This window comes from Onychomys torridus, chromosome X (genome assembly GCF_903995425.1).
Source record: "Onychomys torridus chromosome X, mOncTor1.1, whole genome shotgun sequence".
Taxonomy (NCBI): Eukaryota; Metazoa; Chordata; class Mammalia; order Rodentia; family Cricetidae; genus Onychomys; species Onychomys torridus.
Genome location: NC_050466.1, coordinates 73,194,101 through 73,266,189, shown reverse-complemented (window position 1 = coordinate 73,266,189; position 72,089 = coordinate 73,194,101).

The following is a 72,089-nucleotide window of genomic DNA, read 5'->3' as shown; positions in this document are numbered from 1 at the left end:
CAAATCTTTCTCTGTCTTTTTCTTGTAGGGGTATTGAAAAGAAACAGTCTTTTAAATCGATAACTATGAGAGGCCATCCTTTAGGTAACAGAGTAGGCAAAGGAATTCCAGATTGTAGAGAGCCCATTGGCTGAATTACTTTGTTAATTGCTCTAAGGTCTGTTACCATTCTCCATTTACCAGATTTCTTTTTAATAACAAATACAGGAGAATTCCATGGGCTAGTAGATTCTTCAATATGCTGAGCATTTAACTGTTCTTCTACCAGCTCTTCTAAAGCCTGGAGTTTCTCTGTTGTTAAAGGCCATTGATGAACCCATACAGGCTTGTCTGTTAACCATTTTAAAGGTAGAGCTGTTGGTGCCTTTGGAAGATCATCAGTTTTTCTGCCCTGTTCTTGTATAATATGGATGGCTGGTGACCACTCATTAGAATAATACCTTCTAATATTTCTCTCAGAAGTATGAGCTAGTTTATTATTTATTTCTGAGGTTGGAGGGATGTTAATCTGAGTATTCCATTGTTGTAACAGGTCTCGACCCCACAGGTTCATGGCTATGTTAGCCACATATGGTTTTAATCTGCCTCTCTGTCCTTCTGGGCCTATACATTAGAGCCATCTTGCACTCTGTTTAACTTGAGATAATGTTTCAATTCCTAACAGTTGAACATTTACCTCCTGAAGAGGCCAAGATGGATGCCAAAATTCTGGTGCAGTTATGGTAACATCAGCACCTGTGTCTACCAGACCAGACAACAAAACACCATTTATTTTTATTGTTAATTGTGGTCTTGGTTCATTTATAGAAGTTTGCCAAAAAATTTTCTTTATGGTTTCTCCTGAATTTTCTGTTCTCTCTGTCTCAGTTGTTCCATTACTCTGAGTAGCCTGGTTTATTCCAATAGGAATTTGGTCATTTAACTGCTCTGAGTAGGGGTCTCCTCTATGACTGCAGGAAAGATCTGAACTGGATTCACTGTAGGGGCCTGCCTGAGGCCCCTCTGGGAGATTCCCAAAGACTGAGGCAAAGTATTACCTTGTCTGTCCCTTGTTGATCTACATTCATTGGTCCAATGTCTTCCCTTACCACACCTTCTACATACTCCTGAAGGAAGGGGCATTCTGTTGCCATTGTTCCTTGAAGAAACATTGTTTCTAGAAGTGCCCTGTTTACAGTCCCTTTTCAAATGTCCTTGCTTTCCACATCCAAAACATCTAACATTCCTCAAACCTCTTGAAATTGCTTCTCCTACCCACATATTATCATGATCATGAGCCTCAACATTAACCGTGTCTCTAATCCAATCTTCCAAGGGTGCAGATCTCGCCTTTAACGGCCTGATTATTCTCTTGCATGCTTCATTTGCGTTCTCAAAAGCCAAAGATTCAATTATTATCTGGCTAGCTTCTGAATTTGGGACCATTCTCTTTACTGCTGCAGTCAGTCTTTGTAAGAAATCTGTGAAAGATTCTTTTGGGCCCTATATAACCTTTGTAAATGACTCAGTTTTTTTCCCTGGTTCCTCAACTCTGTCCCATGCATTCAAGGCTGCCATTCGACATAGAATTAGAGTTTGCATATCATATAAACATTGTGTTTGTACTGCAGCATATTGGCCTTCTCCAACAAGCTGATCCTGGAAGATTTGTATACCCCTATCACTACATTGTTTTTCTATGTTTTTAGCTTCCTGTTTGAACCACATTTGCCACTGGAGCTGCTGTCTAGGTTCCAGAACCGCCAGTCCTGTGGTATAATTCTATTATAAGTTGACCAGGAGTTTAACATTTGTTTTACATATGGAGAATGCATGCCATAAGATACTATTGCTTCCTTAAACCTTCGTAAATCTAACATTTCAACTGGAGTCCAAATATTTCGTGTAGTCACTTGACCAGGTTGCTGTTGTATGGTTACTGGATAAATTAAGGGTGATTGTGTGAAAACAGGCTTTCTTTCTGTAACCTTATAATCCAATCCTGAAACAACTTCACTGTTAATTTCTTCTGTCTGAATCTGAATATCTCTATAATTCATTTTAACAGGTTTAACATGTTTAACAGGTTTTTCTAAAATTTTTATCCCGGCACTTAAATTGACCATCTTTTTAAATAGTAAAATAAGGATAAGAAGATTAATAATATACATAATTCGATCAACATTAATCTTCTCATATAGTTGTTCCATTACCATACTGCCTAAAATTTCAAACAAAGCCCAATTTTCTTCCAATGTACACATAAAACCCATTTTTTTTTAATGTGGAAAAATTCTCTTTTAAATAGTTTCCTTTGAAATATCTGATATAAATGACTTACCAATTCTGCGCAGAACAGTAGAAATCCGAGGGAATTTCCAAACAGCTACCTAGCGTCCGAGGTGGAATCCAGAGAGAGAGAGAGAGAGAGAGAGAGAGAGAGAGAGAGAGAAAGCGTAGCCACGTTCTGGCTAAAAGCTTGAATCCAACTGCTTCAATGTTCCGGTCTGAGCCGAGTCGAGCCTGGGCTCTGGTTTCCTTAAGCTCCGACCAACCGTGTGTGCTGGCGTTTCAGCCAAAAGCAGCCTATCTGCAGTTGCGTGTAGCTACTGCAATTAGCGGTAGCTCCCGCAGGCCTGAGTTGTTTGTAGCACCGGCTTTTTAAGCAAGTAACTCCAGCTTCGGCTGTAACCGCTCGTAGCTAAGGCAGGTTGGGCCTGAGTCCTAAGCTGATCTAGGCCCGGGTTAGGCCGTGCTAAGCCTGAGCTAAGGAGCCAGGCCTGCCTGGGCGGGAAGCTGGACCCACTGCCAAGTCAAGTGGTTTTTTAATGAATTCGCCCCACGTTGGGCGCCAATTGTAGATGTATCCGGCTTGTTAAATAAGAAACACAGAACCAATTGCAGAGTTAAAAACCAAGAGGTCAGAGCAAAAGTGGAAAACCTTACCCTTCACTGCTTCTGATGTTCTTCCTCTCCACAAGAGACCTACTTCTGTGAGTCCTGTCTATTTAAAGACTTCCTGTTCTGTTTTCTCATTGGTTGTAAACCCAGCCACATGATCTCCTTGTCACTGCCTGTTTGTACAGACCTCCAGGTCTTCTATGGTTGGTATTGAGATTAAAGGCGTGTCTGCCATGCTGGCTGTGTCCTTGAACACACAGAGATCTGCCTAGCTCTGCCTCCCAAGTGCTGGGATTAAAGGCGTGCCCCACTACTGCTCAGCTTCTGCTCTGGCTTGCTCTGACCTCAAGGCAACTTTATTGACATACAAATAAAATCACATTTCAATACAAATAAAATATCACTATAACATCACACTTTTCAATAGCCACAAATAATATAAAATACCTTGGGGTAACACTAACTAAGCAAGCGAAAAACCTGTATGAGAACTTTAAGTCTCTGAAGAAAGAAGTCAAAGAAGATATCAGAAAATGGAAAGATCTCCCATGCTCATGGATAGGTAGGATTAACATAGTAAAAATGGCAATCTTACCAAAAGAAATATACAGATTCAGTGCAATAACCATCAAAATCAAATACAGTTCTTCACAGACTTGGAAATAACAATACTTAACTTTATGTGGAAAAAAAAACTAGGATTACTAAAAGAATCCTGTATAATAATGCAACCTCTGGAGGCATCATGATCCCTGACCTCAAGCTCTACTATAGAGCTATAGTAATAAAAACAGCTTGGTACTGGCATAAAAACCAACATGTGGACCAATGGAATCAAATTGAAGACCCTGACATTAATCCCCACACTTATGTACATATGATTTTTGACCAAGAAGCCAAAACTGTATAATGGAAAGAAGAAAGCATCTTCAACAAATGGTGCTGGCATAACTGGATGTCAACATGCAGAAGATTGCAAATAGATCCATATCTGTCACCATGCACAAAACTCAAGTCCAAGTGAATCAAAGACTTCAACATAAATCCAGTTACACTGAACTTGATACACGAGAAAGTAAGTAATAATCTGGATTGAATTGGCACAGGAGACCACTTCCTAAATACAACACCAGTAACACAGACACTGAGAGTGACAATTAATAAATGGGACCTCCTGAAACTGAGAAGCTTTTGTAGAGCAAAGGACAAGGTCAATAAGACCAAATGACAACCTACAGAATGTGTAGAAGGCTGCAAATATATCCATATCTGTCACCATGCACAAAACTTAAGTCCAAGTGGATCAAAGACCTCAACATAAATCCAGTTACTCTGAACCTGATAGAAGAGAAAGTAGGAAGTACTCTTGAACACATTGGCACCAGAGATCACTTTCTAAATATAACACCAGTAGCACAGACACTGAGAGAAACAATCAATCAATGGGACCTGTTGAAACTGAGAAGCTTTTGTAGAGCAAAGGACACGGTCAACAAGACAAAGCGACAGCCTACAGAATGGGAAAAGATCTTCACCAAAACCATATCTGACGGAGGACTGATATCCAGAATATATAAAGAACCCAAGAAATTAGACATCAAAATAACTAACAGTCCAATTAAAGAATGGGCTATAGAGCTAATCAGAGAATTCTCAACAGAGGAAGCTCAAATGGCTGAAAGACATTTAAGGAATTGCTCAACATCCTTAATCATCAGGGAAATGCAAATCAACACAATAATGAGATAACACCATAACTGTCATGATAGAACTCTCATCCAGTGCCTGATGGAAGCAGATGCAGAGATCCATGGCCAAGCCCCAGGTGGAGCTCCAGGAGACCAATTGATGAGAAAGAGAGATGGGTGAATTATATGAGCAAGAGATATTGAGACCACAATTGGAAAAAGCACAGGGAAAAATAGCCAAATTAGTGAAAACACATGAACTATGAACCAATAGCTGAGGAGCCCCCATGGAACTGGATCAGGCCCTATGGATAAGTGAGACAGTCGATTAACTTGAACAATTTTGGAGGCCCCCAAGCAGTAGGACCTGGACCTGTCCTTAATGCATGAGCTGGCTTTCTAGATCCTAGGGCCTAGGCTGAGACATTTTGCTCAGGCTTGGTGTAGGGAGGAGGGGACTGCCCCTGCCTCAACTGAATCTACCAGGCTAGGCTGAAACCCCAGGGGAGGCCTTGCCTTGGAGGAGGTGGGAATGAGGGGAGGATTGGGCAGGGGAAGCCTGAGGGTTGGGAAGAGGGAGGACATGGGAATCTGAGGCTGATATGTAAAATTAAATTAATTATAAAATAAATAAAATAAAAACAAATTCCCAGCCTCATATTGGGACTGTATCTAGCCAACTTTTCTAACTTAACTTAAATTATCCTGTTTCTCTTTATCTATGTTTTGCCTTGGGGCCTTTCACTGTTCTTTCTTCTTTCTGTGTGTCTTACATTTCTGCTTCCTCTGTGGTTGGCTAGCTGGGTAGCTGGGTGTTTTTGTGGCTGGTCTCTGACATCCCTGATGCCTTCTCCTTCTCTCATATTCTTTCTCTTACCTTTCTCAAACCTAGGTTTCTCCTCCTATTTATTCTTTCTGCTGTCATTCCCACCTACCGTTTATCTTGCCTAGCTGTTGACCATTCAGATTTTTATTAGAATGTTTTTCATTATATCTACTTCTGTAAAGAAACTCCCTTCAACTTTTAGTACCACAATTTACATCAGAATTTTAGTAATTTTCTTCAGGTGTTTGGCTTTGTCACCTATTTGGAATATTTTCAGGAGGTGTAATAAATTAATATTGTCATCCTAATGTTATGTAGAATGAACTGATAGTCAGGTCTTTGGGCATTGCTGTGGGAGAAAAATCTTGACTTAATTGAGATGTGAAGACTAACCTAATATAGGTGGCACTATTCACTGGATTTGGATTCTGGATCATAAACAATGTAGAAAGTGAGCAGGAGACATTATTTCATCTTCCTCTGCTTCCTTATTGACCAGATACCTCAAGATTCTGACATTATGACTTTCATGCGTGATGGATTACATCCTACAATTATGCGCCAAGATAAACCATTTCTCCCAAGTTGCTTGTGTCAGATTTTTTTTTGTCACAGAAACAGAAAAGTAAGTAAGAAAAGCATTGTCCACTACTTTTCAATACTAGTGCCTGCCTTCATACCACCTTGTTCCCCACTGTGATGTTTAGGAACTCACTCTCGGAACTGTAACTAAGACCCTAATTCAATGTGTTCTCTTATAAGTCTCCCTTGTCATGATGTCTATTTGCACCTATAGAAAACTAGCTGCAATAGGTGAACACTTAAGTAACCCTTGGAGACACTACAACAAATACATACTATAATGTTTGAAGATCTGCTCTGCCCCCTCCAGAAATAGGGACCAGTATCTTAAAATGTAAATATAATCTTTAAGACAGTTGTGGATTTGGAGAGAGAAATAGAAATAGGCAAGTAAAGGTATTGCAGAAAATGTTTTTCTTGATCCAGGATTGAATTTCATATTGGAAATATCTCTGTATTTTCTAGAGTCAAGAAAATAGTTGGGGAGGTCATAACGTAAGTAGACTACAATGTGCTCCTTGTGTTATGCTAAGTAGGCACATAGTCTGACTACCTTTTATTTTGTTGTTGATGTTTGGTTTTTTTTTTTGAGACAAGGCTTCACTGCATAGTTTTAGTGCCTGACATGGATCTTGCTCTGTAGACCAGGCTGGCCTCAAACTCACACGGATCTGCCTTGCTCTGCCTCCTGAGTGGTGGAAGTAATGGCATATGAACCACCGCCTTGCTCAGACTACCTTTTAAATATTAATTAAATATTAATCTTTATAACTGTGGAACACTGTTGTTCTTAGCCTTGAACTCAGGGGCTGCTGCTGCTGCTTTTTCTTCTTTGTTCTTGTTCTTTTTCTTATTCTTCTTCTTGTTCATCTTGTTTTTTTTCTTTTTCTTTTTCTTCTTGTTGTTGTTGTTCTTGTTCTTGTTCTGGTTCTGGTTATTTTTGTTCTTGCTCTTGTTCTTGTTCTTCTTGTTCTTCTTCTTGTTCTTCTTCTTGTTCTTGTTCTTCTTGTTCTTGTTGTTGTTCTTCTTGTTCTTGTTGTTGTTCCTGTTCTTCTTCTTCTTCCTCTTCTTCTTCTCTTTGTTCTTCTTGTTGTTCTTCTTGTTCTTGTTCTTCTTTCATTATTATTTTTGTTCTTCTTGTTCTTGTTGTTCTTCTTTTTCTTATTCTTCTTGTTTTTTTATTATTTTTGTTCTTCTTGTTCTTGTTGTTCTTCTTTTTCTTATTCTTCTTGTTTTTTTATTATTTTTGTTCTTCTTGTTCTTGTTTTTCTCCTCCTTTTTCTTCTTCTTCTCCTCCTTCTTCTCTTCCTCCTCTTCTTCTTCTTTTTCTTTTTCTTCTTCTACTTGTCCTTGTTATTGTTGTTGTTCTTCTTCATTTTCTTATTCTTCTTCTTGTTCTTTGTTATTATTTTTTCTTCTTGTTGTTCTTCTTGATCTTGTTTTTCTCCTCCTTCTTTTTCTTCTTCTCCTCCATTTTCTCCTCATCGTCGTCATCATTGTAGTCTTCTTCTTCTTCTTCTTCTTCTTCTTCTTCTTCATCATCATCTTCTTTCTTCCCCAATGGGCAGTGGTTCATATAGAGACTCACTATTGGTCAATGTACTGAGAATAAGTGATTTTTGAGTTCTCATTCCTAAATGGGAAATCTACATGGGTCCTTCAAAGGCCAAGAAGACATCATGAGAAAGGAAGCAGAAAAACTGCAATTGCCAGAGAATGGTGGGCTGTTGCTATGAAATGCTGTCTTCTAGATATGACACAGATGGAGTAATCATGATATCATTATAGGTCTATGTATCTATGGAAACACCTGCACACAAAGGAAGACATAAATGTCGCATAGCCATATCTGATGGGAATGGTAAAATGCATAAAGCAAGCATAGATGCTTGACAAAGATACACCAAAGCTGAACTCATGCCACTTTTGGTCTTGATCTACATGTGTTGCATGCTTGGGGAGATTTTAATATTGTACTATTTGGGAATATTGTATTGTTGATAATTTTCCTATGAATCATTTATGCCTTCTTCCAGGAGTACTCCTTCTAAGCTTCCCCAGGAAAGTCCTGAGCATACTACCCCTCCAGAGTTTAGGGAGATATTTTTTCTCTACCCAAAGGTCTGCCTTAGAGGTTGTGACACACATAAAAATTCAAAGGTCTCTTTATAAGGCTATGAGATATTCTTGAAACGTCTTCTCAGGAATGAGACAATCATAACAAAGTAAAATTTAAAAGGTCAACTAGATTCAGTGGGTTAAATCAGATTACAAGCCACAGATCAGATTACAAAGCCTCTCCCTTCTATATACTTAGACAATTATGTAGCATAAACAGCGACAAATTTAGATTTCCTGAAGTTACCTTTGCCTTACACTACAGGGATTTATGTTAATGGGCAAAGAACAGTGTGAAAAGAAGATAAAAGAATGAGGAGTCAGGACCTCCCTCTCTTAGAAAAGTTAGCTTGTACAGGGCCACTGTGGTATCTTATGACCAAGGAACAAAAGAATGCCAAGATTAGACACATAAATAAATTCTACAAAGATATAAAATATAAACATTGAATTATGCTAGAATTTGAGTAATAAATAATAAATTTACCAGCTTTAGCCTGAGGATTTTTCATGAGGACTCTGACACTTAAGAGTTCATAACACACTGCTCAGGACATGACAATCTACCAAGGCTGGCTAATGAAATATGGTCTGAGTTAGTCTAGTTCAAGAAGTATTAGAGGAGAAGAAAATTATTATCTGGACTACAAGATAATTCTTGTGATAATTTGACAAAGACTCAAGATGTTTTTTGCTGCTATCTAAAAATGTTGGCCTTAAACTAAATTGAAGAGTTTGGGATTAGCGTCACTGGCAGAAGAGAGTTGAAGACAGCTCAGTATTACTATGTCACATGGTTATTATTGATGACTCTTACACAAACCTACAATGAAAAGGAACAAATGAAGCAAAGAGAAATACAAATATACAAGTTGAGAGTAAGAAGATTATTTATTTGCTTTTAATCTCTATGCTACCACTTTTGGTATTGTTTCTGGTTTTTGTATGATTACAACCTCAAGTAAACTACTAAATAAGTATAGTAATGGTATATACAATATGGGCTGAGTCTTAAGCAGAAATAGAAAAATTTTTCCTTAAGTAAATGACATATTGCTCTCATCAGACTAAGAATCACAATTATTACAACTTCAATATATACATTGTGAAAAACTCATTATGTTAAGATGATGAATTTGGAAATAATCCCCTTAAATTTAGGTTATGCTACATCATAATGATTATACTTTCAAATTTCATATCCTGTAACAATAATTTCAGTTGGTATAGTAGATATTCTTGGTTACCCCTTACACTCATATACATTTAAAATTACTAATGACTTTCACTAGTGGATTTGTTAAAGGGTATAATGTTGAATAATGCAATATAAGCATAGACACTTTGAGTCCAAGGTTATTAATAATTCAGATGGCATTATGTAACATTTTTTCTCTTCAGATTAATAAGGCATCACTGGGAAACTTAGAAACCACAGAACTGAATTTTTTAAGTGGATAATGCCCTGATCAATACAACTTTTGTACAACATCAGCATTATTTCAGTACAGATTTATGTAGCATTAAAACTCTACAATGATTTTCAATATAATTCAGCTATATTGAAAATGTGTCTTCTGTCATGTAACCTGTAAATACACTTTAAATATAATAGTAATCTTTACAGTTAAAACCTTTAGTAAGCTTGCAAAGTAATTTTTTGTTGATTTGGTTAAAAAAACTCAATGAGTTTTAAGAGAAAATAAATAAAGACGATATATTTTGAAAATGTCCAATATATATTAAAATTACTGATACTGTACTATTAAGAGCTGAGGATTTGATTTATGTTAAATGGATCACTTGAGGCATGCTATTTCCTCAGTAAATGTTACCAGTTATATTACCCATTCAATTCTGTAAAATAAAAAGCAGATATTTTAAGTATTCAACTGATTTGTTCCAACTTACACAGTTAATAATAGTATAATAGAGAATTAAATGCAAGTTTTATAACTTAGAGTTAATGATATTCACGTTGCACTAAACCTACTCTCTCCTTGCAGGCTCTCTGCATTCTTTCAGGTGGGTTAGTAGTTTAGTGTTCAGGATAGTTTTTCTTAGATTAAAGATTGTATTATTTAAATTAATAGTTTTTAAAATCATAAGTAATTCTTCAAAAAAACTATTAAATCATTTAAGTTTTTTGAAACAAAATCTTTACCCATGTCTATTTCTAAGATTTTTTTTCCATTTTTCTTTATTAAGAAATTTTCTACTCACTCTACATGCTATCCACAGAACCCCCTCCTCCCTCCTCTTACCTTTCAGTCCTCTTTCCCAAGAAATCCTGCATCCCCATATCACCCAAATTGAGGTCTCTTATGGGGAGTCAGCAGAGCCCAGCACACTGAACCTAGGCAGGTCCAAGCCCCTTCGCAAGGCTGTGCAAGGTGTCACACCACAGGCACCAGATTCCAGAAGCCTGCCCATAGACCAGGGGCAGATCCCGATCCCCCTGCCTGGGTGAACCACAAACAGTTCGACCCAAACAACTGTCTGCTGTATCCAGAGGGTCTAGTCCACTCCCATGGGGGCTCAAGGGCCACCAGTCCACAGTTCATGGGCTTCCGTTTGTGTTGCTAGTCATCTCTGCACTTCTTCACATCGTGATCTCAATGTCCCTCACCTGCAGTACCTCTCCTCTCTCTCAACAATTGGATTTCCAGAGCTCAGCCTGGTGCCTTGCCAGGGATGTCTGTACCTGCCTCCATCTGTCACTGGACAAAGGCTCTATGATGACAGCTAGGTTATTTGCTAGGCTGGTCACCAGAGTAGACCATTCCAGGCACCCTCTGGACCATTGCCAGCAGAACAAGGTGGGGTCAATCTTGTGGATTCCTGAAAGCCTCCCCAGCGTGCTGCCTCTTCCTATTCCCATGATGTCCTCATCTATCATGGTATCTTCCTCCCTGCCCTCCCACTCTGTCCCTGTTCCAGCTCTACCCACCCATTTCCCCATGTTCTCATCCCCCGCTCCTCACCTTCTGCCACCCCCCACCGAGTCCACTCATGTAGATGTCATCCACTTCTCCTTCACAGGGTCATCCATTTGTCCCTCCTAGGATCTTTTCCTGTTAGCTAGCCTCTTTGGTGTTGTGGGTTGCAGTCTGGCCATCCCTTCCCTCCCATTTAGTATCCACTTGTGAGTGAGTTCTTACTATATTTGTCCTTCTGAGTCTGAGATACCTCACTCAAAATGATATTTGCCTGCAAATTTCATGATATTGTTTTTTACTGCTGAGTAGTACTCCATTTTGTATATGTGCCATATTTTCTTTATCCATTCTTCAATTGAGGGTTATCTAGGTTGTTTCCAGGTTCTTGCTGTTACAAATGATGCTTATATGAACAAGGCTGAGCATGTGTCCTTGTGGTAAGATTGAGCATTCCTTGGGTATATGCCCAAGAGTGGTATGGCTGGGTCTTGAGGAAGACTTATTCCCAATTTTCTGAAAAACTGCCATACTGATTTGCAGAGTGGCTGCACAAGTTTGCATTCCCACCAAGAATGTAGGAGTGTTCCCTTTGCTCCACATCCTCTCCAACATAAGCTGTCTTTAGTATTTTTTTTATATTAGCCGTTCTGACAGGTGTAAGATGGTATCTCAGATTTGTTTTGATTTGCATTTCCCTGATGACTAAGGATGTTGAGCAATTCCTTAAATGCCTTTCAGCCATTTGAGATTCTTCTGTTGAGAATTCTCTGTTTAGCTCTGTAGCCCATTTTTAATTGGATTGTTCAGTATTTTGATGTCTAGCTCTTTTAGTTCGTTATAGATTTTAGAGATCAGCCCTCTGTCAGATGTGGGGTTGGTGAAGATCATATGTACATAAGTGTGGGGATTAATGTTAGGGTCTTCAATTCGATTCCATTGGTCCACATGTTGGTTTTTATGCCAGTACCAAGCTGTTTTTATTTCTATAGCTCTATAGTAGAGCTTGAGGTCAGGGATCATGATGCCTCCAGAGGTTGCATTATTATACAGGATTCTTTTAGTAATCCTAGTTTTTTTTGTTGTTGTTGATTTTTTCCCATATAAAGTTAAGTAATGTTATTCCAAGTCTATGAAGAACTGTATTTGATTTTGATGGGTATTGCATTGAATCTGTAGACTGCTTTTGGTAAGATTGACACTTTTATTATATTAATCCTACCTATCCATGAGCATGGGAGATATTTCCATTTTCTGACATCTTCTTCAATTTCTTTCTTCAGGAACTTAAAGTTCTTGTCATACAGTTCCCTCGCTTGCTTAATTAGAGTTATCCCAAGGTATTTTATATTGTGGCTATTGTAAAGGGTGATGTATCTCTGATTTCCTTCTCAGCATGTTTGTCATTTCTATATAGGAGGGCTACTGATTTTTTTTTAGTTAATCTTCTATCCTACTACTTTACTGAAGGTGTTTAAAAGTTGTATGTGGTCCTTGGGTGAATTTTTTGGGTCACTTATGTATACTATCATGTCATCTACAAATAGTGAAAGCTTGACTTCTTCTTTTCTAATTTGTATCCCCTTGATCTTCTGTTAGTGACCAAGATGTCAGGAACCAAACATGAACCATGGAAAGTACTAGCTAGACCAGAGAAAAAGTCATAAGTCCCTTCCCAGAGCAGTAACCAGAGGCCTCCAAAGATAAGAGAACATCCCACAGTCAGATGCCATGACAACTGAATGTAAAGAGCATTCCAGGGTCAGGTAGCCTAACAACAGAATAAACTGCCCATGACCAGTGACCTTAGCCGACATCTTGCAGTTGCACGATCTTGTACCTCTTCCATGTTCTACACGCCCCTTTTCCCTTTCCCTCCTTCCTGCCCCTTCCCCCCTTATGTTATATAAGCCATGTGGAGAGAAATAAAGTTTGGTGGCTTGATCAGAATACTGTCTTGCTGTTGTCTTTTGTGTCCCCTTCCCTTTCATTCTCTCCCACAGGTGGGTCTCCCTCGTTGAAACCCCGCTTTCTGGGGCATCCTCCTAATGTTTTCTTATTGCTCTGGCTAGAACTTCAAGTACTATATTGAATAAGTATGGGGAGAGTGGACAGCCTTGACTTGTTCCTGATTTTAGTGGAATCAATTTGAGTTTCTCTCCATTTACATTGATGTTATCTGTTGACTTGCTGTAAATTGCCTTTATTATGTTTAGGTATGTTCCATGTATTCCTGATCTCTCCAAGATTTTTATCATGAAGGGGTGTTGGATTTTGTCACAGGGCTTTTCAGCTTTTAGTGAGATGATTATTTAGTTTTCTCTTCCAGTTTTTTTTATATGGTGTATTTCATTCACAGACTTTTGCATGTTGAATCACCCTTGCATCCCTAGGATGCAGCCTACTTGGTCATGGTGGATAATTGTTTGGGTGTGTTCTTGTAGTCTGTTTTCTGCTATTTTATTGAATATATTTACATCAATGTTCATACAGGAGATTGGTCTGTTGTTCCCTTTCTTTGTTTACATCCTTGTTTGGCTTGGGAATCAGGTTAATTGTAGGAGTTTGGTAATGTTCCTTATGTTTCTATTGTGTGAAACAATTTGAAGAGTACTGGTATTATCTCTTCTTTGAAGATCTGGTAGAATTCTGCATTGGATCTATCTGGTCCTGGGCTTTTTTTGTTGTTGTTGTTGGGAGAATTTTAATGACTGTTTCTATTTCTTTAGGAGTTATTGGTCTATTTAAATAGTTTATCTGGTCTTGATTTATCTTGGGTATATGGTACTTATCCAGAAAATTATCCACCTCTTTTAGATTTTCCAGTTTTGTGGAAAACAGGTTTCTGAAGTATGACCTGTTGATTCTATGGATTTCCTCAGTGTTAGTTGTTATGTCTCCCTTTTCATTTCTGATTTTGCTAATTTGGATGCTCTCTATCTGCCTTTGTTAGTTTGGCTAAGGGCTTGTCTATCTTCTTGATTTTTTTCAAAGAACCAACTGTTTAATTGATTCTTTGTATTGTTCTCTTTGTTTCTATTTTATTGATTTCAACTCTGAATTTGATTCCTGGCATCTATTCCTCCTGGTTGACCTTGCTTCTACTTGTTCTAGAGCTTTCAGGTGTGCTGTTAGATCACTAATGTGAGATTTTGCAACTTCTTTATGTGAGCATTTAGTGCTATGAATTTTCCTCTTAGCAGTGCTTTAAAAGCTTCCTATAAGTTTGGGTATGTGGTATATTCATTTTCATTGATCGCTAGGAAGTCTTTAATTTCTTTCTGTCTTTCTTCCTTAACCCATTGATGATTCAGTTGAGCATTATTCAGTTTCCATGGGATTGTAGGCTTTCTATAGTTTTTGTTGTTGTTGAAATCTAACTTTAAACCATGGTGGTCTGATAGAATACAGGAGGTTATTCCAATTGTTTTGTATCTGTTCAGATTTTCTTTGTAGCCAAGTATGTGGTTGATTTTAGATAAGGTTCCACGGGGTGCTGAGAAGAAGGTATATTCTTTTTTGTTAGAATGGAATATTCTATAGATATTGATTAAGTCCATTTCAGTCATAACATCAGTTAAGTCTTTTATTTCACTGTTAATTTTCAATTTGGCAGATCTGTCCAGTGGTGAGAGTGAGGTGTTGAAGTCTCCCACTATTAATGTGTGGGGTTTTATATGTGATTTAAGCTTTAGTCATGTTTCTTTTACATATGTGGATGCTCTTGTGTTTGGAACATAAATGTTCAGAACTGAAACTTCATTTTGGTGGATCTTTCCTGTGATGAGTATGTAATGTCCTTCTTGATCTCTTTTTATTGATTTTAGTTTGAAGTCTATTTTTCTGGATATTAAGATGGCTACACCAGCTAGTTTCTTAAGACCACTTGATTGGAAAGTCTTTTTGAGGCTGGGAATTCGTAACAAATAAGTCTTCATGTCTGTATTTAGGAGATGAATTGTGGTCCCCCAACAGAGGATAAGCCCACTCTGTTTTGGCACCCAACATGGGACCCATATTTTCACATGGAGCCTGAGAAAGCCAAGATAAAAAAATAGGGAAAATAAAAGCAAAATAAAAAAAGGACATGGCTCATCTAATAATCTCTGCTATAGTGCAGAGAACTTAACTAGCCTATTTCACACTAGGTAGAAATAGCAAGCTAAATAAAAACACCTGTTGCAGCATGAGCAACTGGAATTCCAGAGCTGGGGGTTTGAATACAGTTTCCAGTAACATCTCCTACCAGCCACCAAATCAGTACCAGAGGATCCAGCAGTACCTTAGCAACTTTTTTTTTTTTGCTCATGCAGACTGAAAAGGCTAGAGATACACAGTAAAGACAGACCCAGACCAAAAAAAAAAAATCTCTGAACAGTTTCCAATGTATTTAAAAATATGTATAGTCTTAAGACAGAAAAGAAACGGAATATAGACTGCCATAACGTGTTTAAAATAATAAAGTCTTTAAAGAGAGAAGTAAAGAAATAAACAGAATAAGCTACATAGAGTTGTGTAGTCCTTGAATTTTTTGATTGCTCATAAGCAAACAACAGATGCTGGGAGACATGGGATTGTAACAGGGACTGCTGAAATAAACCAGCCTAGGTACTTTAAAAATGCCTTAAGTTTAAAATGGAAAACAAAAAAAAAAAAACCATGTATTACCTTGAGGAAGAGATTATGCTTTTGTTTCCACAGGAAATGAAAGGCTGTGGATTTATTCAAAGTTAATAATAATCAGGTTTGTTCAGTGAAGACCCCTGAAAACTCTTGCTACAGACATAAAGAAATAAAGAAAAACAACAGGACAGTTGCCATATAGTTTACTTGCTCAAACATAAAATAAAAATCATATTTGGCTAGCTTGTGTACAACACATACTACATACCTGTGTTAATGAAGGTACTTATGTAATGTTGGAAAGTTTGTGTGTTTTCAGAGCAAACATACTAGGCACCAATGAAAACACATGTAACTGGTTTCATATTGAGGTCTTTGATCCACTTGGACTTGAGTTTTGTACATGGCGATAGATATGGATCAATTTGGAATCTTCTGCATGTTGACATACAGTTATGCCAGCACTATTTATTGAAGATGCTTTCTTTTTTCCATTGTACAGTTTTGGCTTCTTTATCAAAACAGCAGGTGTTCATAGTATGAGGAGGCTGTTTTTGGAACCCACTTTCTATCATGGGACACCTCACACAGCCATGGGGCAGGGGAAGGGGCTTTGACCTGCCTCTACTAAAAGTACCTCACTGTCAGAGACCTTATCTTTTTGCATGAGGGAATGGGGGGTAGATAGGGAGGGGGACCCTTGAGGAACAGAAGGACAATAGGGGTATCTTTGATTAGTATGTAAAATAAATAAAATAATTTCTTAATAAAAAGATAGAAAGGGAAAAAAGAGTGATATCATAAAAAGGAAGAATTGTTAATTGGAATGTTAATTAGTAATCCTTCTATTGAAAAATGTATGGAGTTTGCTCAAAAATGAAGTATAATTACCACATAACTTGAATACCCCTTTAATGAATATATAATCATATTTAATTAGACATGTACAGTGAAAAAGCCAGGAACATTGTAACATTAATCATAATAATATGATATGGTATAAATTATGAAATGTGCTGTGTATATTTTGGAATGCTATTTAACATTAAAAAATAAGGGAATACTATCATTTGTGACAAATCCTGAATTTAGTAGACATCATATTAATTGAAATTAAGCACAGACTAGTAAGAAGTACATAATGTAAATGTGAGATCTAAATCATTGAACTTGTAGCAGTGGGGATTATAATAGTGACTACAAATGAATGAGGAGAAGGTGGAAGCACAAAAATATTGGTTAAAATATACAAAATTTCAATTAAACAGTAGGAATAACTTTAAGACATTCTTATTGCTGCATGCTGATTATAATCAATGATATCATACTGAGTAAATAAAAATTGCTAGTTTTATGTTTTCATTGTAAAAAGAAGCATATAAGTTAATGCATGATTTATGTAGTTTAGACATTTTAAACAAAGTAAATACATAGATTCAAGTATCATTTTACCCTCCACAAACATATAAAATTTTATTTTTGAAATAAAAATGAAAATGATGTATGCCAAAGGCAAAGCACATATCCAGAAAACACATGAGAAATGTCTGAATAGTCATTATGGGCTATTGTCTACAGTCATTATAAGCCAGGTAAGAGTTGAAAGACTGCATCACAAGAGACAATGTGCGTTTATTGAGCAAAGTGTTTTTGTTTGTTTCTTCCATTGATTAATATGTATTTTGCATCTAAGGAAACTTGTCAGAATGCTAGTTTGAGATATGGTAATGAACACTTACTTAAGTGATAATATATTGCATGGAATATATACAGTAGACTATTATAGACTTCAGCAAGAAAAAAAAATCACTACTCAGGAAGGAGACAATTCAATTCTGGGTTAACTATACTGTGATATCTAAATGACCAGCTTCACAAAACAACAACAACAAAAAACAAGACACACAGAAAACTAAAATAATGATTAATGAATTGACAGAAAATATTTCTGTTGATGCACAGATAAAAAACTTATTACACACATTTTTAATGATCTTCATAAGGGCTAGAAAAAATGTGGACAAAGTTGTAAAGCAACTCTGGAGAACATTGTGTAAAAATACTGCCTGAGATTTCAGTTGGAATCAGACTAAAAAATTAATGAATAAACATGTATGGACCTTCAGGATTGTTTGGTTCACCAGTAAGCAAATGATTTTGTGCATTATTTCAATGTAAAAAAATCCCTAGACAAAGGTTGGAATAGATATAGCAACAATACAACTTGAAGGAAACTAATAAAAAATATCCCATTTCATAAAATAGTGATTTATAACTAAAACTCAGACTTTATTGAAAATTAAAACATTTCTAGTTTTCTACTTTCTTTTTTATTGTTTCTTTGCTAATTCTGTATACTTTACCACTTTCCCCTTAACTCATAGGCACTCTTCAAGTTTGGTTTTAAGGAAAGATGTTTGTATTTTCTCCACTAAGATCCACAATTTCTGTAGCTTTGAGTAGTTGGATACGTTTCTAGACTCAGGCATGAGTTCCCTCTTGAGCAGATCTTAAGTCCAATTAGAGAGCTATTGTTGGTTATCACCAAGGAATGTCTGACACTACTGTATCTTTATGGGTATTGAACCATACTGTCAGTTGCTGTGGTTCATGGGTTTCATACTTGGATTGTTAATTGTTTCTCCTTCAGAATGTTGGAGGATAGTTTCTTATGCCTTAGGGGTGAGACATTCACTTCAGTTCCAGATAACTGGCTTCTGGGCCTATTTCTGAAGTGCATGGTGCCTTGAGAAATAAGGACTTATCTTCCACCTCTAGGGACAAAACAAAGGCAATAGCAATAGATATTAAAGTAAAATGTACAACTACCACTTTGTTACACCAACATAATCCTTAACTACATTTTAAATATTTGTCCTCATGCCTAGAGATAAGTATAGACCTTACCTCTCAACAAGAAAATCTCTCTTTGCCCCAGAAGGAATCTATTACAGAAAACCACAGTCAATCAAAATACAGACATGTGGATCTATGGCTTAGGGCACATCGTGGAGACTAGGCAGAAAACTGTAAGGCCATGTGATCAGGGAGTTTGCTGTAAAACAGTGCTTTTGGTAATACCAGAACTACATCCATAAAGTCTCACAAACATTATTGCTTAAATATGAGCTGCAAAAGGAAAACAAGGGAAGGGATAGGAAACATGGAAAACTCTGAGGCCTCAGCCCTATACAAAGAAATATGGGCAACTCAGGAAAATAGACAGTGGGAAAAATAGTCATCCCCAGAGAAAAGCCCACCAATTTGTTACCCAATACCAAGTGGTTAGCCTTGAAAATGCACAAGAAACATACAGACCAGAGTTATATAATAGTAATAATAATAAGATCAGATGGAATTAAAGAAAAAAGAGCAATTGATTTTTAGTTTAGGTAATAGAAGTTGTTGGCATGCGAGTTAATATTCATTTTATTTATTTATGTGTACATGTGTGTGTCTGTGGATGGGAATATGAACATGTGATTGCAGTTACAAAGTATAGAAGAAGGAGCTTGATACCATGGAGCTAGAGTTACAGGTGGGTGGGACTCATCTGACATGGATACTAGGAACCATACTTGCATTCTCTGGAATACCAATGAGTCTTCTTAAACAATGAATAGTCCCCCCAGTCCCTGTTGCTATTATTTTTAATGGGTCAGTATTAATTGCAAACTTCTGAGAGACATGCCTGTTGTGAAATTACAACTGAAAATTTTCTGAAGTATACAATTTATGTTTTGTTGAAAATATTTTCATGCTTCAATCACCAGCATTTGAAAATTTATTTGAAATGCTACCACATCCTATCAGTTTCTCATTGTGGTTCAGTCAGTGTAACATATTCTTTTGATAACAAAAACAATATTTAAAAAAATGTATGTGTAGGTTTAATTCCATCCCCTGTTATCACTGACCTCAAAATCATTTCTTCTGTATCTTGATTCTACCACTACTTACCAATACCCATAACCTATTACTTATAGATGGAGTCAGATCACATTGTCATATTTCATTAAATCAGAATCTGCAATTGACAGATAACCATGACAGTATATTTAAAGTAGAGTCAGTGGAACTCTTTTATATTAATATTAATATGTTTAATTCATATAGTATACCATTTAGAAATTTAAACTTGGAAATTAAATACTTTTGAAGTATTTACATATGTATTGGCCTAATTTACAAATTGTAGAAAATTTGCATTACTTTAAACAAAAACTGACAAACATTACAACAGCCCTAGAACGTGGTTAATTTACTTTATTTTCCCATACTTTCATATGATGAGAATCACAGTGTTAATAGCTTATGCTATGCCTTGTTTTACTTAGCAGTAACACAATGAGTGTAGGGATCAATTTCTTAATATGCTAATGTAATTCTAAAAAGTTTCAGTTTCAACAGAAAATTATGAGCCAGGAAAGGATACAGTAACAAAAATGGAGTTGACAAACACTTGTGGGAGTCTTTAGATCTTGGATATAACAGATGTCAAATAGTTACATGTTCAAAAATGAATCTATGACTAATGATGTACCTACTTTTGCTTCATGAACTTAAATACTATTAAGTAACAAATAGGAAATATTAATCAAGAGAAAAATTAAAACATATAAATTTGGATTTGAAAAAAAACAACTATAACTTTAATGTTAAAAATCAAAGAAAAAGAGAGCAGATGATTTAACAAAACAAAAAATGAGTCTCAAAACATTTTATAAGTCAAAACTTTAATAGAACAAAGAAACTGGAGTAAACTAAATAAAGCCACAGAGAAATGAAGGATATTTTCAGTATCTAAACATAATAATGTGAATGACAGAAAGTAAGAGAAAGATAAAAGAGCGAAAAATATTTAAAATACTAATGGCTAATCAGTTTTCAACTTTTGTGTGGAAAAATACTATTCATCTAGGAAATTCAATGAATTCTATGTAAGACAAACATGCAGAGTCCCACAGATAAATGGATTGGACATTGTGAATGTATTTCTTACTTGATAAATATTCTTATTGTATATAGTCTTACTATGTTAGATTTAAAACCACTCCTTTTATTTAGACAAAAAAGGATAAATGTTGTGGGAGAACTGCTTGTTCAGCCATTCCAGTGTACCAACAAAACTCCTTGAATCAATGGACAGAGTCAGTAATTGGCTGATCTGGATTAGCCAAAGAGTTCTTGGAAGACTGAGGAGGTCTGCTAGAGGGAAGAGGGAAGAGAGACAGTGCAATTTCAGGTGAAATTTCCAGGGCTAATGGTTCAGGAAAACGTGGGAGGGTCAGCCAAGGGGCTCTCTGCTGTCCTTGCATTTATCAAGTCTTTATCTGAATTTCTGACTCCCAAGTTTTTACTATACTGGAACAATTTCAATATTTGTTACATCTGGCACCCAAAGTAGGACCAATATTCATTAAGAAATTGAGAATAAACTAAACAACTACCTCATTTGTACCTAAATGAAAAGAAATGATGTAAACCTCATAATTACTTGTAAACATCATAATTATTTTGTCAAAAATTTGTAGGAACATCATCTACATGAAACAAGTATAACATTTATGCCATAAGTTAAATAATATTTAGGTGGTATATGAGATAGGATCTCACTCTGTACCTCAGACTGCAATGGCTCTCTGAGTTTTCTTGCACCAGTGTGTAGATGAAATTCTAAATAGTCTTAGTAAATAAGAAATACAGAGCCACATACAGAGGAAATAGCCAAAGACTAACTTTAGCTTACCACAAGAAGTAGCTTCCCCAGAGATAGTTTCTTGTGTCTGACTTGTCTTTTCATTGCCTTTCTGTTCTGCCTTCTCATTGGCTCTAAACTCAGCCACACCACTTCTCATCACTGCCTATCTATAAAGACCTCCAGGTTTCTTATCATTGGTACTGGGATTAAGGGATCTTGTCACCACACTTGGCTGTGCCCTTGACCACACAGAGACTCTGCCTGGCATGTGATTGGATTAAGGACATGTGCCACTGTAGTTGGAGTTTTCCTGCCTGGCCCACAGTCAGGACAAATCTCTCTTACCCACCAGTCCCACAGTCGCTCAGACCCAACCAAGAAAGCACACAGGAACTTATATTGCTTATAAACTGTATGGCCGTGGCAGGCTGCTTGTTATCTACTTTTTCTCTCTTAAATTAACCCATTTTTGTTAGTCTATACTTTGCCACATGGCTTGTGGCTTACCAGTGTCTTTACATGTTGCTTCTCATGGCGGCAGCTGGCAGTGTTTCTCCCCAGTCTTCTACTTCCCAGAATTCTCTTCTCTCTTGTCCCGCCTATACTTCCTGCCTGGCCACTGGCCAATCAGAACTTTATTTACACAGAGCGATATCCACAGCATGCCACCACCACCTGACTCTACTTATGGCTCACTATAACCTCTGATCTCCAAACAAACTTTATTTATTAACATACAAATACAATCACATTTCAGCACAAATAAAATGTCACCATGCCAGTGTTCAGAATCCAGATAATATAATTATCCATCACTCAAATGTTCGTTGAGTTAGATTTTTATCAGATTTACTTAGCTTTTCATACATATATGAATGTTTTGCCTACCCACATGTCTGTAGGCAGAAGGCCCGACTTCCTCTGCAACTAGAGTTCTCTAGGAAATGCAAGTCCTCTGCAAGGCCAGACAGTTTTCTTGAACACTGATACAACTTTCCAGTTCTTGAGTTAGATTTTCATAAAAGGAAAAAAAAATCAGAGATCTCAAAAGAGTGATGAAAACTAAGCTAAGAAAAGTAGAACATTTTTTCTAGATAATATTTTTCTAAGCATTATTTAGCAACAGCTTTTTTTTTTAGTAGTAAGAATATAAGGAACTCCTTCTACTGAGATTGTTTAAAAAGTCATGGAAATGTACTGTGTTAGAAAAATCTGTGTCAGTGAGTAATTCTGAAATATTTTTCATATCCTAGTTTCGAATATTCATTAAACATTAGACATGAATTTTTGTAAATTTGTATATATTTTAGTTAAATTTTTGAGAATTCCATGTAATGCATTCTGATCATATTTACACTTCCATTTATTTTCCTAACTCCACAAAGACCCATACTAATCTCAGTTTCCAAATTCATGACCTCTTTTACTTTATAAAAAAAAAGGCACTGGGAACAATTTTTGCTGCCCATATACTTGTGGGTGTGGGGACCATCATATGGAACATCCTCCTACCAGAGGCCACATCCTTAGAGAAAACTGAATTCCCTTACCATAGAAGTTATCAACTGTCAGTAGGTCCTCAGTTAGAGGTGGTGACTACTGATGATCTTTTCATCCATACCAGAATGTTGACTGGCTTGATTTTGTACTATCAACCATAGCTGTTATAATTTCATGAGTACAACAGGCCTGTTATGTCCAGAAGACATTGTTTTACTTCAGTCTTTAATGGCCTGTTATCTTTATTCCCCTTTTCATTTAATAATGTTAAAAGACAGTGAATTTTTTTTTTCAGATTTTCTGTTTTCCTTTATATCTGTCCATAACATGTGAAATTAGGTCATCATTCACAGAATCAGTAACTGACTTTAGAATTGATTTTGTTAAATTACTTTTGGCATGAACAAAATGACCCAAAAATGCAACGCCTAATTAACTAATATTTAATGTGACAGTTCTAGAAGCCTGCTTAGGTTTAAGAATCAATGCCCATTTTGCGAGTTTCTGTTACTTATTTCATATTTTTCTTTACACTTAGATGATTTGGGAAGTTTGTCTGTGAAATTTATATTTTAAAGAGAAAACAAGGCTGCATTATATAATTATAACATTATTTTACTCATCAGTACTTTAAGACAACATTCTATTTAACACTGATGTTGAATTGAGACTTTATTTTATATGTCTTTTTATTTAAGTTCTGGGTCAAATTTAAGCACTGCAAAAAAGACATCTTCTAAAAGTGTAATCTTTTAGTTGTCAACTATAGATTTTCTTGACATGACCAAGCACAGCCCTTTAATAAATTTTACTCTCCAGTAAGCACCACATAAATAAGATGAAAATAGTTTTCTGAAGGAGAAAACACAGACTTTATAGAAAGAATGCTTATTAATGCTTGATAAAGCTGCTTTCCCTGTCATATTTAAAAAATATATTACTGTTTATTAGCCATTTTCAGAAGAAAGATTAATACAACAAATTATTTTCCAGTTCTATACCAATATACTCAACTCGAATTTTAATATATCCAATGTATAGGATAAGCCAAGTGTCTTTAAATTTGCTTCTTAGATGTAATGTTCCTCTATGTTCAAAAATGTAATTTTTAGATTTTTTACATACAATTTATTAGAAAAAATAAATAAATATTATGTTTGAATTTGAATTGGTCAAATATTTTAGATTTTCATATGTGTGTGTACACACATATATACAAACACAACTGATAGTTCAGTATTTAACTAGTAAAATACTTTCTAATATGCTTAGATGTGCACAATTTCAAAGAGTATCCTGAGTGGAAGATTTAGGAAAAATCAATCTTATCTGCTCTCTTACTGTATCTACAAAAGTATATTGCTGAAATGTATTTAACAATGTAAATACTAGAGAAGTCGATTGTTACTGTCCATTGTTTTGGAAATTAATAACACTATACACTTAGTAGTATTCAAAAGATATTTCTTTTAATCACAGTTCTTAGGATACAAGGTCAAGAGTACACATCGAGTGTTTAGTGTATCTCTGGCTAATTTATGATGACGTGCAAGTCATTGTATGCTAAGAGAAAGATACAGGGTAGGTAGATGACTCTTCTGTTATCACATTATGCCACGAGTATTCAGTTATAGGGATCCCACTCTCAATATTGTATCTAATATTAATTGCCTCACCCAAATACCATATCTAAATAGCATAGTTAATACCTAAAAATAGAGTTATGTGAATCTTTCTAAAATATCAAATTCATATGCAAAACCACTCTCTTGATTTCAAAACAAATGTCGAGAATGTATCAATTTCATTTTGTTGAAACTGTTACGACATTTTTAAGAAATTATTTTCTCTTGTGGTCAATAAAACTTCTGAAATGATCACAACTGAGATTATTTTTCTTATAGATTATTTCTATAAAATAATTTGATTGGGAGGAATTCATATCATATATATTTTTTTAATTCTTATCTAAGTTATGATTTATAGCCATTTTCTGTTTAAACTAATGAATTTAGTTTTATTCAGTAACCAATGTCAGTCAAGATTTTAAAGTGGTATTTGTATCTCAGTTGTAGATACTCAACTTTCTTTAAAATTTGGAAAGTATAGGAAGTTCTATAGGATTCAGAGGGGATGGATGACACCAGGAGAAAACAGGATTACAAATTAACTAAGCAGGGATCATATGGGATCACAGAGACTGAAATGAGGCCTGCATCAGTCTGCATGCTCTGCATGGATATTATGGCTGTTAGCTTGTTGTTTTTGTGGGACACCTAACAGTAGGAGCAGATGTCTCTGACTCATTTACCTGTTCTTGAGATTTTTTTCCTCTTATTGTTCAGCCTTTGTATGAGGGCTTTAACCTTGCCATTTCCAATCTCATTTTGTCCTGTTTGGCTGTCCTTTCTTGAAGGCCTACTCTTTTCTGAAGAGGAAATGGAGGGAGAGTGGATCTGGGGTAGACAGTGGGTGGGACAGGAGGTAGGAGGAATAGAAGGAGGGGAAACTGTGATTGGGATGTATTGTATGAGAGAAGAATTTGTTTTCAATTGAAAACAAGAAATGAAATTGAGTAGACGTTGGGGTGAGTCAATTCAGAATCCTGGTTGTAGGCTCAGATAGTAGATGAGTTGCTAACCCTGGACCTCAGGAAGGAGCCTAAACCATCCAAGGCCAGCTCTCCTGACCCCAGACATTTAGGCTCGCTGCCCTTGCCAGTGCCACCATGGGTACTGCCATGCTGCAGCTAGTAAGGGGCAGGGTTACCTTGGAAGCCTGCAGCATCCTGCCAGAGCCAGAACCAGCTCTCCTATCCCATTGATGAACGGCTGGAGCATATAAAGGGACTTGTTCTGTGGAACCTATGACTTGGCCAACAATAAGATATTTGAGAGGAGTTTAGGTGAGGGTCCAGTTTTGATTGTGTAGCAGAAGAAACAGGCCTTGAATCAGACCAATAACCCATTGCAATGAACATTTGCAAGTAAAGCTGTTTGGATAAAGAGTATACTACATGACACACTGCAGTTCCCAATACCACTACCATGGAAGGTTATGCAATGGAGAGGTGGGCAAGAATGAGGAGCAAATGTTTTGTTATTATGTTTTCCTTCTGTGGAAGGAGACTACACAGATGGAGGGCAGACACAGAGGATTGGGAAATGAGTGGGATTGGAGTGCGTGATGTGAAATTCCTGAAGAATCAATAGAACATAGGTTAAGAAAAAAAACTTGTAAAGTGTGTACAAAGTGAACTTCACTTCTTTTAGTAACACTTCTCCCAGATGCAATTATGTGTAAGATCAAACAGTAATCCTTTAGATTTATTTTTATATCCTGGCTTTTCCTTTATATTCTTTGCCAAATTACAGTGATAATTGTGGTTATTTTTTCATGAGCAACAGGATGTATGTAACATTGATCATTAAGTGGTTTTGAAATTCTCAGTGCTCACTCTGTGCTCACATAGGACTTTGAGCATCATAAATTAGTAAATATTCATTTAACATCAAGGGAAGGATATACTTTTTTCCTTAAAGAAAATGACATAAGCATCCATTTACTTTTCTGTTTACGTGCCACAATGATTCAGGGCCAAAAGCAATATGATTAAAAGTCAGTAGAAAGAGATTAAACAATAATATCATTCTTTGTAAAATTCTCAATCCATGTTGACCAAAAATGACATATTTCAGTAAGCCACTTTAGTATTCTCTTTTAATCCAAGTATGTTCCCACATGGAATGATTCTTTCTGTTCCTTTCACTCTTTTGAAAGCTTTTATGAAATAAGCATCATCAAGATGAACAATTTTGTTCACATTTTTATATTTTTGGAAGTCACATAAAAGTTTATGATCTATAATAATTTTGCTTCTAATTATATTTATTTGCATTTCCATCTGTTCTTTTTATCAGTGAGTTTACTGAATAACAATGAAATGCTTATAATTGAAATGGGACAATCAGGAAATATAGATCTTATACTGGGAAAAGAAAACATTTCATATTGTTTAAAAATAGAAAATAAACTGAACAAAATTAAAATACAGACAGACAATTGTTTATGATTACTTCTTGAAAAATGTTTATTGATAGGCCATTATCATAAGCTAAGTAATTAAGAAAATATAAGAAAGTTTGATCCAAAAAGCAAACTAGCATTTTTTGGGCATGTAGTTGCATATGTAAGGGAGAAAATGAGATGAAAAATCACTCACAAGAAATACGAATCAATATTAATGTTTCTGAACAGGGAAAAAGTGAGAGAAAACAGAAGTAAGAATTATTTAGTGATTCCTACAAGACAAGCTGCAATTAATTAATTTCAATTAAATCACAACAAGAGTCTTGAAAATAATAATGGATTCATCATATATGAAGATACTAATCATGGGAAATGAAATCCTAAGAAAATATATGCATTTTCTAAAATAATGAAAGAAGGATCTTTCTTCAACAGATAGAGTATTTCTGAGTGAGATATGTTTTTATAAAATAATGATGAATGTAGATGGGCTAGTTTTCCATGTGAAATATTCAGCATTCAAGTTCTCAACTTTTTTTAACAATGTCCTTTAAAACTATATATTAAATATTTGTTTTTCAACTTGATATTGTCTCTGTTTATGGTTCTATGATCACTCTGAATACAATTAGGACAGAATAAATCTGCAGGAAGTATGATGTAAATTAAATTCAGATACCCCAAAGTAATATACATATATAGTATACATATGTATATATAGGTGTGTGTGTGTGTGTGTGTGTGTGTGTGTGTGTGTGTGTGTGTGTTTGCCCTATGCACAGGCAGAGGAGCCTTTAGATGTCAGAAGAAGGCACTAGATTTCCTAAAACTAGAGTGACAGGTGTTTATGAACTACAATGTGAGTGCTGGGAACTGAAGCTGAGTATCCTACAAGAGCAGTCGATGCTCTTAACTGCACAGTACAAAACTGGAAATGAGAAACAGCACACAAATTTGATCATTTTAATCTTTAAAATTATTAAATTATTTAAATATGCTAGTTTTTTTTTCATTTTTCTTTATTAAGACATTTTCTACTCACACGGCACACCACCCACAGATCCCACACTCTGTCACTCATAGAATATAAAAAAATATAAGACTTGCTGCTTCCTTCTGTCTTACACTCCTTTCCCAATTCCTTTAAATACTTACTTTGCTGAGATAGTCATAATGGCTTGAAAAGCAAGCTTTTTCTCCTTCTTAGTCAGTTTTGGTACTCTAACTTGATAAATATTCTTTCTACTCTGAAACTAAAGACCTTCAATTTCCACCAAAAAATTAATTGATTTTAAACTGTCACTGTTTAGAAGCAATTGGAAATCTCCAAAGTCTACTTACGAGGTTAAGATAAAGCAACTAGGTCTTTTTTCCCCCCAAGGAGCCTACATCATTTCATTGTATTTAACAATACTAAGTTCTTTAGAGTTGTATTAGATCATTTGCAAATCTAACTCTTACGCTCCTTACAATTCCTGCCCCAAGAACTACTATTTCCACAGAGTCAAACATGGAACCATTTAAAAAAAGTGGATTGCAGGTGGTAAGTGCGATATGATCTAGGAATAGTTTTATTCCTTAATTTTCATTTATTGTGAACTAGATCCCAAGATTTGGTCACTGATGATAAGTCATGGATATTGTCTTACAGCAGGTGAATCAAGTACTTGAGAACTCTATGTGCCTCCTGATACACTGTATACAAACAGAGACTGGACCTAATGGTAAGAATTATGCAAGGCTACACAGGAGGCATGGCCATATATGCATTAAGTTGTGAAAATTCCAGTGAAGTTCAACTTGGCTTAATTGATTTTTTTTTTTGTGATTCAGAGTTTAACTTTCATAGTTTGAAAAGCAGGCACAACTGCCTGCACCTTCTTCCTAGTCTTGTCCTGTTCTATGAACGACTGAGTCACTATCGGTTTTTAATATGTTATGGCATATTCAGAAGATAATTAAAATAAATGTTCCGCTGTTTGAATCCCCAGAAATCATGAGCTTAATAAATAGCCATATGACTTATCAAACTTTAGATGTTCTCTTGTAACAACATAAAATGGCCTAACATTTTAGGGTAAGGCAGAAATTGAAATGCAGAAATTAAAAACCAAATAGTCACAGTGCATATAAGCATAATGAAATTTTATAAATTTGTAAGAGAATTTGGGAATGTAGAGTATACTGAAGAAGAACTGAGACAATTAAATGCTGACAGCAAGAAGCAAATGGACTTAAAAGACAGGACCTAAGGATTTAATAGACTTATAAAGAAAAAAACAGAGATTAAAAATATAATTCACAATGGTGAGTCAAAAACAATTACAACAATTAGAAAATTCAACAAGAACTATAATTTGCATAATAAAATGTCCAAATAGAACTCTATTTAAAATAAAGGGGAAACGACACATTGTTTACTATATATATCTAAAGAATCTTAGTAGAAAAAAACTGGCTATGGATAGGTTAAAATCAATCAAATGGAGAATTTTAAAAAGACCTTGAATTCATTTAGAAATCATTAATATATGTTTAATGTAATATCGACTTTACATCAAATTTCCAATTTTGTCAGATACATTGAAACGTTCTGTTCACTGCCTTGTAATTAACACTGTTTTTCAAGAAGAGAACCATTCTGTCTACTTAATTTCATCATTAACTTCATTAACACATACACAAGGAGCCACAAGTTATTATCCATGAGAGTTAAACCAGGCAAAATTATTTTGTCACAAAATAAGAATATGTGATCTGAGCATAATGTATTGTTCCCTGGACAGAATCATTAAACTAATGATTCTTCCTCCTCTTTTTTGCTGTCCTCTTTCCCTCTCCATCTTGGCCTCTTCTCTTTCTCCATTCCTCTCTTTATTTCCTCTTCTTCCTCCTCATTTTTTTTATTCTTTCTCATCTCTGTATTTCTTCCTTCTCATTTAACTTCTCAATATATTTCTCCCATAGTGATTTTAGCTCTGACTTTCTTCTTAGCTGATTTGGGACTCAAAAAAATTCCCTCCAACATCAAGAATGAACTTCAAAAAATGTTCAGTTACATGACCAGATGTTTACTTAGAATTTACAAAAATACAATGTTGAGGAATTATTTCTATCTACAAATAAGTCTACAGACATTCAATGTAGAATGAAGAATAATAGAGGGCAAAAAGATGTGACAAGGATAGGCAAAGGTAAAGGGATAAGTAGAACACCAAAAGACATATAAAACTCAGAGAGAAGAGTCCAAGTGGGGATTAGGGATATTAGGGCTGTAATGGAAATTAAAGGAAAGAAAACCATACTAAAACAAACTTGATTGATATCTAATAGCTCATGTGCTAACTTTTTAACGTAAAATTTTTAGCTGATACATAAAATAAAAACCACTGAATGTCAGTAGCTGATTTGTGGTGTTTCTATACATTTACAGATTGTATAATATTTAAGTAATTTTAAATACTTATGTCATATCAATCACTTATAATTTCTTTATAGTCAAAACTTTTGAAATCCTTTATTTTAGCCTTTTGATGTAGATGATGCAGAAATGTAATTAATATAAAGATTTATCAATGATAAATATTCTAATGTTTAACAAAATTCTACATTCATGAAGTACTTAGTGTTTCTACCATGGTACATTTTCTTTGTCCATTTTACATTCCTATTTTTAATTGTTGGAGGAGACTGATTCCTTTTGTGGTAGTTTTACATCTTTCATTTAGAAGGAAAGAAGTGGCAAAGATGCTGCCCTAAAGCTTTGTTTCTATGGAAACAGCTTATCCTATTTGATTCCCAAGTTGAATATGGATGAGGTGTGTGTGGTATTAATTTAATATTAATAAATATCAAGTAAGATATTTTGATTTTCTCATACTTACTATAAAGACACATAGGTGGTATTGACTGTGAAATGAGCTTGCCTCTTATTGTATCTTGAAAAGTTGGAAGAAACAGTATTTACATATGTGGGTGCCCAAAATACAAGGTCACCCACATATGTAAAAGAAATATTACTAAAGCTTAAGTCCCACATCAAATCCCACACATTAAAAGTGGGAGACTTCAACAATCCACTCTCACCAATGAACAGATTTGCCAGACAGAAAATTAACAGAGAAATAAGGGAACTAATAAATGTTATGACTCAAATGGACTTAATAGATATCTATAGAACATTCCATCCTAACACAAAAAGAATATACCTTCTTCTCAGCACCCATGGGATCTTCTATAAAATAGACCACACACTCAGTCACAAAGCAATCTGAACAGATACAAAAAAATTTGAATAACCTCCTGTATTTTATTGGACAACCATGACTTAAAGTTAGATTTCAATAACAAAAAAAATTACAGAAAGCCTACAATCTCATGGAAACTGAATAATGCTCAACTGAATCATCAAGGGGTTAAGGAAGAAATGAAGAAAGAAATTAAAGATTTCCCAGAATTCAATGAAAATGAATGTACAACATATCAAACTTATGAGATACCCTGAAAGCAGTGCTAAGAGAAAAATGCCCAGCTCTGAATGTCCACATAAAGAAGTTGGAGAAATCTCACACTCGTGACTTAACAGCACAACTGAAAGCTCTAGAACAAGAAGAAGCAAACTCATCTGGGAGAAACAGATGCCAGGAAATAATCAAATTTGAGGACTGAAATCAATAAAAATAGAAACAAAGAGAACAATACAAAGAATAATGAAACAAAGAGTTGTTTGAGAAATTCAACAAGATAGATGAGTCCTTATCCAAATTAACCAAAAAGCAGAGAAAGAGCATCCAAATTACCAGAATCAGAAATGAAAAGGGAGACATAAAAATAGACAATGAGGAAATCCAGGGAATCATCTGGTCATATTTCAAAAACCTGTACTCCACAAAATTTGAAAATCTAAAAGAAATGGACAATTTTCTGGATAGGTATCACATACCAAAGATAATCAAAACCAGATAAACAATTTAAATATACCAATAACCCCCAAGGATATAGAGTCATCAAAAGTATCCCAACCAAAACTAGCCCAGGACCAGATGGTTTCACTGCAGAGTTAATACCAATACACTTCAAATTGTTCCATAAAATAGAAACAGAAGGAACATAATCAAAACCTTCTTATGAGGCTACAGTTACACTGATAACAAATCTACACAAATAAAGAGAATTACAGATCAATCTCCCTCATGAACATTGATGCAAAAATACTGGCAAACCTAGTCCAAGAACACATCCAAAAAATTATTCACCATGGCCAAGTAGGCTTCATCCCAGAGATGCAAGGATGGTTCAACATACAAAAATCTGAAAATGTAACATACCATATAAACGAACTGAAGAAAAAAAATGCGATCATCTCATCAGATGCTGATAAAGCCTTTGACAAAATCCAACACCCCTTCATGAATCACTCTGTGAAGTGGAATTAGATGAGATTTCCATGCATTAACTGGGAGTGAGATGGGCAGTGGAGGATAGGGGATGGGGAGAAACAAGGTTCTAGGGAATTTCCCTGTAATCCACAAGGATGACCCCACCTTTGAATACTAGCAAGAGTAGAGAGAGTGCCTGAACTCCCTACTGTGGTATTCAGATTGGTGAATACCCTATGTGTCATCATAGATCCTTCATCCATTAACCGATGGAAGCAGATGCAGAGATCCACAGCCACGCACCAGGCCAAGCTCCAGGAGTCCAAAGTGAGAGAAAAGGGATTATATGAGCAAGGGGCATCAAGTTCCTGATGGGAAAATGTACAGAGACAGCTAAATCAAAGTAGTGGAAACTGATAAACTGTGGACCAATAGCTGTGGTAATATTTTATTTGTGCTGAAATGTGATATTTTATTTGTATATTAATAAATAAAGTTTGTCTGGATATCAGAGGTCATAGCGAGCCATAAACAGAAGTCAGGTGGTGGTAGCACATGCCCTTAATCTGATCACATGACAGGCAGAGTCTCTGTGTGGTCAATACAGTCAACCATGGTGACACTTGCCTTTAATCCCGGTACCAACCATAGAGACCTGGAGGTCTGTATAGACAGGCAGTGATGAGGACGTGAAGTGGCTGGGCTTAGAGCCAACCAGAAGGCAGAATAGGGAGGCAATGAAAGCACAGGTTAGATAGGAAGAAGCTCTCTCTTGGAAGCTACAGCATGGTAGTAAACTAAAGTTAGTCAGTGGCTCTTTGCTATTTTTCTGATCTCTTTGGCTATTACCCCTGTATTTGGATCTGTGTTTTTCAGTGAATAAGACTGTTTAGAAACTTGTCTACAAAGAGCTGTGGTGCCTCCATGGTACTGGACTAGGCTTTCTGCACAGGTGAGACAGATGTGTAGCTTTATCTGCTTAGGGAGATCCCTGGCAGGGAAATCAGGATCAATTCCTGGAGCAGTGGAATTGGGATCTGTCCCTGGTGCATGAGTGGGCTTTTTGGAGCCCAGTGCTTATCTGAGACACCTTACATAGCCTTGGTGTAGGGGGAGGGACTTGGATCTGCCTCAACTGAATTACCAGACTCTGCTGAATTCTCATGGAGGCTTTGCCTTGGAGGAGGTGGGAAGGCTGGGGGCAGGAGGAGGGAGGAGAGGGGATCTGTGCTTGGTGTGTAAAATGAACAGAAAATTTCTTAATAATAAAAAAGAATAAAAAATAAAACAAAAATATAGATAATATAAAAGAAACATGAAGTAGGAATTCAGCTGATTATGACAAAGATATATCTGAAAGAGTTAAGAACTCTTCCAGAGGTTGAGGCCAAGGATCAAGGAGTCTTTGGTGATAGTGGCTTTTGATTATTTGCCATTTCCTTATATGAATTTCTCGTGTGCTATTGTAGCTTTTCCATTATTCATTGGGCATAATTTCCCTTTTACAATTAAAGTACTTGTATCACTTTCTCCAACTGTGCTAACAACAGCCATAGTCAAAATCCTTAATTTCAGGCTTTTCTGTAATTATTGTCATTAGCAGCATCTGGCCAGGACAAACTCCATATAGATGAGAGTATCTTATCTGAATCTGAGATACCTCTGTACTCTCTAAAAACAGTCTTAAGCTTCCAGACTATCTGCTTGAGAAGGCCTTGTGGATGTGCTAATTAAGCTTAACTTTCTCCTTTTCCAAATCTTATCTCTACTTTTGGATCTCCTTTTTAAGAATTACCAGGTTCATCTAGCTTTGACGGAAGTTGCCTAGCCAAGTTGCCTAGCCACCCAGTGCACTTCCCCCACCCTGCCTGAAATTGGCAGGAGCTGAGATAGCTTGGACAAATGAGGGGACCAAAGGGAAAAAAAAGGAAGACAGTTATATTTTCACCATGGCCTAGTGACTTATAGGTTCTATATGTTCTTAATATTTCAACTAAATACATCTAAGAGTATAGTTTGAGCACATATATGGGATGACTCATCCCTAAGAGGCTTAAGGGCCAGCTGGCCCAAACCAGTAATAAGATACTTTCTGTGAGCCAACCTGGGTCTGCCTGAGGGCCTTAGCAAAAGCAGCTGAGACAAGATCTGGTGATGACCTGAACCAATGAGACGCAGCCATGTCACACCAACATATGCATATTCATCAGACCTTCCCCCAGGGTGGAGTACAGGGTATATAAGGCTTGCCTCTTCCGGAATAAACTGAGCTTGTTTCCACATTCTCTTGGAGTCTGTGTTGTTCCCTCTGCTCCTACAAAGGGAATAGCAGTACAGGACCCTGCCACACTCATAAATCCCCTTTGCTTAGATATTAACTGAATTTAGCCCTCAAGTGATTCATTCCCCTTTAGTCACTTCCCATTTGGGTTACAAATGATAGCTGATAACTACTGTTTTGTTTTGTGTGTGTGTGGATCCTATTGCCCCTGCATTTGACCCTGAGGGAATCCAAACCTGGTAACTTTGCCTTAGCCAAAGCATTACTATTGCATGAGTATATAAACGTAAACCTCAGAGACTTGAGGTACTAAATTGAAAAGGCCTGGCTTTGCACTGCTAAAGTAATACTGCTTGTAACTGTATATATACCAGGACTTCCAGGGCACTGGAAGACGAAGAGGAGAAAAGAGAATAGAAGAACTAGATGGGTAAGAACTTGAGAGGAACAAACTGAAATGGGAAAGAACTAGATTGAAGGGCTAGAAGAGAGTACTAGAGGAACAAGAGGGAAGATGAGGAAGAGCCAGATGGGGAAGAACAATATGAAGAAATACAAGAAGAGAAGGAAGGAGATGGGAGAGGAGCTAAGGTTGGAAATAACTAGATGGGTGAGAACCTAGATAGGGCAGAACTAGATGAAGGAATTACGATAGCACTTACAGAACAGCAAAATAATGTAGAGAGAAGTGAGGCCACAAAGAAGCTAAATAAGAGCAGAATAAAAGCTGCATAGAGACAGACCCACTCAGAAGAATAAAGTGAAAGGACCAAAGAGTTTTGTGTGTGTAGATTGACTTTGATATCATCAAAGATTAGATTATCAGCTGGTTGTAGATTCTGCCACAGATCCTAGAAGAGGACTATTAAAGGGCTGGATCCCAATAGTCCTCATTATGTGGTGCCTGAACAGGGATGTGAACCCTGTACTCTCTTCTGGGTATAGCTTTGTCATAATCAGCTGAATTCTTACTTCATATATTTTTTGCAGCCTGAAGCAGATGTGGTTACTTGGAATTGATCTCAGAACATCTGGCAGAGCAGAGCTATCTTTCCAGCCCCACTGTTTCTACGTACATGATTGAGGTTTCTGGTCTTTACACTGTACCCTTTGGAATGTCTATTGTTTTTCCTTTGTTCATCTCAGGTTGAGAATGGCTGTTGTGTCAAAAATAATTTCTCATGGATTGCAGATGTATTACTTATATCTTAACATTAATTGGCCATTTCTTGATAATATACAAAAAAAGGGTAAATATTGCCTCATAATTTGATTTCAGAGTACCACATAGGAAAAAACTAAGTTTGTTGTCTATTACAATAGTGTAGCATGACACTTAAAAAGGTCTTATTAATTAAAACCAACCTGAAGCCAGGTATTGGGGTAAATGCTGAATGACAAGAGAAACAGAACAAGCCACATCCAACCTCACCTTGACAGTTCCTCAGCTCATCTTGTTTCCTCAGACTGAAAGCCTCTGAATCCTCATGCAAATGGATCTTAGCTTAACTGCTGCTAAAAGCTAAAAGCTCAAAAAGGCTCTAGTTCCTGGTCCTCATGCCTTATATACCTTTCTGCTTCCTGCCATCATTTCCTGGGGTTAAAGGCATGTGTCACTATGCCTGGCTGTTTCCAGTGTGGCTATTTCCAGTGTGGCTAACTATTATAGTCCTAAAATACTCTCTTCTTTCTTTATAGCAGCAGCATTTTTCAATGATGCCTCTTGAAAATGTTTGAGGGCATATTATAGAACACGCTATTAGAAGGAGTGTTTTCTTTTTTTGTTGTTGTTGTTGTTATACTGCATATGATCGTATACATGTCATGGAGTTTGGTAATAATAAAGGTTGCCTGTATTTCCTTTCATTTTTATGTTGTAATATATGTTAATACCAGGCTGAGTATGCAAAACTGATATTATGCAGATGGCAGACAAAGTACAAATATGTTCTAAATATCTTGCAATATAAACTGAATCAGAAAAAAAAAAATTAAAACTTTTCCTAAGCTAGAAAGGGAAGAATAGAAGTATACCTGATGTTTTTCAATAGAAAACATATTTGCAGAAAAAATAATGTCATTTAAAAAGATTATTTGAATATATCTTTATAATCTAATATTTGAATAAGAATGAGCAATTCTTACAAAGTTTTGGTCAAGCAGTAATTCTGGCATTAAGAGCATTAACTACAAATATAAGATTTAGGACACTGAGCTAGGCATGGTGGGACAGGGCCCTAACTTCACACCACATGGAAGACTGAGGCAGAACTTTGTATTCAAGGTTTGTATGGGCTATGTACTAAATTTCTACATAGTCAAACATATAAAACATAGAATGTGGTTTGGCAATACTGGCTTAGTTAGTGAAGTACCATGATAATAAGGCTTAGAGAAAATTGATTACATTTAATTAACATAGAGGATATTGATGAGTTTGTTCAAAGCACCTTGAGCAGAATGGACACATAAACTTGGTTGGAATTAACTAACTAAACTGAAATTTCCAAATATTCCAATTAGATGAAAAAATTATTCAAAATTGAAAGATGAATTTTAGAGGTCATAATAATTCATGATGATGGTGAGATATTGGTAGAAGTTGGTAGAGATACTTTTTAAAATAGGAAAGCAAAAAAACAGAATACTTCCCTTTAAGAGCACATTGGAACAATATTTAACAAGATATGCCAACCATCATTTAATTACCTAGATAAAGTACTCCTACTGACACAATAATTACTATGATGTTTATATATAGTCTAAATTAAAATATAAAATTTATATTTGTATGTGCTACATATGTGAATGATTTCTATGTGATAGAGGAAAGCAATATGAACTTACCATACCATAGGACATTAGTTGTTTTAATTTAAATGTAGAAATCATACCTTATAAATTATTTCAAGTCTCAATAAATATCCCAAAGTTTTTCAGTATACTTGAGAGTCAATTTGTCATTCTACATATAATTTAATAGGTTCAAGAAAAATATTACCTATGTTTATTACACATATATGTTGTAGCAGGAATCTTAAAGAGTCTTATTAATAAAACAAACTCAGGGCCTGGTATTGGGCTGAATGCTCAAAGATCAGAGAACCAGAACAAGCCACAGCTTCCTCACCTTGCCAGTTCCTCAGCTGATCCTGTTTCTTCAGACTGGAAGCCTCTGAGTCTTCATTCAGAATAGATCTCAGCTGAACTGCTGTTCAAAGCCTGAAAGCTTAACCAGCCAAATGCTTCTAGTTTCTTGTCCTCAAGCCTTATATATCTTTCTGTTTTTTACCATCACTCCCTGGGATTAAAGGCTTGTTTTCTGGGATTGAAGGCATGAGTCATCATGCTTGGCTGTATCCTTGAACAGATGGATTTCTGCCTCTGGAATGCTAGGATTAAAGGCGTGTGCTACCACTGCCTAACTGCGGCAAGCTCCTCGACCAGCGAGGAAGAACGACCACCACTTGAGGATTCTTCTCAGATCACACTTTATTGGAGAGCCTCTTGATTAAGAGAGCGCGGGAGGTGAGGGGCCCCGAGAACAAAAGAGCAGCTGTTTATATGGGAAACTAAGGGAACAGGTTACTCTGTGATTGGATTCCACCAGAATTCAAGCACGGGGAGCCACGGGATAGGCTTGGGGACACAAGTCATGATATCAACACTCTTGCAGGTGCAGTGTAAATCAGCCACAGAGCTCTGCAATTGCCTTATATGGAGTTATTTATGAACTGACGATTCAAGGCCTGCGCCATCTCGGAATGGCGGTTGGCGGCTCCTAACACCTAACCTCTATGTTTAATATTGTGGCTGTTCTGTCTCTGATCCCAGATAAGTTTATTAGGGTGCACAATATTTTGGGGAACACAATACCACCACAATATGTGATATGTTAGCTTGCTAGTTTCCATAACAAAATGCAACATTGAATGCTTAAACAGCACAATCATTTTCCACAAATTTGAAGGATAGAAGATCAATATGTTGTTTTGGTTTCCTCTGGGACCACCTTCCTTAGAGTCCATATACCTACTTTCTTACTGTGATTTCATATGGTTTTTGCTGTTATCATGGATAACTTTCTCATCTTCTTTCAATAAGGACATCAGTCACAATACACTTAGGTCTTCTCTGACGCCTCCTCCCCTTTTTTCTTGAAAATATTATCTCCAAATAAAGTCATATTGCAAAATATTACAGTTGGGAATTCAATAATGTTTTATCTTTTCAAGTAATATCTTTAGTTTTCAGAGGTCTCACAAATAAACACATACACCCATGTTTTATTCATTATTTTAATATTATGCTTTGACAGACCAAACATGTGTTTCTCATTTGGTCTATATGCAAAAAGTTATGTGGATGTTATATGGTGGTTGAACTTTCTGGGAAGTCTACAAGGAATGGAAATAAAAGTGAAAATGTTTATTTTAGTGTAACAGATGGAGAACAAAAAGGGAGAGAGCAGAATTAGACATGAGAAACTGTCAGAACATAACTTAGACTTGATAAAATTTCTTGACAGTGCAACTGGGAGGTTCAGAGTGAAGATTATTCAGCAAGGATATTATTACAAGCATGTTCTATAAGCCCTTGTACAATCACTTTGCTCATTTGGTTCACTACCCCAGGAAAATGAACTTGCTGAGTCCAATAGCAACAGACAGACAATTAAATATCGTACTAGAGACTGGGAAAAGTTTTCCTTGAAGTGGTATCTGAGTGGTTTACAATAAACTTTTTATCACAGTTAATTCAATATCCAATAGTATTTATAAGTATAATTAAAAATAGCCTACTTTCTTTAGTGCAGTAAACATGGTGTTTAAAGCCATCCATGTCTTTCACTCATCTTTACCATTTCTGACTCATAACTTAAGTGTTTGAAAAAAGAGCTACATCTTTTCTCTTGCAGTTAGGCATCTCAGTCGATCATTTCACATTTTTTTTTCAAAAGGGAAATATCCATTTTCCTTCCTATAGCAGTTGATGCATTAGTATATCATTTGCTAATGTTTTGTGATTATTAATCCTCTTACAATTGTTTATTTCCATAAAGTTTCTCCATTGTGGATATCTCTGCATCAAACAATGCAGGCTCTATTCATTCACTTATTTGGATTTTTTTTTTCTAAATTCACAATAACAGTTTCAAGAGTTTACCCATGTTTCCACACATATTCAGTCTAATGTACTGATATCAGAGTAGACCACATATACAATGAGTAAGATTATAGTGGGTATGTAAAATTGTGTCTTTTTCTATTCAGTATTTCCTTAGTATAAGATAACAGTCTCCATGTACATGTGTATAGTGTGTGTGTATGTGTGTGTGTGTGTGTGTGTGTGTGTGTGTGTGTGTGTGTGTGTATGAAGAGGAAAGAGAGGGGAAAGATATAGAAGAAAGGGTGAGGATTAAAGGATGGGGGACTTTTGTGGAAAGGAGAGGAGAAAATGAATAGCTTTTTGTCCATTACCCTCTTGATGGTGACAGTCATTGTGTTGGCATGGTGTGCATAAAATATTTACCCCTGTGGTTCACTAATGCTCTGCTTTTCCTATCAGAGCTACGTAGAATTCCTGTGAAGTAGTCACTTTATTTACTTTGTGTAGTAGAATTCTAATACATCTTATTTTGCAGGTGCTAGGCATAGCATAGGTTATATATCTAAACAGATTACTATTGAATTCTCACTTCTTTGAAAATGTCCTCCAATGCTTTAAATCTACACTGTTGAATTGATCTTTCACTTTTTGTATTATAGCTCAATTCTCATTTATTTCTACCTGGCTTCTTTTTATGTACTAAAGCTACATTTGACATTTATAAATTAGAAAAAAATATAAAATATGTTACATTATCTTTTTCCATTTAAGAACTCATTCTCTTTACATTGGAAATATTTGGTTCTATTATCTGCCTGATGATAATAAATTATTGGGAACATGGAAGGAGATAGTATTGTTACCTGAAGAAACAATTGAAACTCAATGATATAAAAGAATAATTAATTATTATATTTTTCTATCTATTACCTATTTTAGGTCACACTCCTCATATGATCAGCTCTGAATTGCTGCCTTTTGTGTTTACATAGGTTGAATGGCAGAATTGTTTCTGCAGAGACCTCGTCTGTGTGACTTAAACCCATGAAATCTGAAAAATCCCAATCAATTTCATCCGAAAATATAAATTTGATAGTTTGTCAGTCTGAGAAGCAGACACCATGTTATGGGACATGCATGGAATTTACTGAGAGAAATGTCTTAAATTATAGAGTGATTGAGGGTAAGATTAATAAATGAGAATCTTCAGGCTCCACAGCAGGTGTAACACCTGTGAAAGACGAGAAAGATAATGGAATTTATGGTAGAAAGAGAAGATATAATCTTAGAACCCACACATGCCTCTTGAGGTAACTTGAGACTGTCTGGTTCATGTCCACCCATTGGGTCCAGTCTCTGGCTGGGACTCCTCTAGGGGAACACCATTACTAGACCATCAATGCTTAGACAGAATCAATAATGTGTTAGCTAGAGGCTCTCAGGTAGGTACTATTACACATTTTCTCTTTAAGGGAAATTTAGCAACAAACAATAATTGCTATTAAGACTTCAGAAAGATGGATTTAAGAATATTTTTAATCAACAGGTAAAGACAAACATTTATTTATTTTATTCTATATTATCTAGATTGTAAGTTTCTATTTCATGATTAATATGAGATAGAATTTATAACAAATATACCTACTTTTTTTCTCTAGGAAAAGAATAAATTCCTTAATGTATGTGAACTTGACTCATGATTTAAGAACAAGACTGCCAAAATACCAGTCTAATATTAAAAAAATGAAAGAAGTTGTAGGACAGATATTACCTACATTTGAACTAAAAGTTCTAGAAATTTTCCAATTTGACATTTGAGAATTATGTATTTGCTATGAAATGAGTATTTATTTTTTGGTTTCTGTTTTTCTGTGAATATAGGGTTGCTACAGTATTGTTTGTTGAAAAAATTATCTGCTTCAAATATTTGGTCAATGATGACAGAATAGGCTTATATAGGTATATTTCTGGGATGTTTATTCTATCTTTTTAACACATATCTATATTTCTATGAATACTACATTATGTTTCATAATGTCATTTTATTATATATGTAGTTTACAAACAACTTCTTCAATGTCATAGATTTCATAGATTTTGCTTACATTTCGACAGTTATTTTATTCATTGAGGAAATTTTAAGTGTGATGTAGTCACTGTAATTTCTAGTTTTGTTGTTTTTGTTGCATATTCTTTAGATATTATACTTCAAAGCCACTGACAGAACCAATGTCATATAGTTTTCATTTAGACATTTTGTATTTACAGATAGATGTTTAGATTTTTAATTTTTAATATGACTTTTATGTATGTTTTCAAATACAAGTTTTAATTTCCATAATTGTACATATGTATATATACTCTTTTCATTATAATTTATTAAAAATAATCATAATAAAATTTTCAGATAGAACACCAAAAATCACAATCAATAGCCAAAATATGACAATTAGAAATTTTCAAACTGAAATAAATTTGCTTTGTGAATAAGGTTCATATAATAATGAAATGATAAGTGAATAGCTCATGGAGATTTTCTTTGTGACTGAGTATGTGCTTAATTTTAGAGATATTTCTATGAGGTACTGAGAAGGAGTTATGTTCTTTTGTGTTTGGGTGAAATTTTCTATTTGGGTGATATGTTCAGTAGATGTCTGTTAAGTCCATTTGAGCATCTGTTAGTTCCCTTGTTTCTCTGTTAAGTTTCTGTCTGGCAGACTTATCTACTGGTGGGATTGGGATGTTGAAGTCTCCAACTATTAATGTGTGATGTTTGAATTGTGGTTTAAGCTTTCTTTTACAAATGTGGGTGCCCTATTTTTGGGACATATATGTTCAGACCTGAGAATTTACGTTGATGGATTTTTCCTTTAATGAATATGAAATGTCCTTCTTCATATCTTTTGATTAATTTTAGTTTGAAGTTTGTTTTGTTAGATGTTAGGATACCTATGCTGGCTTGCTTTTTAGGTCCATTTGATTAGAAAATCTTTCCCCAACCTTTTACTCTGAGGTGATATCTGTTTTTGAAGTTGAAGGATGTTTCTTTTTTAAAAATTTTATTTCAAATTTTATTTTTTATGTGGATATTTGTGTTTTAATTTTACATATCAGCCATGGGTTCCCCTGTCCTCACCCCTCCTGCCCTCCGCCCCCACCTTCCTCCTAGCCCCTCCCCACAATCCCATTTCCTCCAGGGCAAAGACTCCCCTGGGGATTCAGCTCAACCTGATAGATTCAGTACAGGAAAGTCCAGACCCCTCCTTCCAGGCTGTGCAAAGTATCCCCACATAAACCCCAGGTTCCAAACAGCCAGGATGTTTCTTATATGCAGAAGAAGGATAGGTCTTGTTTTTGTATCCATTCTGTTAGTCTGTGTCTTTTTATTTGTGAATTGAGTCCATTGATGTTATGAGATATTAGAGATCTCCTGCATAATGACAGATACTTTGATGGGGGGCACATTTTGTGGTTAAGGAAAAACCTGGAGCCAGGTAAACTCCCACAAATCCACAAGCATGATCCCATATAAGACCCCTAGCCATAATGAATACTTGAACGGGCCTTCTCCTGTAATCAGATTGATGACTATCCTAATTATTGTCAGAGAGCATTCATCCAATAATTGATGGAAGCAATGCAGAGAACCACAACCAAGTACTGGGAAAGGCTTCAGGAGTCCATCTGAATAGAGAGCAGAAAGATTATAGGAGCCAGAGGGGTCAAGGACATCACAGGGGAACCCACGAAGACAGCTGACCTGAGCTGAGCTCATAGACACTGGACTGACAGCTACAGAGCCTGTTTGTGTAGCTCCAAGCAGTGGGATGAGGACCTGTTCCAGGCATTGAGCTGGCTTTTGGGAACCCAGTCCCCATGCTGGGTTACTTTGTTCAAAAATGATGCAAGGGGAAGAGCTTGCCTCTGCCTCAACTTGATGTGTCATGTTTTGTTGACTCCCATGGGAGGCCTACTCCATTCTGAAGGGAGATTGAGGAGGAGTGGATGGGGAGTAGAAGAAGGTAGATGCCAGGAGGAAACAGGAGGAGAAGAGCCAGGGGAAGCTGTCATTGCTATGGAAAATAAATGGAAAAAAATTAATAAAAATCAATAAAAACAGACTGGCCATGAAGATGATGGTAAATGTTTTGCTGGAAAAAAAAGTATGCAGCTTATTGTATTTTCTTGGTGATTTCAATTTTTTAATATCTTACATAAGTTTTAAATCTAAAAGTCCCAAAATGATGCTTGATAAATTTTTTCCAGATCAGATCTTTTATCACAAATTTTTTTGTTCCCTCACTGGAACTTGTTTAGTTTGAAATAATGTAAAGCTATTTACAATTTAAAACTATTATCACATATAATGTACACTTTATTGACAGCCTTATTTATGGAATTAATGAATATAAATAGTATGAAAATTATACTTAAACCATTGAAAATACATATGCTTATCTAAATTGTCACTTTATCTTTATGTTCCACAATTGCCAGTAATGGAAGAGTCTCATTAATGTGCAAGAAGAATTAAAATAATAATAATGTTGGAACCACTATTCATTAATAAAATTAGTGAAGACAAAGCTTAAAACATAGTCACATTTAGCCTTAAAATTGAGATACCTAACAATTGTATTTCACCTTAGGTATGGAAAGTTAAAACCCTTAAATTACTAATTGCCTTTTGTAATGTGTATTTAAAATATGCCATTGATTGCATATCAAAATTGGGAATAAAATTTAATGAGTTGTTTTTAAGAGCAACATCAAAAAGTATTTGTCAATATTGTGGAAACATGAAGCTCAAAAGAATCATGAGAAAAATTTGGAAATATTATCCAAACTTAGTAAGATTTTATTTTTAGCTAATAGAAAGCTATTAAAAATCAAAATCAGAAACAAACTCTAATACTCACATGGTGCATGGATGATTCCTTCCTCCTGATTTACACTGACACAAAAATGTTTGACACTGCACTATGTAGCACAAAGTAGAAAATAGGATTTTAGGGTAGAGTGCTAACTTTTGAATAATGTAAGTTTACAATTAGGAGAGTCAATATTTAGTGCTGGTAAATGCCAGTTTCTCTAATCACCGTCCTGTTTTTAAGGGATACCTTCTCCCAACACAATTCCCAGCATTCTTATGCTCAGATCACCTGTCACTTTTCAATATGTCTAAGAAAAGTATCTAAAATGAATTCACACTGAGGTGTTGATGACTGTATCAGTGTGGTTTCTTACCATGCATCTCCTATTTCTAACTGTGAGTTACTTAAAGGCAAGAATCATGTTTTATTCATGATTATTTTTAGGACCTCACATGGTGTTGTGCTTGAGCATAGTCTGTAACTCAATAATTCAACAAAAACAATTTCTTATTAGAATGCTAAGGAACTCATCCCTCCTTATTAGGAAACTTCAAGCTATATTGTATACTGTAAAATGAGATCTGAAGTAATACAAAGGGATGAACAAAACAGAGATATTTGAATGATGACCAGGAAAGGGGAGTGGTTATTGATACAATCTCGTGTAAAGGGAAATTATGTAAGGCTGATTTACTGTAGGTTATTACCCATTAATAATCAAAGAAAGCCTTTGGAAAAGGTCAATGGAATGTACTGAGAATTCATACAAAAGTTCTAATAGCTATTTACACATACCTCATTATCATCTGGTGTTATAAAGACTGTGTCACATCTGAGGTTCAGAGAATTAGCTAAGATCATGTATTTCTAAAATACATAAAAGAACCAAAATGCAATGTGATGACTAACATTTGTAAATCAAGCACTAAGGGGATATAAACAGATAGATTCTCAGAAAATTAAGGCCAGTCTTGATTTCATGAAATCTTCCAGACAAGGTAATATTAGATTATACAAGTAACAAAACAACAAACAAAAAAGCTCTTGATAAAAAGACAAAAATCATTAATATATAAAAAAATGAATTGTGGTATTTTATTCTATGATGTATTAATAATTTAATCAAATTTTCTAGCAACTTTGGGTACATTGAAAAATATGGATTCAAAAAAGAATACTTTAATACTTTCTTCACATTATTAACAACTTAAAAAGAACAATATTTTTTAATTTCAAGTACCAATATTAATACAATAAAATTCATCCATAAATTACTTTAGAATTTACCTGTTATAGTTTAAGTTTTATGAGATTTGACAAATGCATACTATTTTATACCTAACGTTAGAATATTTTCAAAATCACTTCATCTCTGTAAAGTTACTCTATGTTTTTCCTATTAGTTCTTTCATCTGTCCTCTGCATTCTTAAAAGTACTGAATTAGTTTTACTGTCAAAATTAGTTGAAATCATACTCTGCATAGTCTTTCAGACTGATATTATCAATGTCATGATATTACTTTCTCTATATGTCTCTTTGATTTATTGGATCATTTGTTTCTAACTTCAAAGCATACTATATTGTGTGACTGTAATACAGTTGGCTTATACATTTGCCTACCAAGAGATACATTTGTTGCTTACGCATTTTGGAAATAATGAAAAATGTTTCACTAAACATTCATGTGGAGGCCTTTAGTTGTGTGTGTGTGTGTGTGTGTGTGTGTGTGTGTGTGTGTGTGTGTGATGCTTTACATGTAGCTGTGTGTACAAATATGCTTGCCATGGGTTTTCATGCAGACACAAGAGGAGGGTATCAGGAATCTTTCTTCATCATTCTTTAACAACAGATCTCAGCCTGTGGGTTAAAACACTTTGGGGGTCACATGTCAGAAATCCTGCATATATGATATTTATATTACAATTCATGAGAGTATCAAAATTACAGTTATGAAGTGGCATCAAAATAATTTTGTGGTTTAGGGTCACCACAACATGAGAAATTGTTAAAGGATCACAGCATTAAGAAGGTTGGGAACTGTTGTTATTTATTTTACCTTTATTTTTGAAATTTTTAATATAATTCAATCATTTCCCCCTTACCTTTACTCCCTCCAAACCCTTTCATATATATACCATTCTGTGCTCTCTTTCAAATTCAATGCCCTCTTTTTTCAATAATTGTTATTGCATGTTTTTGAATATTATATACATACATACATATTTGTAAATATAAATTGTTCAGGCTATTTAATGTTACTTGCATGTATGTTTGCAGGACTGTCCATTTGTAATTGGATAGCCACTTAGTGTACTTTTCTGTGGAGAGGACTATTTCTCCAACTTGCAATCCTCGGTTATCAGTCGTTCATTGTGTAGGATTGAGTCATTTGTGTGCTTTTTCCTATTCATTGTGCCCTGTCAATTGGAGTCTTCTCTGCTCAATACATTTAAGCAGTCATTCTGGTGTTGCTTCTAACATGACTTCATGACACAATCTCATAGAAAACTTTATGATCTTCTGGCTTTTACAATAGTCATTCTCCCTCCTCCTGGGTGTTTCCATGAACGTAGGTGCAGGAGCGTTTTTGTAGATGTATCCATTGGGAATGTTAGACAGTGTTTTTAACTGAAATTGAAGCATCATATTTACATGATGCTTGATGGCTAGAGAGCTTCTAGGATTTGTTTTTCTCTGCCCTCTGACATTGTTATTGCAGTTATGTGTGCCCATATTCAGCTTTTCTATGAGAGCTGGAGAACTGGACTCAATTCCTCCAGCTTTAACAGTAAGTGGGCTTACCCACAGAATGATCTGGTTTGCCTATTTTTTTTAAATTTTATAAAATATTGTCTTTCATTATGAACGTTGGATATACAGAGTTCATTGTATCAGGTTCTTATTGGCCACCTTGACCTTTTACTATGCCTTGTTTTTCCTCTATCATACTGCAGGTTCCCTTCCATTTCTGAAACAGTGATGACCCTTTTGTTTGCTCTCATGTGGTAAATATTTTGCATGTGAAAAAAAATGTAATATTTGTTTCTTAGTGTGACTTCATTTAATATGATAATCTTCCAGTGTTTTCCACTTTCTTCATAAAATATTTTGTTACATTTTTATATAATATACAATTTTGTGTTGTGATTTTAAAAATAATAATTAAAATTGAATCCAGTTCCTCCTAAATACCTTCCAATTTCTCCCATGTTCTCCTCCAAAGTCTCAAGTTGATTTCCTCTTTTTCTTTTATTATTACTGTGACATATGTGTGTGTATGTACAAATACATTATTATAAGCTGCTGATTTTTTTTGTTAGTACATCTATGGTTTCAAGGCTGACCATTCTGCATTGGAAAACCAATAAGGGAGCTTATCCCTGTAAGAGGCTGAGTTTTCTTCTAGCATTCATGAGTTGATTGCAATTATTTTGCTGGGGTTGAGACTGCATGAAATATTCTGGCTTCTACATTATAATGTCCACTAATACTTCCATTCTTCCAGTCTTGTTAATGCAGCTATTCCTAGTAGAGACCATTTCACAGTAAAGGTTCAGGTATCTGGGTCTTACAGTCTTTCCACCTTTCTTTCTAAGACATTTCCTGAGACATACATAAATACATAATGAAGATGTATCTCCTGATGCTGGTATACCCATGATTTTGATAAATATATCATATGACCCAATAATAACATTTTGAGCAGATGCTCAAAGGATTTAATGTCCTATTTTATTATCTTCCAACAATGTTAATCAACACCCTATTCACAATTGCCAGAAAATGGAAACAACCTAAATGTCCTTCAAGAGAATGAATAATAAAGACATGCTACATATACACAATGGAATATTATTCAGCTATAAAACCATATGAAATCATGAATTTGCAGGTAAATGGGTGGACTTTGAAAAGTTTATACTGAATAAGGCAATCCAGATGCAGGAAGAAAAAATATTACATGCTTTCACTCTCATCTGTGGTTCTTAGCTCCATCATCTTAGATGTGAGCATATAACACGGAGTAACTACAGAAACCAGGACCATAGACAGAAGAGTCAGGGGTCTTGAGATAGGAAAAACAGGATATAAGTTATATGAATTGAGAAACAGAAAAAATGGGGAAGGGCTTTAACTGAGTTGGAGAGATGAGGGACAATATAGGAGGAAGAGAGACAAAAGACAAATAAAACAAAGTTGTTTAGTAAAGCCTCAAGGAATCATGTTATTTTATATTTATCTAAAGTTCAACTATTTATATAGACTTAATTATTGTTCTATTGCTGTGAAGAGACATCATGACCAAATCAAATCTTATGAAAGAAAGCATTTAAATGGGGCCTTGATTAAAGTATAAGAGGCTTAGTTCATTATTGTTATGCCAGCATACAGGCAAGCATGGTGCTGGCAAAGTAACTGAGAGCTACATTATTATCTGTATTTAGAGAAAGAGAGGGATAGTGATAGAGATCAATCGATCAATTGTTCAATAGATAGATAGATAGATAGATAGATAGATAGATAGATAGATAGATAGCAATACTGAGACTGGAACTGGCTTTTGAAATCTCAAAGCCCACCCCCAGTGACATACTTCTTTCAACAAGGCCTCCCCTACTCCAACAAGATCATACCTCTAAATCCTTGTAATCTTTTCTAACAACTTGCATCTTTGGTGACCAAAAACTCAAATATATAACTCTACATGGGCCATTCTCATTCAAATCAGGTAGATGATAGGTGACAGATAGATAGATAGATAGATAGATAGATAGATAGATAGTTATGTGGTGGTATTATGTTCCCCAAAATATTGTGCACCCTAATAAACTTATCTGGGGCCAAAGAACAGAACAGCCACTAGATACAGAGGCCAGAGGCACTCACACTTTAATCCTAGCATTCCAGAGGCAGAAATCCCTCTGGATCTCTGTGAGTTCAAGGCCCCAATAGAAACAGTCAGGCATGGTGACACAAGCCTTTAATCCCAGGAAGTGAGCCTTTAATCCCAGGGAGTGATGGCAGAAAGCAGAAAGGTATATAAGGTGTGAAGACCAGAAACCAGAAGCTTTGGGCTGGTTAAGCTTTTAGGCTTTGAGCAGCACAGTTCAGCTGTGATTCATTTGGATGATGATCCAGATGCTTCCAGTCTGAGGAAACAGGATCAGCTGAGGAATTGGCAAGGTCAGGTGGCTGTGGCTTGTTCTACTTTACTGATCTTCCAGCATTCACCCCAATACCTGGCTCTGGGTTTGATTTTTATTAATAAGACCTGTTAAGATTCATGCTACATAGATATAAATGGAGGAAGTAAAGTCACAAGAACCATAAACAAAACAGTCACACCAAGCATAAGTGAATAATTGGTCAAGTTAGTCCCTGTCACTCCTAAAACTATATAGACTCTTGATATAGCCCTTGGTTGTGTCTCAGTGGAGGATGATGGGCTCCTATAACTGAAGAAACTGCACACTTAGGACGTATTAATCAGATGATTCAGCTTGGATCTCACCTGAAATCTTTACTGTGGTCTAGCTTACATGATTCAAGAAAATATTATGCAGGCTGCCTTGCAAGTTGAGCAATTAAACATTCATAACAAGCTGAAACACCTATGAACTATGACAATCACCAACACAGCAATATACACATAAAAGTAGAAGAATTCATACTTGCATGTCAGTGCCAACCAACAGCTGTCTAATCAGATCAAAGTTCACTCAACAGGAGGGAAATCATGCCTGGTACTAGAAACATAGCAAGCTTCCCAGGGCTACAACCACCAATTTGCTAGGTCAACATAATTAATTTATTTATCAAAATCTTATCCTTATACCCACAGATAAATGTAGCTACCACCACTCATTAAAGAACACTTTCTTTATAAAAAATTGAGAACATGACAGAAAACCACAACTGGACAAGTGCAATCTTACTTTCATTTTCATATTGATGACATGATTTAATCTTTTCTGTGGTTGAATTTCATTCCATTACTTGTTTAGAACATATTTTCTTTCTCCATTCATTGAGGGAAACTAAATCTTATTCCAGACCTCTACCATTGTGAATAATGGTACAATAAAAAATGAATGTTTACTCATCACTGTGGCAAGCTAATACAGAAACAATTGAGTATGTATCCAGATATTATATAATTAGGTCATATGCTGCTTGTAAGTTCAGATTTGAGACCCTCCACTATGATTTATATACTGGCTATGTATGACACGTTATACACTAACTAGCAGTCAATAATACTCCAGCTTCACTCACAACCTACCAAGTATTTATTGTCATTTTTGGCTTAGTGTCAGCTATTGTTACTGTAGTGACAAAATACTAACATTCTTTTAAGTTATATTTCCCTCAATGGTTAAGAATATTGAACATGATCTTTTTTTGTAGAACCTCCCATGGGTTTGGATGTGTAAAGATGAAACTGAATATCTCTTTAAAGAAACTGGCTGTCAGAAACTTACTGAAGTGGATAATGAATGAAAGTTCCATATTTTCTATTAGAAGCTCATAGCCACAGAAGTAGCTGATGCTGTCAGTGAAGAATGGAAGGATTATGTGGTCCATAACAGTGATGGAAATGACATGCAGGATCTTTCTAAGCAGCAAAGTTTCTTTACATACAACATAATGCTCCTGCTTTTGAATCAGAAGTATTTTTATAGACAAAGTTGAACTGGATTGAGGATATGCAAGTATTTTCATTGATTCTGGCATTGATAGATATTACTAAGCCTTGGTGGATGGTGACCAAAAAAGCTCACAAAATTCACAAGCTTTCCAATCTCTCTAAAGAAGATTATATCTGCCAAATAGTTGTCAGAAAGACCTCAAACAAAGATGGTAAGAAGTCCAGAACCAATCCACTCAAGATACAACAAAAAAGGGCAGAATAGTGCCCTGAAGAAAGGAAGAGTTAAGAAAAGGAAGGTGTAGCTGGGTCTTGGGGGACATGGATTCCCAATTTTCTAAGGTAGCACCATATTGATTTCCAAAGTAGCTGTAAAAGCTTGCATTCCCACCAGCAGTGGAGGAGAGTTCACTTTGTTCCAGCATAAGCTGTCTTCAGTGTTTTGATCTTAGCCATTCTGACAGGTGTAAGGTGGTATCTCAGAGTTGTTTTGATTTGCATTTTCCGGATAATTAGGGATGTTGAGCAATTCCTTAAATGTCTTTCAGCCATTTGAGCTTCCTCTGTTGAGAATTCTCTGTTATACCACTCTTGGGCATATACCCAAGGAATGCTCAATCATACCACTAGGGCATCTATTCAGCTATGTTCATATCAGCATTGTTTGTAATAGCCAGAACCTGGAAACAACCTAGATGCCCTTCAACTGAAGAATGGATAAAGAAAATGTGGCACATGTACACAATGGAGTACTACTCAGCAGATAAAAACAATGACATCATGAGGTTTGCAGGCACATGGATGGATCTAGAAAAAAATCATCCTGAGTGAGGTAATTCAGACTCAAAAAGACAAACATGGTATGTACTCACTTATTGGAAGATACTAGATGTAAAACAAAGATAAGGATGACTAGACTGCTACTCACAACTCCAGGGAGGCTACCCAGAAAACAGGACCCTAAGAAAGATACAGGGATAGCTCAATGACAGAGAAATGGATGAGATCTACATGAACAACCTGGATGTGAGTGTGTTAATGAAGGTCAAGGTTTAAGGGAAAGAGAGCTTAGGGGAGCAAGAGATCCCAGCTGGATCAAGAACAGAAAGGGAGAACAAGGAATAACAGACCATGATAAATGAAGACCGACCACATGAGAACAGGAAGAAACAAAATGCTAGAGAGGTCCCTTGAAATCCACAATGATACATCTTATGTAGACTGCTGGCAATGGTCGAGAGAAAGGCTGATCTGACATAGTCTGGTGATCAGATGGCCAAACACCCTAACTGTTGTGCTGGAACTCTCTCATCTAATAACTGATGGAAGTGGATGCAGAGTTCCTTGGCCAGGCCCCAGATGAAGCTCCAGGTGTCCAATTGGTGAGAAAGAGAAGGGATTGTATGAGTGAGAATTGTTGAGACCAAGATGGGAAAAAGCACAGGGACAAATAGCCAAATTAATGGAAACACATGAATTATGAACCAAAAGCTGTGGAGCCCCAAACTGGATCTGACGATCTGGATAAGTGAGACAATTCAATAACTTGAACTGTTTGGGAGGCATCCAGGCAGTGGGACCAGGACCTGTCCTTAGTGCATGAGCTGGCTGTTTGGAACCTTGGGCTTACTCAGGGACACTTTGCTCAGCCTGGAAGGAGGGTACTGGACTTGCCTGTACTGAATCTACCAGGGTGAGCAGAATCCCCAGGGGAGTCTTTGCCCTGGAGGAGATAGAGAGGGGGTAGGGGCAGGGGGGAAGGTGGGGGCAGGGGCAGAAAGGGGGAGGACAAGGGAACACATGGCTGATATGTAAAATTAAAACACAAATATGCATAGAAAAATAAAATTTGAAATAAAATTAAAAAAAAGATATGAACATAGTTGAGCAAATGCCCTTGTGGTATGATTGAGCATTCCTTGGGTATATGCTCAAGAGTGCTACAGCTGGGTCTTGGGGGAGATGGATTCCCAATTTTCTAAGGAAGCACCATATTGATTTCCAAAGTGGCTGTACAAGCTTGCATTCCCACCAGCAATGGAGGAGAGTTCCCCGTGCTCCACATCCTTTCCAGCATAATCTGCCTTCTGTGTTTTTGATCTTAGCCATTCTGATAGTTGTAAGGTGGTATCTCAGAGTCGTTTTCATTTGCATTTCCCGATAATTAGGGATGTTAAGCAATTCCTTAAATGTCTTTCAGCCATTTGAATTTCCTCTGCTGAGAATTCTCTGTTTAGTTCTACAGCCCATTTCTTAATTTGACTGTTGGGCATTTTGATGCCTAATTTCTTGAGTTCTTTATATATTCTGGCTATCAGCCCTCTGTCAGATGTGGGGTTGGTGAAGAACTTTTCCTATTCTGTAGGCTGTCGCTTTGTTTTGTTAACCTTGTCCTTTGCTCTACAAAAGCTTCTCAGTTTCAACAGGTCCCATTGATTGATTGTTTCTCTCAGTGTCTGTGCTACTGGTGTTATATTTAGAAAGTGATCTCCTATGCCAATGCGTTCAAGAGTACTTCGTACTTTCTCTTCTATCAGGTTCAGAGTAACTGGATTTATGTTGAGGTCTTTGATCCACTTGCACTTAAGTTTTGTGCACGGTCACAGAAATGGATCTATTTGCAGCCTTCTACACATTGACATCCAGTTATGCCAGCACCATTTGTTGAAGATGCTTTCTTTATTTCATTGTACATTTTTGGCTTCTTTGTCAAAAATTGTATGTTCATAAGTATGTGGGATAATGTCCAGGTCTTCAATTCGATTCCATTGGTCCACATGTCGGTTTTTATGCCTGTACCAAGCTGTTTCTATAATGGTAGCTCTATAGTAGAGCTTGAGGTAGGGGATCATGATGCCTCCAGAGGTTGTTTTATTGTACAGGATTCTTTTGGCTATCCTGGGTTGTTTGTTTTTCCATATGAAGTTGAGTATTATTCTTTCCAGGTCTGTGAAGAATTGTGTTGGTAATTTGATGGGGATTGTGTTGAATTTGTAGATTGCTTTTGGTAAGATCGCCATTTTTACTATGTAATCCGGCCTATCCATGAGCATGGGAGCTCTTTCCATTTTCTGACATCTTCTTCAATTTCTTTTTTTTTCAGGGACTTAAAGTTCTCGTCATATAGGTCCTTCACATGCTCAGTTAGAGTAACCACAAGGTATTTTAATGAGTTGCTCACCAGAGTTCAGTTTTTAAATTTTAAAAGTTTACCCATGGGCATAACTAGTGGTACTTTATTTTTTACTTACTACAACATTTGTGAACAAAAATTCTTCCAAAGTCTTAGCAACCTTATCCCAAATGGATTTTATCTAAAGGAAAGTAAAAACAACCTGGATTCAATAGTCACCTTTAACTAGCACTTCATCAGCTATAGGCTAACTTTAAAATGATTTTACAAACTCTGCTGTCTGAAGTTACTTTCTCAGAGAGTAGTTCGTATATGTAGTATCTGTCCATTATCAAATGAACATTTCTGTTGGATAAACATTTAATTGTATGCATTTGATTAGCTTATTGATCTTCAAACGTAATAGTATCTTAAGTATATGGTACTAAGAGAAATATTGACCTGTTTGTTCTGAGGTGCAGTCTGGACATCAGATTTTTCAAATGATCCTCTCATTCATGCAATCAAGTCACAAGTCTTTATAGTCACTGATGGAGATTATTTCTGTACAGATTTTATGTTTTAAAAGTTTATAGATTTCCTCTATAGTACCTCTACTTATAGGTTTCTAATTATTGTGTTAATGATTCATATTATTTTATTTTATTTTCTGCTATCTTGATCATCTCTGAGAATAATGAGCCATATATACAGGTACATATACACACACATGTATGTGTATACATACCTACAAACACTTCTATGTTCTCTATATTTATCTGTAGAATGATAATCAGGATTTTATTGTTTCATGACAAAAATGGGGCAGGAAAATGTTAACATTGTTAATTGACTATTTTATATTTTACTGAAGAATTCTATAATTAATAAGCTCATTTAAATGATTAATCATCTAACAATTACAAAGCACTTTAAGTACCTATTATTATGTGTATGAGTCATTTCTGGTCATGATTCAATATTTAAAATGTATTTTCATGTAGTTAGAATGCATTAGTTGACCTTGTTCTTTAGATTAAAATGATGTGCTTGAGAAGAAACAATACAAATCTCAAGGGAACCAAATAATTATAAACAAGTTTGAAAATAGTTTAAAATGCCATAATACTAAAAGGAATTGCATACAGTGTCTGAGAGATTGAGAGAATGTCCTAACTTATGTGGATTCACTTCACAGACAGTAGATTGAAATAATATTGAAATATTTGAACTGGAATGGAGCAGAAAGAATTTATGATGCACTGAATGCTGTATGTAGTGGATGAATAACTCAATTTCACAAAAATTCAAATGCATTTGTACAGATATAGAATTGCAGGTTGGTATCTATCAGGATATTTATAAGATGAATCCTGTTTTCACTACAGCATTTGTTGAAAGTGTTATTCCTCTACCACGATATTAGCTTAATTCCTTCATCAAAACTCAATTGCCTGTGTTAGTGTCTTTGTCAAACCTCATTTCTCTTCCATTTATCTATTTGTTTGTCTTTATGTCAGGTACAGGTTCATGATATTAGGTCTCAGATCTAGGTGTGTGCACCCTCCAATTTTCTTGCTTTTTTTCAAGACTATTTCTTTTATTCTAGGTCCCTTCATTTTCCATATAAATTTTAGAGTAAACTTCTGAGTCCTGAGAAGCCAGATAAGATTTTGACATGGTTTGCATTAAATATAAAGATCAATTATGGGAGTGATTTCTATTGTAAACAAGAAAAATTAACATACACTTAACCATTTTAACTGTACACTTTACTTGTATTTAGAGCTTTACCATGTTGAAAAACTTTAACATCTGCATGGGGGTCAAAATGTTTTCATTACTTAGCAGAATGTACCATTTAAATGATGGTCCACCCCTTCCTCACTTGATCATGTAGTAACCCTTTATCTGTTTTTGAACTTTCCATATTTTCCTACTATGAGTGCATCATAAAATGTCTTAGAAAGGATAGAAATGTATCTCAGTACCAAAACATTCGCCATTTATGTGTAAGGCCCTAAAATTGATAAGAATCTTTGCAAATCAATTAAAATGATTCAGATTATATGATTTTTGCAATTGTTTCTGGCTTTTTCATTTTGCACATTTCAAAGATCATGTCATCTCTAATATATATTAATATTTCTTTTTCTTGAGACAGGTTCTCACTTTATAGTCATGACTGTACTGGCCAACTTGATATATAGACTAGGTTGTCATTGAACCTACAGAGACCTGCCTAACTCTGTCTCCTGGGATTAAATGTGTGCATTAAATTTTGTGTTTGAGTAATATTTAATTTTTATGTATACATTCCATAATTGATTTTTATTACTTTTTATATTTTCCACTCCACAGTTAAATGATACTTATGCTCATTTCTGGGGCATATTAATGATCATTTGGGGGGTATAGTACTATAATTTGAAACAAATTTCCAGTCTGTAGTGGTCAAATTAGGATAATTAACATTTATGTCTCTCTATTATTGTTATTATTTATATTATTGGAAGCTTCAATTTCTTTTCTTGTGGTAAATAAGAAAAACACCTTTGCCTCTATCTACTTTTCATAGATAATAACTGTAGTATTCTCTAGTGGAGTAGGAGTCAACAATTTTACCATTCATTATTAAGGGATAACTTTGAGTATTTGTCTCTTTCTGCCTGGCTTATTTTACCTATAGTATCATTTCTGGGTATCATTCATGTTTCCACAAATATGTAGATGTTGTATTTGGTGGCTGGAAGATATTTTATAGGTACCACAATTCAAAAATTCATACATTCATGAACTGAAATATCAAGTGGTCTCACACTGTGGGTATCATAAAATTTATATGTTTAATGATAAAATAAATATGAGCATGAATTTACATTTTAATATAATTATTTTATGTTCTTCAAATGTATAGTAAGTTTGGATGTTTAGATTTTTTTTTCTTAATTTTCTGTTTGGAGATAACCTCTATAAGATTTTCCTTAGGCTATTCTAATTTATATGTCATTTTAAGAATTATAATTTCATTTTGCTAGCATGTAAAAAAATTAATAAAAGCTTTTCTACTTACATTGTAGAATGAGTTTAGAATTTCCCATATTGAAAATGATCATAACATCTTCATTTAAAATGCTAACTAGCTTTAATATTATGTAAGCAATGTAATGAATTATATTCTGGAAATTCTAGGCTTCTCAGCTTTTATTTTACAGAAACTCATAGCAGTATTTCTAAATAGACATATCCAAACCATTTTTGTGTAATGCATAAAATTTTTTCATCAGCTAATTTGAGCATTTGGAAGAATTATTATTTAATCTCTATAACTTGAAGCACATTTTAAAAATTATACAAATATAATTTTATAACATTATGTTGATCTTTTAATCAACATATTTTGGATGCATCTTCCCTGAAGATATTTAGAACTTTAGTTTAAGGAGTATCTATCACTTAGTTAAACAGTAGTATGCTTTTCCATGCTGATCATGTCATCTATGTCTCTGTGAGATATTTAGCATTTCTTGTGTAATAGTTGCACCTGGAATAATGTGGGCACAACTTTAATCACAGCACTATGGAGACAGAGGAAAGTTTATTTCTTTAAATTCAAGGCCAGTCTGGTCTACATAGTGAGTTTGAGGACTACCAAGGCTATAGAGACTCTGTCTCAAAAAAGTGTCAATTTTTATGCATACCCAGAGTAAACTTCTAAAAATAAAATCATTTATATATATTTTCATTACTTCATTTTGTACTAAATAATGAGTCTATTTTTGTTGAATATAGGAATTATGTGAATCTCCTTCAAGAACTCAGAGAGAAATGTCACATAGATCAAGTTTTGTAAATCTAACCAAGTTTCTTTTCCATTTTTCATGCCTCTTCTTTGCTATCCTTAATTATTCTCAGCCTTCAGACACTGTGTAGATTTCATTTGGAGTCTCATCAGGGGCCATTTTTCACTCCCCAGGAAACCTTACCATTTCAGTAGGAAAATGCCTTCTTTCCAGGCAAAACTATCAGAGAAAGATCCTTTTATTTCTTCTTTGCCTCAATTTGCATGAAAGACATCTTCAGTGGAACAAAGCTCTCTACAGCAAAATTATTACTGACTTTTTAGTATTTTACTGAGTCTCTACTGAAATTATATGATTTTTTTCTTGGCTAAATGGAGCTACCATCTGTGAACTATTAATTAAACCATTAGAAATTGAACTAGTCATTTCTTGTTCATCTAAATGTCCATTCCCATTTTCATATGCTTCTTAGTACATTACTAGGGATTGCACAGTGATGATTATCTTTTCTGTGTTTGTTTAATGAAATGCATTCCTTTAGGTATAACTGAAATTTGCTAATGGACATTAGACTGAAAAGTAAAGAAGAATAGAATTATTATATTTCTAGTCTCTTTTTCTGACTACACATTCTTTTTCTTAGTTTGGGTTATTATTTGTGTGATGAAACACCATGACTAAAAGAAACTTGGGGACAAAAGGATTTATTTCGCTCATGTTTCAGAGTATTATAAACTGCTTGAGGCAGCACAGGAACTGGCTTCCTACAACTAGGAAGGTTGAATGCAGTTTCTGGTCAGGCACCTCTAAATGGGCCACCAGCTTTAGGTATGGTTTTTATGACTGGAAAGGAGGTAAAGCCAGCTGAGAACCTTATAGATGATCCAGGTGTAGCTTAGCAGTTTAAAGTTTGGTCATATGGTCAAAAAAGGCTAAAGAATATGCAGTAAAAGAGGTCCACTGGTTCCCCAGAAGATTACACACTGCTGTGATGAAGATGATGATGAAGAGAAGAAAAGGAAGAATAAAGAGGCAAACTAAAAATCCTGAGCACCCATCAACAAGTCTGGCTCCACTCACAGGGCCAAGTTAGCATTGTTTGGATTCTATTAGGGAGGGTGGAAGGACCTCATCAAAAGTACATTTGGAAATTTTCTGAAGACATGAAATAATTCTTATGATAGTTACTCACTTAAAAAAAAAAAAACAACATGTCCAGACAGAAAAACCTCTATACAGTTTCCAGTGTTAAAATGTGTATAGGCTTAAGAAAGAGAAGAAAATGGATATAGGCAGTTATTGAAAGAAATACATATTTAAAAAAATAAAAATAAAATAAAGTATTTAAACATATATGAAAAAATAATAAAAAATAAGCATGTAGACATAGGAAATACACAGGGATTATGGTTGCTATATAGTATTGTTTTGATTTTGATTTTTTTTTGATTGCTGAAAAGCAAAGTACAGCTCCTGAGAGACCTGAAGTTAAGAGAGAGACTGTTGAAATAAACCAACCTATATACTTTAAGAATGCCTTAACTTTAAAATGGTAGTCAAAAATATAAAATGGAACTTAAAAGATGTATTACTTCAGAGAACCAGTTTTGCTTTTGTTTCCATGGGAAACAAGAGGCTGTGGATTCATTTCAGGTGAATGTGAACCAAGTTTTCAAGACCATACAGAGATATATTTTAGATAAATAAATGATCTTCAAACACTTCAAAGACCTATAGACTATGGCATTAACTTTTTTTAACTTAGGACTTTTCATGACAATGTGATACATCTGTTCCTGGCAGCATCAATTTACTTAAGAGAAGATGATAGGCATCAACAAAACTCCATAGGAGTTTGATTTGCTTGTGGTAAGGCTAGTCATTTGGTCAAGAAACTGCTTTTGCCTTGACTGCTTGACTGTTCTGTGAAGACTGGACATGCAGAACCCATAGGAAAGTGATTGCTGGACTTTGCCAAAGCAAGGCAGAATACTCTATTGAGATTCCTGTTTCACAAAAGAGTCTGGCAGAAAATGTAGGACACAGAGGAAAGCAACTGATGAACTTTGCTAACACAAGGCAGGAGAGTCCTTCAAACTTACTGATTCACTGAAAAAAACTTCCAGATGCTCTTGGTGTGTAAGCTGAAGATGGATGCCCCAACGTTGCAAAGGAAATTTGGGTGACTTTTTAGGAAGCAAAATTTCTATGTTGTTAGGTAATATTAATTATTTCTGGGATCTTTGATGGAGTTAAAGACTAAACAATTAGAGTTTCAGGTTTCCTTAGTTATGATAGAAAGTAAATTATGTATAAAATTCTCTGAATTTGCTAAATGCAAATGGACTGAATGTTGTAAAATTATTTGATAACTGCTTTTGTTGTATGTTGTTTTATTATGTTAAAGTTAAAACCTTTCATTTTATTTAGACAAAAAGTGAGAAATGTTTATAATATGCAAATTTTTAATGATGCAAAAATGTGTTGCATTCTTTCATCTTGCATTTGTTTAACTCTGTGAAGCTATACTACTTTGCCTATCTGAAACACTTTGATTGGGTAATAAAGAGCTGAATGTCCAATAACAAAGCAGGAGAAAGGATGGGCAGGCCTGGCAGGCAGAGAGAAAACATAGAAGAAGAAATCTGGGAGAAGATCAAGAAAGAAGCAAGAAAAGAAGGAATGAGAAAAGGAGGAAAACGTCAGAGTCCAGCCACCTAGCTACACAGCAAGCTATGGAGCATGAATTAATGAATGGTATATAGAAATAGAGAAAGGTAAATGCCCAAAGGCAAAAGATAGATGGGATAATTTAAGTTTAGAATTACTGGCTAGCAATAAACAAGCTAAGGCCGGCTTTCTTTCCCCGCAAGACCCAGTTGTAGCACTCTTGGGCATATACCCAAGGAATGCTCAATCATACCACAAGGGCATTTGCTCAGCTATGTTCATATCAGCATTGTTTGTAATAGCCAGAACCTTGAAACAACCTAGATGCCCTTCAACTGAAGAATGAATAAAGAAAATATGGTACAAATACACAATGGATTACTACTCAGCAGAGAAAAACAATGACATCATGAGGTTTGCAGGCAAATGGATGGATCTAGCAAAAATCATCCTGAGTGAGGTAACTCAGACTCAGAAAGACAAACATGGTATGTACTCACTCATAGGAGGATACTAGATGTAAAACAAAGATGACTAGACTGCTACTACTCCAGGGAGGTTACCTAAAAAACAAGACCCTAAGAAAGACACAGGGATCATCTAATGACAGAGAAATGGATGAGATCTACATTTTCATAAGAAAGCATAAACCCCTGTTGTATATTTACTTGGTAGACAGGTGACAACCCCCCTCCAAAAAAAGTGAAAGAATAATAAAGAAACCAACAACATGCTCATAGTGTGCTCATAGTTCCATACAGCAGTTCAACATCAAAGGAGATCAAGGCAAACAGGAACCTGGAGGCAGGAGTTTATGCAGAGTCCATGGAGGGGTACTGGCTACTGGCTTGATTCCCATGGCCTGCTCAACCTACTTTCTTAGAGAACCCAGGACTCTCATCCCAGGGATGGCACCATCCATAATAGACTGAGCCCTCCCCAATACATCACTAGTTAAGCAAAATGTCCTATAGGCTTCCCTACAGGTCAATATCAGGAAGGCATTCTCTCAACTGAGGTTCCCCCCACTCCAAGAACCTAGGTTGTGTTAAATTCATATAAAACTAGACAGTATAGTTTCTAAGAAGTCATTTCTTTTTCAGGGTATTTCTTCTGAGGGCCTACCTTTCAGTTTAAATGGCTACATTCATAGCAGTAGCTCATGATTGTCAGACCTAGATGCATTCCTTTAAAGCTGCTTCTTCCACTTAGATATTTTATTCCCCTATACCTAAAAATGGCAAGACCATCCAGACAGTAATAATACCAATGTGATGTCCCTTTTTGCCTTTGCATTTTTATGTACTATGATAAAATATTTACGTATTTACTATTGATCTATTCAAGGAGGGCTGTTGATTATTGACTAAAATATTCTAGTTAATAAATTAATAATTAAAATATACTTACTTATTATTTTAGCTCTTTGTAGTTTCACCCTTAGCTAAGATTGTATATTATTATTTTTAATGAGAATATATTTTCGCAAAATTGTTTCACAATTATATTAATTAGTTATCACCTACACATAAAATAGGTTACTTGCACTAATATTTATAAACTTCAAATATTTAGTTAGTGGCAAAGCGTGATGACTCAGTGTAGAGTGATGTGAATATAAGTTCATATGAAAATATATATATACAAAATGTGTTCCATTTCCAAATACTATTTATATGTATGTCATTTTGTCAACTTCCAGAAACAGGCTTAGAAAATGCAGACATCACATGCAGTAGTAACTATTCATGTCTACATACACCTAGCATTTATTGTTAGGCACCATTAATGAAATATACAACAGTTAATATATTTCCCTGATATTTAAGTAATTTTCCACCATCATTGGGAAACCATTTTTCCCCATGGTACATGTATATTTCCATGCCAATTAGCTAAAGAGTAAATAAGTAATGATCTCTGTAGTTATAAATCTCAGAGATCTTGTATGGTAATAGTAAGTCCTCCATGGTTCTGATAGCTGATTTGTTGCAAGGTTTTGGGGAATTTTCCTTCAGAACTAACAGTCATAATATAATGAGGTAGAATATTAATAGATAGTATAACTTTAAAATTTTGTTTAGTGTGGGTATGAAGTGGTACACTTTGAGTAGTGAGAAAGCAACATTTACTTTTTGCTGCCTGAACATTGGACAGAATCTATTCGGGAGTTCATTTTTATCAAAAAGCCCTTACAGTGTACTTAAATTATAGAGTTAAAAGCTTCTTCCAGAGAAGGAAAAGCATTAGAAGACAGTTTTCAGCAGTACTGTTAAATGACTCATGCCATATAAGTTAGTGTTTTTGTCAACTTGACATTAGCTGGAGTAATTAGGAGCAAGGGAAAGTCAACTAAGAAAATGCCTCCATAAACTTGGCCTGTGGGTATATCAATGGACATTTTTGTGAAGTAGTAATTGATGTGGGAAAGTATATGATCAGTTTCACTACCAGAAATTAATCAGTGGTCTCTATTTCAGTTTCTGTCTTCAGGTTGCAACCCTGACTACCAATTTCCCTTCAGGATAGACTGTAACTTTAAGGCGAAATCAACTTATTCCTCTAAGTTGCTTTTGGTCATGGTATTGATTAAAGTAATAGCATGCAAATTATGATGAGAGCCATATTAGTATTTTAAAATTTCTTTTTATTTTCAGTTGTAACCTAGGTCTTTATTTATTTCTAAAGTATTACCATTAGGAAGGAAGACTACAAGTACAAATGAGAGTCTAGGAAATCAGCATAAACATGTGAAGTTAAGAAACACAAGTATACACATTTCAAAGTGGTTAAGTTTAGTCATGTAATGTCTTTATTATTGAATAAGTGATTCATTTTCTGTCACTTAGCCCTATCAAGTCTCAGGAAGTTTAGAAAAGATACGTTCAAAATAGCCTGGGTTTACTAACTAAATAGTACAACAGTGACACTTATTTTTTACTTTTGTAAAATACTATTTCTGGAAAGTGAATTTATTTTTCCATCAATGAATGTAAAAATTTTCTTCCTATCTGGTCAAAAAAATCACTGCAGGGTGTGTTGTGTTCCAATTACTGAAATCCAATGTTTGTTCTACTGGAATATATCTAGAAATTCAAAACTCATAGTTCACTCCTTCTGAGTAACATATTTTAAAAGAATACAAAGATAAAACAGGAAGGGATTTACATTGATCCAGTATAAAATCTTACACAAATTTTGATAAGCATTAACTATGAAGAAGTACAATGGTGGTGAAAGAACTGATTAGATTTGTTCCCTCTCATGCAATCTTTGTATTTTGGGGGGAAAAACTGTGTTTGTGTTTCCCCCACAATAACTGGTATTTAAGGCCTACTGAAACTTCTTTACTCTGATGTATGTATTCACCACACACAGTAAATGAGGAAGGTCCAAGCTCCTCCCCATGCCTCTGCCTCTACAGAATGTACCTCCCCATGAAAGGCCTTACCTTAATACAAATAAAAAGAATGTTATGCTTGGAAAGAAAGAAAATGAGGAAGATAAATTAGGAAAGTGATAACCAACAACATTCTTGATGACATAATTTTTCAAAAATGAATTTTAAAAGCAAAGGTATAATTTGTAAAGTTCTTAGTAATCGTTTTATACTCCATGCTCTTGTAGCAACAGACAATAGAAACAATCCAACAGTCTTTGGCCAACTATTCAATAGGCATGGGGCCTGGCCTAGAGTATTGAAAATACACTTAGTAAGATGCTGTTGGAAAAAAACTGATTTCCTTTCCCAGCAGGTATCAATTACGAATGGTTTCTTGGTTAGGAATAAGACTTTGTATCCATTTCCCTTTCTCAGAGCTGGAATCTTGTCTTGCTTGGATGTGTGTGGGACTTGCACATGCTGTCACAAGCTCTGTAAGTTCCTATGCATATCAGTTGTATTATGTCTTGAGAACAGTGTTTTCTTGGAGTTGTTCACCACCTGTGGCTCTTACAATCTTTCTGCCTCCTTTTCTTCATAAATTTCTGAGCCTTGGGAGGTGCTGATGAACACACTCAGCTAAAACCTACATTTAGTTCTTTTAAGCAGTTTGTCATAGTGACAGAAAGCTAACTAGTAAAGTCTAGATTGCAAATAAATAAAATTGCTGCATTTATCTGTTCAATTTAAATTCCACTTAGTAACGATGTTCACATACTTCTTGAATACACCAATGTAGCTAAAATATCACAATTTCTACATATAATCAATATAATGCCAATTAGTAAGATATTTTCTATTTTAAGACAAGGTTTTGAAATACAGTTTGGATTTTTAGGGAAGTTTGGACAGAGTGCATGATAATATTGAGTGTTACACAAGCAAGAAGCCATGGCATTGAACTATACCAGTCAAGGACACAGCAACAATGTGATGTGGAAAGATGAAAGTGTAAAGTCATACAGAACAGAGTTTGAACTCTAGCCTCTCACCAAGACATGGTGGATAATAGGGAAAATGTCCACACTTCTATCTGGAGGACCACTATGAGCCTTAGATTTTTCATGCATAGAAATGTAATGTTAGTACCTGCCTAGGAAAGCTGCTGTGAAAAAGGTGGAGATACCAATAGCACCAGGCATGTCTTTTCCAGTGAGTCTTCACATTTGTTTTCCTGCCTCTTTCTTCAAAGAGTCATTGTTCATTTCACCTTTTTTCCCCAGCTGGTACAATGGTAGACAAAGAATAAATGTCCATGGAACTTAAAAAAATATCTTAAGCCTCCATTCTTTATGATGAACTAGTGGTAATTTTTATACAACACTGCAATGTGTTTATTTATCCTTAAAATTGCTTCTAAAATAAGCTTCAGCTTCCTAAATGATAATGACACTAGACTTTAAGCATTTTGTGGAAATGGAATCAACTCTTCCTTGTTGAAGTTGGTGTTGATCATGGTGTTTATCACAGTAATAGTTTTCAGAAGAAATATATCTATTTGCTATACTTTTTGTTGATTTTCTTTTTATCACAAAAGACAAATTAAAACTTCAAAAACAACTATTGAGTACTCTTGAACAGTTAAAGGATATTAGACAGGATTTGGAGATATAGTTTTTCTATGTTTCTCAATTCAGCTACCCTAGTTTTACAAAAACATGCAAAATTCAAAAAGTGTTGGGAGGCAAGGTAATTAAAGGGTCTTTATGTGAACAATGCATGCCATATGTATCTTTATAAGTCATACTATACCCAATTAGCAGGTACAATATATGTGCTAAGGAAAAATGATGTTTAAATAAGCAAAATTATGATAAAAAACTGAATTCCATTCTTTTTATATCTATACCTGAAGCTATTATGCATCATAGAATATGTGTATGTGCTTTTACATCATATAACTCACATTCTTTTGACTATTCTAATTATATTCCATGTATTCCTATCATCTATATTCATAAAAATGACTAAGAAATTATCCTGTGATAATTTGATTTTAGGTTTCCAAATCTTTACAATTGAAAAAAGTGTCCATATCATCTGTACTTACACACAAACACACACACACATACACACACACACACACACACACACACACACACACACACACACACACACACATAGTTGATATCATTTGACAATATAAGAACAAAATTGTTTCATGGATTTACTGAAAACAGTTTTGTTTAGTGCCTTCTATGAAAGTAGTGAATATTTTTTTTTTAAAACAGACTGTCATCTTTTCTTAGAACATATTGTTTAAAATAATGAGTTTCTCTCAAACTCTCCTGCCTCATTCATCTCAGTGTTAGAAATACAGGAGTGTGCACCATGCTGAGACATCTGTAAACCTTTTATAATTACATTAATAAACTTATAAATGTACAAAATGAAACATTTAAATTAAGCCAATCCATTGGTATAAAGAACGTCACAGATAAAGATGCCTTAGCTTAATGTTCTGGTTATTTTTTTGTTGCAGAAAATAATGAGCTATGAAATATCAAGATAAAACTGATGGATTAATTGTAACATGATTGCTTTCAAAAAGAGATATAAACATCAAGAAATTACACATATGATAAAATAAATCACAAATAAAAATAGAATTTCCAAAGATATTATAAAGTGAAAATATCCCCAGAAAATTTATGATTATAGAATGGAATGCATAGTTTTTCACATATCTTAATTAACTATCTCATTAAAACAGAATTATCTCAATGTAGCACAAAGGAATACAGAAATAAATTGAAAGTAAGTAGTTCCTCACTGCAATTTCTTTTTAAAATAGGTAAGCCAGGACACCACCCTGGACAAAAAGGTCCTCTTGTGCAGAAAGTGCACTTATTTTTGTTTGTTTGTTTGTTTGTTTGTTTTTTGTTATTTTTAATGCACATGTTGACAGTGTTTGTTTCCCATTAGCCGGAGTCCCACCTAATAGTCTTTTTTAACTTTGGCTTGTTTTTCAATGATCTGCAGAAAGGAAATGAAGGAAATGGGGAAAGTGTCAACAGCTCCAGCCCATCAAATTGTAGGAATAAGTGATGCATCAAGGGAGTAAACAAAAGGTTTACCAAGCTTGGGAGACTTTAAAATTTACATACATTTCATAAAGTAGGGGAGATTTTAAGAAATACTTAGAAAATTGGGCACAATTTATGGGATATGAATCATTCTCAGGATAGTTACCATTGATAGAAAAGGAAATTTTAACAGCTGCAATAAGTATGAAAGTTTAATAAAAGACAAATAGATATCAATAGATAGTTAATTCTGAAATTAACTAGGAATAGACTTTGTGATGTAGGAAGCATGGCAGCAGACAGGTAACACTATAGTAGCTGAGAGCTCACAGGAGAGAGAGTGAAAGACAGAGACAGAGACAGAGACAGAGAGAGAATATGAGAACAGGACAGAAATATCCAAATCATAATAGAATAGATCTAGTAAATGCAGGTGACACTGCAGGAACAAGGTGTTTTATTGGTTTTTCCTGTCCAGATGCCCTGCAACTTTGCTTTTCTCAGCAAATGCTGCCATGTACAGTATTGAATGATTGTGGAAAACATTTAAAAATTAATTCACACTATTTTATTCTTATCCCCTACTTCTAACCAGTTAGAAATGCACCTAGAGAAATAACACAGTGAAAATAAATATAGAATTGAATTAGAAAACATTCATAATTATCTGAGTTTTTCATCCAGTATAAAATGTTTCCATCAGAATTTAGGGGAATATACCTGGCGCTTTCTATACCAACAGATATACACAAATGCAAATATGGACTTACATTCTCATTCCAAGGCCAATAATATAAATAGAAAGTTTATCATATATAAAATATCCAGAAATTATGTAGGTCTGAAAGATCAGAAAAAATGATAAATAGATCAGAAAAAAAATGATAAAATTGTTAAGATATTTAAAATTGCTGCCCTGTGTGGTTTTGAAGATTTTTGAAACTCAAATGAAGGGAAATTACACCCATGGGTATAGAAGTTGCCACTGAAAGAAGTTAAGAAAATCAGAATATTAAATTATTACTGTATTGCTAAAAGCAAAGAAACAAAAGTACAGGTTTAAAAAGGGTTTCCAGTGTCAAAGATTCATGGAAAAGAAACTTGGCTCTTTTGTTTTGGATCCACAGTGAAGAAAATTATGGAATTACATGGCAAATTCAAATCAAGTAAATCAATTTCTTGGCAAGGAATGTCTGTTTCATTACAGTACAAGATCATACTAAGGTTTTGTTCTGTTAATTGAGATCATGTACTCTGAGAAGAGAAGGATGAGGTAGGTAATTGCATTTCAAGGATGTTTTTCACTATTTCAAAGATGTCATGTTTTATTTTAAAAGTCCATAACATGGACTATGAGATGACTCCGATGATAAAAGTGTTTGTCCCTGATTCTGAAGACTCGAGTTTTCTCCCCAGGCCCCACATGGTGAAATCCCCACTCCCTCTACACACAGAAATCATCTGGGAAATGTAATACCAACTTCTATGCCTGGAGTTGAAACATTTATATTATTTTCCTGAGTATGTGGTATAAAACATTTCTTTCAATGGTAGGATTTTCTTTTTTATAATATCCTTGAAAATTGTCTGTTTCTCTTTTCTATATTCCCAACTAAATATATTGAAAAAAACTGATAAGATCATGATAACAACTCATGAGATCCAAGCTTCCATATTTTTGTATTAGGTGTTACTGTCATTACCACTTGTGTTTTATCTACCATTGACCCTTCTTTTCAAAAAAAGTTTTCAAGATTATTTTTAAACCAATACATCAAACTATTTGATACAGGACAATCCTAGCACTACCTTCTAATTTTTTTTTTTTTAAGACTAGGTTTCTCTGTGTAACCCTGGCCCTCCTGGAACCTGCCTTGTTAGAACAGATTGGTCTTTAACTGAGAGATTTGTCTGCTTCTGCCTCCTGAGTGATGGGACTAAAGGCATGGACCACCACCTCCCAGATGATCTGATTGTTTTTAATCAAATATACTAATCATTCTTTCTGTGGTTTATTGTAATCATTTATACATACGTGAGCTTTTTCCATTCCTAATGAACAAAACCATTATTTTGATAGAAGCACAAAAATATCATTTTTAATGGCATGGTTTCAATTCTTGAATTATTAATTTATATCATATTTTTATAGTAATTAATTAAGATGGTAATAAATACTAAACTTTATATATTTTTTTAAATTATAGCATGACTGAAAATTTTTTCCTATCATGACTACTTACATAATAATTTTATTTTAGTACTACAATATTTGCTATCAAATATTTGCCTATTTCCATCATCATTTTCTTGCATCTGTTAGTGCATAATATCTGTTAAATACATGAAAGATTAAAATAAAAGATTGCTGATCTTAAAATAGATGTCTTGATAAAAATACTCCAATATTTTTAACATGTGAAAAATCATACAAACAATCCAGGAGAGCAACTAGGTGATTTTAAAAGCTCTGTATACCTTAAAGATATAACAAAGGATTGAAAAATTCAGTGTGAAAAAGAAGATAATTAAATTTCATAATTTTCAAAAATGATGGAAGAAAAATGGTGCAGAAATTATATATAGCTTTTATAAACTATAAAGTGAAAAATAATATAATTGCAGGAATACTTAAAATTTAATTCTAATATTAAAAAAGTAAAAACCTGCCATCTTTATTGTATTTGTAGTTGATCTTACATTATATATATATATGTATATATACATATATATTACATATATACATGTATACATACATATATATAATTTTAAAAATACAAAAATTGTGAAGGTAATGATTATACTTAAATGAAGACATATTTTTAATAAAATTATGGAATATTGTGAGTATATGAGCAAGGTAAAAATAAGTCAAAAAAACTAATGCGATGTGAGAACACATGTAAATTATGTTGAAGATTTAGAGACAGAAAATTAATACAAGATTTGTTCAAGAGATTTTTAAGTGTGTTGTGAGAAACACTATTCAGGCAAAAAGTATATATATATGTGTGTGTGTACATATCACTATATACATATTAATATTTCATATTTATGAAAACATTCCTTACATAAAACATTCTATTCTTTGCAAAAATTAGTGAGTCATTTTGAAATATAAAGTCAATATAAAAAAAATCAGTGACTTCCAAGGACAGAATGTTTCCACTGGAACCCAGCAACCCTACCACAGCAGGACATGAGTATTCAATGTACCTGAAGCAAAAGAAAAGTATCTTAAAATAGCCTTTAAAATATGATAGAGGTCCTTAAAGATGGGATGAATAAATTTCTTAAATAACTCTATGAAAACAGAAATATACAGTGGAAAACAATGAATAAAACAGATCAAAACATGAAAGTGAAAATTAAATCAATGAAGAACACTCAAACTAAAGGAAATTAGGAATGAATATTTTATTAACTCTAATAAAACTAGAGACACACTCCTCACCAAGAGAATATAGGTGATGGAAGAGAGAATCTCAGGCATTTAAGATGTGACAGAAGAAGTGGGTCAAAAAAATGTTGAACCAAAAAACAAAAATCCTGAACCAAAATATCCTGGAAATTGGGGACACTTTGAAAATACCAAATCTTAAGAAAAATAGGAATAGAAGAATGAGAAGAAACAAAGCTCAAAGTCACAGAAAATATTATCAACAAAATAATAGAAGAACACTTCCCCAACCTAAGGAAGGAGACACATAGCAAGGTACAAGAAGCACACCCAATATCAAGTAGACTGGACTAGAAAAGAAATTCCCTTCATCATGTAGTATCAAACACTAAACATACAGAACAAAGAAAGAATATTAAAACCTTAAAGGAAAAAAGACCAACAGAATATACATGTTGACCTATTAGAATAACACCTGACTTCTCTAAAAGACAGAATAGTTTGGACAAATGTTCTACAGACACTAAGGGGCCAAAAAAGATTGCAAAGAACACTATACTCAGGAAAACGTTCAGTCACAATGAATGGAGAAAATAAAATATTCCATGACAAACCCAAATTAAAGCAATCTCTGTCTACAAATCTAACCTTACAAGAAGCCATTAGAAGGAAAGTTCCAACTTAAAAAGTTTAACTATAACCAAGAAACAATCCCAGACCATCAAATCAACAGAAGTGAAACACAAAAACACACATACAAACACGCACCACAACAGCAAAATAACAGGAATCAACAAACACTGGTCATTGATATCTCTCAACATCAATGGTCTGATTTATCCAATAAAAGGACACAGACTAAGAGAATAGATGCATAAAATAGGATCCATTCTTATGCTGCATCCAAGAAATACATCTTATCATCAAGATTAGACATCATCTCAGAATAAATAGATAGGAAAAGAAAACCAAGCAAATGAACTTAAGAAGCAAGCTGGGCCCTGAAATCAATAAAAGAGAAACATTAATAAATAAATAAATGGATAGATAGATAGATAGATGATAGATAGATAGATAGATAGATAGATAGATAGATAGAATCATGAAATAAAGAGTTGGGATGATTTTTTTCTTTAGAAAATCAGTGGGTTGACAGATCTTTAACTAAAATGTTGAGAAAGAATATCAAAATCAACAAAATTAGAAATGAAAGTGCTGCATAATATAGACAAAGGAAATATACCTGCACTCCACATAATGGGAAAATCTGAAATAGTAATAATAATAATAATAATAATAATAATAATAATAATAAATCAATAAAATAAGGAATACTTCTCTCAATACTTACCATATAACAAGATTAATTCAAGACCAGATAAGCAACATAAACAGACCTATAACTCCATAGTGAAATAGAAGCAATAACTAAAATTTTCCCACAAAAAGAAAGCTCAGGAC